The sequence below is a fragment of the Phoca vitulina genome, unplaced genomic scaffold (genome assembly GCF_004348235.1).
Source record: "Phoca vitulina isolate PV1807 unplaced genomic scaffold, GSC_HSeal_1.0 scaffold16, whole genome shotgun sequence".
Classification (NCBI taxonomy): domain Eukaryota; kingdom Metazoa; phylum Chordata; class Mammalia; order Carnivora; family Phocidae; genus Phoca; species Phoca vitulina.
The window spans coordinates 32,012,356-32,081,480 of NW_022589719.1; the positions used below are offsets into that span (position 1 = coordinate 32,012,356).

At 48.4% G+C, this 69,125-nt stretch overlaps 5 protein-coding genes and 1 non-coding gene across 6 annotated transcripts in view; 3 read left to right on the forward strand and 3 right to left on the reverse strand.

Annotated features, from left to right (window-relative positions):
* Window positions 1-3,508: 3,508 nt before the first annotated feature.
* LOC116638960 lies at window positions 3,509-3,616 on the forward strand. Its single transcript, XR_004300730.1, has one exon. It is a non-coding gene; the product is annotated as a U6 spliceosomal RNA (small nuclear RNA).
* A 13,845-nt stretch (window positions 3,617-17,461) lies between these two features.
* EIF1AD (eukaryotic translation initiation factor 1A domain containing) lies at window positions 17,462-22,050 on the reverse strand. Its single transcript, XM_032414710.1, has 6 exons — window positions 21,552-22,050; window positions 20,517-20,695; window positions 20,262-20,370; window positions 20,052-20,160; window positions 19,830-19,880; window positions 17,462-19,321 (listed from the first exon to the last, which is right to left on the reverse strand). The coding sequence occupies exons 2-6, from the start codon at window positions 20,601-20,603 to the stop codon at window positions 19,177-19,179; spliced, it is 501 nt and encodes a 166-aa protein (XP_032270601.1). The 5' UTR covers window positions 20,604-20,695; window positions 21,552-22,050; the 3' UTR covers window positions 17,462-19,176.
* Window positions 22,051-22,138: 88 nt separating this feature from the next.
* BANF1 (BAF nuclear assembly factor 1) lies at window positions 22,139-23,865 on the forward strand. The gene is made up of 3 exons (XM_032414712.1): window positions 22,139-22,234; window positions 22,956-23,093; window positions 23,344-23,865. Exons 2-3 carry the CDS (start codon window positions 22,971-22,973, stop codon window positions 23,488-23,490), a joined length of 270 nt encoding a protein of 89 aa, XP_032270603.1. The 5' UTR covers window positions 22,139-22,234; window positions 22,956-22,970; the 3' UTR covers window positions 23,491-23,865.
* A 6,305-nt stretch (window positions 23,866-30,170) lies between these two features.
* On the forward strand, window positions 30,171-31,811 carry CST6 (cystatin E/M). The gene is made up of 3 exons (XM_032414711.1): window positions 30,171-30,459; window positions 31,166-31,291; window positions 31,621-31,811. Exons 1-3 carry the CDS (start codon window positions 30,220-30,222, stop codon window positions 31,705-31,707), a joined length of 453 nt encoding a protein of 150 aa, XP_032270602.1. The 5' UTR covers window positions 30,171-30,219; the 3' UTR covers window positions 31,708-31,811.
* Window positions 31,812-34,301: 2,490 nt separating this feature from the next.
* Window positions 34,302-43,964, reverse strand: CATSPER1 (cation channel sperm associated 1). The gene is made up of 14 exons (XM_032414820.1): window positions 43,905-43,964; window positions 43,162-43,861; window positions 42,449-43,090; window positions 41,208-41,420; window positions 39,865-39,978; window positions 39,549-39,699; window positions 39,177-39,268; window positions 38,914-39,057; window positions 38,685-38,748; window positions 38,433-38,505; window positions 38,230-38,290; window positions 36,738-36,813; window positions 34,548-34,662; window positions 34,302-34,386 (listed from the first exon to the last, which is right to left on the reverse strand). The coding sequence occupies exons 1-14, from the start codon at window positions 43,962-43,964 to the stop codon at window positions 34,360-34,362; spliced, it is 2,532 nt and encodes an 843-aa protein (XP_032270711.1). The 3' UTR covers window positions 34,302-34,359.
* A 20,317-nt stretch (window positions 43,965-64,281) lies between these two features.
* Window positions 64,282-69,125, reverse strand: part of GAL3ST3 (galactose-3-O-sulfotransferase 3) — an 8,151-nt gene continuing 3,307 nt past the window's right edge. The window contains exons 2-3 of the mRNA XM_032414987.1: window positions 68,526-68,762; window positions 64,282-66,651 (exon numbers count right to left, since the gene is read on the reverse strand). Of these exons, the coding sequence (XP_032270878.1) occupies window positions 65,481-66,651; window positions 68,526-68,650 (1,296 nt within the window). The 5' untranslated portion in view covers window positions 68,651-68,762 and the 3' untranslated portion in view covers window positions 64,282-65,480. The remainder of the gene's footprint in view (window positions 66,652-68,525; window positions 68,763-69,125) is intronic.

Sequence of the window (69,125 nt, forward strand, 5' to 3'; positions counted from 1 at the left end):
CAGTCTTAAAATGACCCTCACCGCTAAAAGGAAACGGGGCTCTTTGGAGAAAGGCTGACTCTGGGTCTGGGGCAGGAAATATGCAAAATAAGTCTGAACTATCTTGTCATGCTAGATAGCAAGAAAGCTATGAAACACTGCTGGGGTCTTGTCAGATTGACAGCCACCTTTAAGGGACCGCCACCAGCCAGAGATAGGACGATTTAAGCATCAAAAATATCCATGACTGTATGGGTTCAAACACACTCAAATACATTAAAAGAAATCATAAGTTCGGGGCACCTGGGTGGCTCAGTCGTTAAGCGTCTGCCTTCGGCTCAGGTCATGATCCCAGGGTCCTGGGATCGAGCCCCGCATCGGGCTCCCTGCTCCACAGGAAGCCTGCTTCTCCCTCTCCCACTCCCCCTGCTTGTGTTCCTGCTCTCGCTGTCTCTCTCTCTGTCAAATAAATAAATAAAATCTTAAAAAAAAAAAAAAAGAAATCATGAGTTCGTAATAATACTTTTAAAAAATTGGTCACTTTTAATTTTTTTTTTTTTTAAGATTTTATTTATTTATTTGACAGAGAGAGACACAGCGAGAGAGAGAGCACAAGCAGGGGGAGTGGGAGAGGGAGAAGCAGGCTTCCTGTGGAGCAGGGAGCCCGATGTGGGGCTCGATGTGGGGCTCGATGTGGGGCTCGATGTGGGGCTCGATGTGGGGCTCGATCCCAGGACCCCGGGATCATGACCTGAGCCGAAGGCAGACGCTTAACAACTGAGCCACCCAGGCGCCCCTTAAAAAATTGGTCACTTTTAGAGGTTGCTTGGGCACAATGCTGGTAATGAAGGTGTCAAGGTCCCACCCCTCTAGTCTCTGCTTTTAGGGGCTGCTGGTTTTCTGGCACTTGAGGCTCTGCTGAGCAGTGCTCAGTAGGGCCCCCTACCTGCTTCTGAAGTCTAATCATCCCAAATTCTTCCCTTTATTTCCTCAGCTCTAGGGTTGGTAGCCACTTCCCCCAGTTGCCCCGTGATATCTCAGTGTTCACTTTTTTGCCTTCTCAATTCTTAAAGACCTTGTTTAACATTTCTTTAGATGATATTCTCACTGTTGAAGTAGCTGGTACGGTTTTTATCTCCTGATTGGGCTCTGGCTGGTATGGGCACCAAATATTTATGCTGAAATTGGTGTTAAAAAAAAAAAGAAAAAGAAAAAAGAAAAAAATCAAGACTTTTCTTGCCTCTCCTGTACTTAATTATATTTTGGGGTAACCAAATAGCTGATAATGAAAAGCTTTTCCTTTTAGAAAACTTCCAGCTAAGAATACAGAACGAATGATCTAATTAGAAAAATCACCATTCTGCAGGGCGCCTGGGTGGCTCAGTTGGTTAAGCGACTGCCTTCGGCTCAGGTCATGATCCTGGAGTCCCGGGATCGAGTCCCACATCGGGCTCCCTGCTCAGCAGGGAGTCTGCTTCTCCCTCTCCCGCTCCCCCCTCTTGTGCTCTCTCTCTCACTCTCTCTCTTAAATAAATAAAATCTTAAAAAAAAAAAAAAAAAAAAAAACGAAAAATCACCATTCTGCAATGTCTCGTCAATGAAGGATGTAGGCGGAGCATGATCAACAAACAGCTGCTAAAACCATCACGTGAAGGTTGGTAGGGGACTTTATCACTGATGCATCTTGCCAACAACTCCTGAACCCACGAGTCAATTTTCACATCATGAAAAGCAGAACCCGCCTCCTGATGTGACACAGAAGCATCACCTGTGAAGTGTTCTTTCCATAGTAATAGCTTCTAAACGTCCCTAGCGGTCTACGTGAAAACCGGGCGGGAGCAGCACACATTAGACATTGTCACTCGGCTGCAATCAGCCAAATCAGGCCTGGGTGGTCTGCAGGCAAGTGAACTCATTTTGCCAAAAGTAAAAGGCATGAGAAAAGGTGAGAGGAGACTGCGGTGGATGAAAGAGACACAGAGACATCCACAGGAATGCACAATGTAGACCATGCTTGGACCCTCATGCAAACAGGATTAAAGAAACATTTTTAAGATCATCAGAGCAATCTGAACACAGACTACTGGATGAGAAAATCAAAGTATGAATGTTGTTGAGTATGATACGGGCATGATGGTTATGTTAAGAAAAAAAATCCTTATCTGCTAGAGAAACATGTACTATACATGTACATATGTTATGCATATGATATGTGTATTACAATATGTACAACCAGGAGGATGGGATGAGAGCTGGGATTTGCTTTAAGTTCCTCCGACATTGAAAAATGAAGAAAGAGAAGGGGGCCTGGGTGGTTCAGTCGGCTAAGCGTCTGCCTTCGGCTCAGGTCATGATCCCGGCGTCCTGGGATCGAGCCCCGCGTCGTGCTCCCTGCTCAGCAAGGAGTCTGCTTTTCCTTCTCCCTCTGCCTCTGCTTCCTCTCTCTCTGTGTCAAATAAATAAATAAAATCTTAAAAAAGAAAAAGAAAGAAAAGAAAAAAGAAAAATATGGAGAGTGGGCGTTTATGAGGCAGGGCTCCCAAGATGATGGTTATCGAAGCTGGGTGATGGGTTCTAAGGAGTTCCCTATTCCATTCCATCTACTTTTGAGGATGTTTGAAAATTCCTATTATAAAACTTTGTTTAAAAAGAGAGAGCAAAAATACGTTGGCTTAGCAACAAAAAAATGTACGTATGTTCAGCCAAAACCATGAACAAGAATGTTCAGAACAACACTATTTATAACCATCCCAAACTGGAAACAACCCAAATGTCCATCAACAGTAGGATGGGTAAATAAATGGTGGATATTCATATAATGGAATGAAAACCATGGATGATTCTCACAGAACCAGTACAGAAGAAGCCAGGTAGAAAATCGTACACATTGCTTCCATTACTACAAAAACAGGCAAAAGTAATTTATGCTATTAGAAGTCAGCATATTGTTTCTGGGGGTAGAGACTGAAAAGGAGCACAGAGGGGCAACTAAGGGAGCTGAGCTGGCATGTTTTATTTCTTCATCTGGATGCTGGATACAGGAGTGTTTGCTCACTTTGTGAAAATATATTGAGCTGTATACTTATTATTTGTGTACTTTATTGTATGAATATTCTTCGATAAGAAACTTAAAAGTGCAGGGCTCCTGGCTGAGCGTCTGACTCTTGGTTTCAGCTCCGGCTGTGATCTCAGGGTCGTGAGATCGAACCCCACATTGCGCTCCGAGCTCCGCGCAGAATCTGCTTAAGATTCTCCTCCCTCTGCCCCTCCCCCTCCAAAATAAATAAATCTTAAAAAAAAAAAAAAAATGTAGGGGCGCCTGGGTGGCTCAGTCGTTAAGCGCCTGCCTTCGGCTCAGGTCATGGTCCCAGCGTCCTGGGATCGAGCCCCGCATCGGGCTCCCTGCTCGGCGGCGAGCCTGCTTCTCCCTCTTCCACTCCCTCTGCTTGTGTTCCCTCTCTCGCTGTGTCTCTCTCTGTCAAATAAATAAATAAAATCTTAAAAAAAAAAAAAAAAAAAAAAATGTAAAGTGTTCGCTTCAGCGGCACATATACTAAAACTAGAAGGATACAGAGAAAATTAGCACAGCTGCTGCACAAGGATGACACAGCAAATTGGTGAAGTGTTCCATATTTTTGTAAACAAGAATGATTAAAACATTCACAGTAAAAAAAAAACAAACCTTAAATATACACAGGCTTGAGAAAGGACGGGTATGGGTACATTATCACAGATCCAGAAGAAATCAAAGTAATCACTAGAGAATGTTTTGAGAAAAAGTAGGACGACCAGCTGGAAAATTCAGAGGAAATTAATAACTTCCTAGAATAATGTAAAATACCAAGACTGACCTTGAAACAATTCGAGTTCATGAACAGATTAATTACCAAATAAGAGATTGGAAAGATGATTAAAGATGGTGAAGGCAAAAAAATATAAGGCCCCTCGTTATGAAGGAACAAAAAAAATCAAATAAATTTTGGCTCCTTAATCTGCCTTCATCTCTGGTCACGATCCCAAGGTCCTGAGATCAAGTCAAGTGTCTGAGTCGGGCTCCCTACTCAGCGGGGAATCTGGTTCTCCCTCTCTCTCTGCCCCTCCCCTCAAAACTTGCGCAGGAGCTCTCTCTCTCTCACTCTCTCAAATAAGTAAATAAAAATCTTAAAAAAAAAAAAAACACAATGTAAATCTTTGTTGTGGTTATTCTTTGAACTATCAAAAAAGGCACCAGACCCAGATGGTTCTATCTCACCTTTAAATAGCAGATCATTCAAACACTATTTACACTATTCCAGGTCCAAGGGAAAGATGGTAAGCACTCTAACATGTTTTATGATGTTAATAAAATGGTAATGGCCAAATCTGATAAAGATGCTGCAAAAATGAATCTTGCTTATAAATAATATAGATGCAAACCCTCTAAGTAAAACACCAAATCCGGGTGCTTGGGTGGCTCAGTCAGTTAAGCGTCTGACTCTTGATCTCAGCTCAGGTCTTGATCTCATGGTGGTGAGTTCAAGCCCCACCTTGGGCTCCACGCTGGGTGTAGAGATGACTTAAAAAACAAACAAACAAATCAAATCAAATCCAGCAGCCTATCAAAAGAATACAGCATGAGGTTTATTCCAGAACTGTAAGGATCATGAGCCGTGGAGAATCTATTGACATAATTCATCGTACACACAATTAAATAAGAAAACCATGTAATTACCTCTGTTATATCTGATAAAAATACATCATCTATTTCAAATTAGAGGTCTAAGGAAACTAGAGGCAAAGATGCTGAACGCAAGTGCTAACATTTACTGACCTTCCAGAGGAGAGGGAGGTGGGGGTATGGATGCTGAGGTCCTGGACCAGCCCAGCGAGATACTCCCAGGAGCCGTGCTTCCCCAACTGAGGCCGCTGGAAGCTTCAAGCTGGTGTTTTTCCTGGCTGTGGAACCTCGGAGACTGGTTCTCTGACCCTCCTGAGATTCCATGAGTGTATTAGTCAGGCTTCTTCAGAGACACAGAACCAACAGGTATACACATAGGTATGAGGAGTTTTATTACAGGAATTGGCTCACATGATTATGGAGGCCGTAAAGTCCCCCAGTCTGCCATTTGCAAGCTGGAGACCCAGGAGAGCCCATGGTGTAATTCAGTCCAAGTCCGAAGCCCAAGAACCAGGGGAACCGACAGTGTAAGTCCCAGTCCAGGTCCGAAGGCCTGAGGAGAGCCGATGTACAAGGCAGGAGAAGATGGATGTCCCAGCTCAGAGAGCAAATTCACCCTTCCTCCACCTTCTTTTCTTTTCAGACCCTCAAAAGATTCGATGATGCCCATCAGCACTGGGGAGGAGGACCTTCTTTTTTTTTTATTTAAAAATTTATTTATTTAATTATAAATTTAAAAATTTTAAATTAATTTCATAGGTAGAATTTAGTGATTCATCAATTGCATATAACACCCAGTGCTCATTACATCACGTGCCCTCCTTAATGCCCATCACTCAGTTATCCCATCCCCCCATCCATCTCTCCTCCCGCAACCCTCAGTTTGTTTCCTAGAGTTCAGTATCTCTTACAGTTTGCCTCCCTCTCAATTTTCATCTTAATTTTCCTTCCCTTCCCCTATCTTCATCTATTTTGTTTCTTAAATTCCACATATAAGTGAAATCATATGGTATTTGTCTTTCTCTGACTGACTTATTTTGCTCAGCATAATACCCTCTAGTTCCATCCACATTGTTGCAAATGGCAAGATTTCATTCTTTTTGATGGCTGAGTAATATCCCATTATATCTGTATCTATATATACCACATCTTTACCCATTCATCTGTTGATGGATATCTTGGCTCTTTCCATAGTTTGGCTATTGTGGACATTGTTGCTATAAACATTGGGGTGTACGTGCCCCTTCGAACCACTATGTTTGTATCCTTTGGATAAATACCGAGTAGTGCAATTGCTGGGTCATAGGTAGTCTATTTTTAACTTTATTTTTTAAGATTTTATTTATTCATTTGAGACACAGAGATACAGAGAGAGAGAGAGAGAGAGAGCATGAGCAGGGGGAGAGGGAGAAGCAGGCTCCCCGCTGAGCCAGGAGCCCGATGCGGGGCTTGATCCCAGGACCCTGGGATCGTGAACTGAGCCAAAGGCAGACGCTCAACCATCTGAGCCACCCAGGTGCCCCTATTTTTAACTCTTTGAGAAACCTCCATACTGTTCTCCAGAGTGGCTGCACCAGCTTGCATTCCCACCGTGTAAGAGGATTTCCCTTTCTCTGCATCCTCGCCAACATCTGTTGTTTCCTGACTTGTTAATTTTAGCCATTCTGACTGGTGTGAGGTGGTAACTCATTGTGGTTTTGATTTGTATTTCCCTGATGCCCAGTGATGTTGAGCATTTTTTCATGGGTCTGGTGGCTATTTGTATGTCTTCTTTGGAGAAATGTCTGTTCTTGTCTTCTGCCCATTTCTTGACTGGATTTTGTGTTTTTTGGATGTTGAGTTTGATAAGTTCTTTATAGATTTTGGATGCTAGTCCTTTATCTGATAAAACAATTGCAAATTTCTTCAGGGAAGGGGACTTCTTTACTCAGTCGGCTGATCTAAATGCTAATCTCTTCCAGAAAGAGCCTCACAGACACTCCCAGAAATAAAACCTCTCTGTGCATCCCTTAGCCCAGTCAAGCTGACATGTACAATTAACATAAAAATGTGCCACCTAAAATGGTCTACAAAACTCCTTTTCTGCTTAAAGAAAAGCAGAGCAGTTTCAATTCTCTACAACTAATACTTTCTATTTATCCTGCTTCCTATTGTTTTTCTCCTTCCTGGCTTTCCTTTCTCATGATTGAGTTTTTAATGCCTTTTCTTTCTCCTGGCTTGGAAGTTATACACTCATTTTCTATTCTTTTGGAGATTACCCTAACACTTCACAAATGTATTAACAAAGTTGAAGCTTACTCGATGGATCTATCTCCCTTCAAACTATACAAAGCCTTTAGAACCTCTTATTACTACCCCTCTCTGTTCTTAGGGGTTGTGTTCTCCAGTACTTTGACTTTTTAAGAGCCCCCACTCTCCTCCCCACCAAATTCCACATCACCACCATTCCTTCTTGCCCCGCAGGTCTCTTCCCTGGAGTCACTTTCATTCTTTCTGAAGTTCATCTTCCGGAAATTCCTTCTGTCTGTTGGTGAGAAACTCCTATATTCTTTTGGTCTGCATGTCCTCGCCTTGGCATTGGATAGGATAGCCATCGTCGCTCACAGGGCTGGGGTGAGTCCAAGTCGTTCCTCCGCGGCCATTTCTCTGAAGCCCCAACACCTTGGGAAGACAGAGTCGGCCTTGCTCAGGGCTGCACTCGGGCTAGGCTGGGTCCCAGCCCTTCCCTCAACACCCGTCTCCCCTTCCCAGACCTGATGTACCAGATCCTGCCATCTCAAGAGATTCCCCTCGGGGGAGCCTGGGTGGCTCTGTCGGTTAAGCGTCTGACTTTGGCTCAGGGTCCTGGGATCGAGCCCTGCGTGGGGCTCTGGGTTCAGCATGTAGTTTGTTTGAGATTCTCTCTCCCTCTCCCTCTGCCCCACCCACTCACGCTTTCTTTCAAATAAATAAAATATGTCTTAAAGAAAAAAGAGAAAGAGATTCTCATCAAAATCCCTTAGCCTGGCATTCCAAGCCCTGTACCTTCTAGACTTAACGTGCCCCTGCCCAGCATGGACGCACCACATTATCCGCCCTTCCTCAGACCCCTGGCCTTTCCCTCCTCTGTGCTTCTGCTCTGGGAGACACTAAGTAAAATTGCTTCTGTGCCAGTATGTGCTCTGCCTTGGGGACCGGGGAGGAGACAGCTGGGGGTGGGGTGGGGGGTTCCCAAAAAGTGTCTGGTCAGAGAGAACCAAGAAACAGAGGACCTCCCTGCACAGGCCCCCTCTCACAAAGCTACATATGGCCACAGATGGTTTGATAAGGCAGACCTTGATTACCAAAATGCTTAATTATGGGAGAGGAAGGCACTTGGAGGCTTTGGAGACAAGCCAAGGGAGGGGAGGCAAGGGAAGTAAGAGTCTGAAAGCTCCAGCAATATCTAGAAGGGAAACACTTGAAAGAACAGGCTGAGGAGGCCTCTGGGGAGAATACCCCTTTAGAGTTCTGAGGTCTCCCCCAACTCCACCTGCGTCACATGGTCCCATGGCCTCCTGAATCCCATGCCATTTTCTGAAAACAGGGTTTCTGAGGACAGATACTGCTCTAAGTCTCCCCACACCCTGATTGGACACTTGAAAACTGAAAGATGAGGGCAGCTCCCCAACTCTCTCCAAGCACATCCTGCATTTTGTATGTGCTGGAGGGGAGGGCACTGATAATGTATTGGTAGGCGACTCCCCATGGGGTGTGGGACTTGGACTGCTGTTGCCCTTGGCGGATCAGACAGTTGGAATGGATGGTTTGGGTGCAGCCGGGTAGGTGCTGACTTGCCCGTTGGACGTGCTAATTGTGACCTCTGCTGGTAGCTTCTAGAAACGTTGATAGAATATGGAGCCAGCAACCTCCTGTGGGCCCTGGGCCCAGGTCACAGAGTTGCAACCACAGCACATCCCCCCCAGGAGTTTTGAAAAGGGAATGCTGTGCTCATACAAGAATTAATGAGAACAGAGTGATGGCTGGGACTATCTCCATGTTGAACAACCGGGACTGGTGAGGAACAAAGGCTTCTGGTGCTTGGCCCCTCACTGTGAGCGAGCAAGGCTTACATACCAGACAAACTGGCAGCAGCAGACTCGATCACAGCAATAACTGGAAAAATTGCTGCCACTCCTGGCCCTCAGGGGACAGCCTAGGACATCGCTAGCGCTTTGCCCCTCTGCGGCACCTACGCCTTCCTGAGGCACGGTGGAGTCTCTTGCAGTGTGTCCTCCACGCATCGAGCTGAAGCACCCTATGAGCTTCGGCTGCTGTCCTGACTTGCCATTATGTCGATGATACGGACCCTGGTTCCTACTGAGCAAATGTCCACCTTGCTTTGCATGCTCCTCAGATATGGGGAAGGGGAGATGGTTGGGCTTTGAGTGAAGGCAAAATCCAGGGTCCTGCAAGCCAGGTCACTTCCCTGGGTGACATCTGGGCAACTATTAAGGATAAATTGCTGGCCTGATACCTCCAACTACAAAGAAGCCCTATACCAATTTAGCTACTTTGTATGTTGAAGGCAGCAGACTCGACATTTAAGAATTTTACTAAAGCCTTTTAGTAAAGGGGCCGACAGACAAGAGACCACGCCTGAAGGGCCTGCACAATAAGGAGCTTTGGAAGATCGGGAAGCTGGGAACCAAGCGCGGCCACTGAGCCCTGTCTCCTTCAGACCCCATGGAATTAGTCTCAGCTTTGGAAATTATATTCCACCGGGACTCAGGGCTTTGCATTCACAGTCTTCTTCCTGTTGCCGAGACATGTACTCTATAGAACCCCACACATATCCCCTTGGCTCGTAACAGATCCATGCACGCTGGCCAGATTTCAATGGCCACCGCCTGCAACTCTGCCTGAGGACTTTCCCTGGCACCGAAGCTGGTCTACCCACACACGGGCAGGCTGGAAGCTAACGCCCCCAGGAGCAGCCCCCCTCCAACAATGACAGGTGCGTGTTGATGGGAAAATACCGTCGCTGCCTTGCCCCTCGGGGCTGTTGCTGAAGTGTTAGCCACTAGCTTCCCAGAGTCCTCTATGAAGGAAATTTCTGGTATGGTCAGCTGCACTTTCAGCCTGCTAGAGAAGTCAACCTGAACTGAAGTAACGGACACAACAGATGGGATACCCAACAGAAGGGATACGTCTTAGGCATGAAACAGGGAAATCACGGGGTGCCTGGGTGGCTCAGCCGGTTAAGCGTCTGCTTTCAGCTCAGGTTATGATCCCAGGGTCCTGGGGTCGAGCCTCGCAGGAGAGTCTGCTTCTCCCTCTTCCTCACCCTGCTCATGCTCTCCCTTGCTTGCTCTCTCAAATAAACAAACAAATAAAATCTTAAAAAAAAAAAAGAAAAGAAAGAAACAGGGAAATCAGAAGACTAGACTGAAAAAATCTTCTAAGAGGAAGGACTAAAGAAAATTACAAGAAAAGCAAAGAGATATGGAGGGTAGAAGTTAAGGTGCTAAAGTCTGAATAACAGGGATTCTAGAGAGGAATATAAACATGGAGGGAGAAAATATTTGAAGAAATGATGGAGATAAATTTCCTGGAGTAATACAAAATAAAGCACCTTGGGTAAAAAAATGCCCAAAGAATGCCAAAAGGAGAAAAAGGAGGATGTGAGGGTGATCTGGCTGCTATATCTGTCACCCCATTGATCGCCAGGGTTGAGTTGGCTGATCCGGATGGCTAGGCATGTGTCCCCTTCATCCCTGACAGCTCCGTGTATGTCCCTCCTGAAGCTATGTGCTTGGTTGAATAGGATGACCTTCCCTTTAGAGGAAGACCGTTCTTCAGTCAAGGGTACATGAGTAGCTGCACTTCCCTGCTAGAACCTCCAAACAAGCTCTCAAGGTCCGTTTGTAGAACGTAGGGTTGTCAAGCTTCCAAGACCCCAGATACATCCAAATGAGGCACTGCATGTGGCAGTCTGCCTTTATTTAAAAAAAAAAAAAAAAGAAGAAAGAAGGAAAAGAAAAAGGAAAAACTCACATCTACATACACCATCTAGAACTTTAGAAATATCAGAGATAACAGAGAGAGGAAAGAGCATATGACATACAAAGCAATGAGAATCAGACTGACATCAGATTTTTCAATAGCAATATTGAAAGCAAGAAGACAATGAAATAATGTTTTCAAGGTATTGAAGGAAAAGAATTTAGAATCTAGAAATTTATATCCATCCAAACTGTCAAATATGACAGATGGGGCCCATATACCAATCATTATAATAAGTTAAATGAACTGAATATATCAATTAGAAGAAAAAGAGTGATTCAGTTTTTAAGGATCCAAGATACATGTCCTAGAAACAGGTAAAGCCTGGGGCTGTGTACAGATTGAAAGTAAAAGAATGGAAGATAACTTCTCAGGCAAAAATAAAAGTACTAAGCAGAAGAAATCTAGGTTTACCGTCAGATAAACTAAGATAGAAAGCGTCTGTAGGGATGGAAAGCGTCACTCCATAAGGAAGAGTTTGATTCACAAAAACAGCAATTTTAAATATGTTGTCCTTAGTAACATAAACTCAAAATATATTAAGCAGAAACCGAGAGACTACAAGAAGAAATCATTAAATACACCTCAGGTCCACTGCTGGTGAATGTGAATTGATGTAGCCACTTTGGAAAATATTTGGTGGCATCACCTAAAATTCTGACTGAGAAATTCCATCCCTAAGAACTGTCCCAAGAAGAACTTTCACACCCGAACAGGCACATCCACAAGAATGTTTACAAGGGGGAAAAAAAATAGAACCCAAGGGCCATCAGCAGAAGAGCGAATGGATAAATTGTGATATAGTCCTCCAAGGAAATATTATTGACAGTCAAAACAAATGAACTACAGCAACGTACAGCAATTAGGAGAATCAAAGTAATGTAATATTAAATGAAATGTCAGCCCCCAAATAGGACATTCAGCATGTTATCCTTTTCATGTGATTTAAAAAAAAAACTTTTAAAAAACACATGTAGATACAAGAACACCACATGGAAAGGAGACCAGGGCATCTGGAGTTCAAGTTGGTTGCCTTGGGTGGGGGAACGAAAGTGGGATGGGCAGCGTTTAGGATGGGAGGGTGGAGGCAAATGGTTGCTTGGGTTATTGTATAGTCCTAGCCTTTGTTTTGTAGTGGTAGGTTTGAAGGTGCTTACATTATTAAAAATAACCAACTAAATATTTAAATATAACAATTTATGGACCAAAAATGGAATCGTAATGGAAATTAGAAAACACTCAAAACTAAACTATAATTAAAACACTAGATACTTCATACCTATCAGGATAACTACTATTAAAAAAAAGAACCTAATGTGTTGGTGAAAATATGGAGGAATTGGAACCCTTGTGTGCTGTTAGCGGGAATGTAAAATGGTGCTGACACTATAGAAAACAGTATGGCGGTGGTTCCTTAAAAAATTAAAAATAGATTTACCATACCATCCAGCAATTCTACTTTTGGATGTATCTCCAAAAGAATTGAAAGCAGGGTCTCAAAGAGATATTTATATATCCATGTTCATAGCAGCATTATTCACAATAGCTAAAGAGTAGAAGGAATCCAAGAGTCCAACGATGGATGAATGGAAAAGCAAAATGTTGTCAAAAGCAAAAAGGAAGGAAACTCTAGCATGTGCTACAACATGGATGAACCTTAAAGACATTATGCTAAGTGAAATAAGCCAGTCACAAAAGGAGATTGTTTGCACAAAAATGTGAATGTATTTAACACTAAATACACTAAAAAATGGTTACGGTGGGAAATCTTGTTTGTTTTTTTTTAAAGCTTGATTCATTTCTTTTTTTTTTTTTAAGATTTTATTTATTTATTTGACAGAGAGAGACACAGCGAGAGAGGGAACACAAGCAGGGGGAGTGGGAGAGGGAGAAGCAGGCTTCCTGCTGAGCAGGGAGCCTGATGCGAGACTCAATTAAAACAAAAAAAAACAAACAACTAAATACAAATACATATAGAGCTGCATCAAAGGACATTTGGCCTTAAAGGGTAAGACTGTCCCACAAAGGAAAAATAGTACCTTCATAGAAAAATGATCTAGGGGACGCCTGAGTGGCTCAGTCGGTTAAGCGTCTGCCTTCAGCTCAGGTCATGATCCCAGGGTCCTGGGATCGAGTCCCGCATCGGGCTCCTTGCTCAACAGGACCCTGCTTCTCCCTCTGCCCGCCCCTCCCCCTGCTTGTGCTTGCTCTGTCTCTCTCTCTGACAAATAAATAAATAAATAAATAAAATCTTTTTTTTTTTTTTTTTTTAAGATTTATTTATTTATTTGACAGAGAGAGACACAGCGAGAGCAGGAACACAAGCAGGGGGGAGTGCGAGAGGGAGAAGCAGGCTCTCTGCTGAGGAGGGAGCCCGATGCGGGACTCGATCCCAGGACCCTGGGATCATGACCTGAGCTGAAGGCAGACGCTTAACGACTGAGCCACCCAGGCGCCCCTAAATAAATAAAATCTTAAAAAAAAAAAAGGAAAAAGAAAAGTGATCTAGAACCATCTTTAACCAGGTGATCAAAATTAGCATCACCAATAATTGGACATTCTGCATCATGTGCTTTATGATATGCAGATAAGTACACATCTGTTCTAGGATATTTTTGCAAAAATTGTTTAACCCTAATACCCTAATCTAAGTATGCAAAAACAATCACACAAATCCAAATGGAGGACATTTTTATAAGATAACTGGCCTGAGCTTGTCAAAAAAGCCCATTTAATGGGGAAAAAAAAACCACTCACAAAACCATTAAGGCTTCTGTTCTAAATTAAAAGAGATTAAAGAGACATAACTCCACGTACAAACCATGCGTGTTGTGTGTAAAGAGAAACAGAAGGTGGCAAATGTGACAAAGTGGTGGCTCCACCAAAGGGCACACAATTCTTTCACCTTTTCTTCAGGCTGGGGTGGGCAGGAAGTAAAGCTGAAGCACCCAACCTCAAGGGTTAGAATAAGAGCCACAGAATAAACCTAAGTGAGCGTGAGGAAAGGGGAAAGAGCAGAAATCCATGACATAGAAACAAGCTAACAGTGAGGAAGAATGACAGCAAAGAGCTGGCGCTCTGAAGACTAATAAAGAAATATCTACCAAGACTGACAGGACTCAAAGAAGGAGAAAGCGTAATAATATTAGATATAAAAAGGGACATAAGGGAGATAGTCAAGATTACAAACAAGGCAATTCTGCAAATAACTCTGTGTGATAAACTTAAAACCACAGATAAAATGAGGAAATAGGAAAATACTTTTCCTTGGAAGTATCACTGACTCAAGACCAGAAACCTGAACAATCTATTATCAACAAAAATCTAGAGTTAAAAATCTTCCCACCCGGGGTGCCTGGGTGGCTCAGTCGGTTGAGCGTCTGACTCTTGATTTCAGCTCAGGTCATGATCTCAGGGTCAGGAGATTGAGCCCCGAGTCAGCTCTGAGCTGAGTGTGGAGCCTGCTTAGGATTCTCTCTCTCCCTCTGTCCCTTCCCTGTACATGCTCTCTCGCTCTTAAAAAAAAAGTATAAAAAATCTTCCCACCCACCCTAAAAATGCCAAGCAAGTTGGTTTTACAGCAAGTTTTACCAAAAATTTTAGAAATGCAAAATTCCAGTCTGGTACAAACACTTGTAATGAAAATAGAGAACACCCTCTAACTCATTTTAAAAGGTTGGCATAACCTTGATATAAAAAGACAAGGGCAGCACGGGAAAGAAAAAACTTAAACCACCTCACTTATGAGCCTGAATGCCAAAATGCTCCCAAGTATCAGACAATCAAATCCAGCAATATGTTGAAAAATAGATCATGACTGTTTTATTCCAGGAATGCAAGGGTTTTACGGTGAGAAACGGTCAAGGTCTCTTACCACGTTTACAGGTTCAAGGAGAAAAAACACGGGGCTGGCTCAGACTGCCGTGTGTGCTCCTTGGCACATGTATACGGGCGGCTGGGTGATGAGGGAGGAGGTGGGTGGGGAAGCTCGGGTGGAAACAACCTGCTGTAGGGTTGGTGTTACACATGCAGAGGCCAAAGGGCCACAAGTCCAAAACCTAACTGCAGGAGGTATCAGTACTCTTAGGCGACCAGTCATCCAGACTGGCCACGATATGGACGAAAAGAGGCTCTTAGAACACTCAGCTCACTTGGGGAGATCTATTCACTCATGGTTGGAATCTGCCACTAAGTTGGGAGGAGAGAAGTGGAATTCAGCTTCAGAGAATGGCCAACAGGAGGGCTCTGCAGAACACAAGGACTCTACTTCCACCAGGATTCTAAGCTACAACCCACAGGAGCTAAATGGCTTATAAGAGATGGAGAAGTGGAGATGAAAAGGTTTTAGGGGGGGGAAATAGGGGCTATTAGGTAAATCACACAATCACTGAGGGCTAGAGAAAAAAACTAAGGCCAGGCTTACAGATATAATGCCAAAAAAAAAAAAAATCACACAGATCCACATGACTAAGTGGGTAACAGTTAAAGGAGTACTTAGAGGAAAATTTATAGCCATAAATACGTTCGAAAACAAGACTGAAATGAAGTATGCAGCTCAATAAGGTAGAAATGAGCAAATAAACCCAAAGAAACAGAAGGAAACGGCCAATAATGCAGGCAGACATCTTGCAAAGTTAGTCAAAGAAAATAAAATCCACAGAATACTGGACAAATGTTTTTTGGTTTTATCTGCTCTCACCTTGTCTGCTTATTCTGGTAAAAGAACCACTCTCTTCCCTGGGAAGCATGTGTTGTACGTACGGATCAGGCTTGGCTCATCTTGCCTCTTACCCCATCCTCCCTATTCAGCCCTGGCCACAGCACTTGCTCGGGAGAGGGCCGGTGACCCAAGACGACCAAATGGTCTTCCGTGAAATACACAGATGCTTACGAAGGAACTCTTTGTCCATTAGGACTGAGTGTAAAGTGGAGCTTCCTGAAGAAAACGATGGTAGGGAGACAGAGATTGGTCCACCTAGCAAAGTGGAGATAATCCAAGAAACAAATGAGAGGGAGTCCTGATGAAATCATGCTGGCTCTGGATCAGCTCTGCCTAGAGGTGTTCTCTTAGATTTTGGTCAATGAGCCCTAGTTTGCTTCTGTTATTTGGGAGTTAAATTTTGACACTTACAGGTAAGAAAGTCCCAAGTAATACAAATACTATGCATTACCCTTTTGCCTGAAAAAGCTTAAACACACATGAACTATGATTAAAAAAATATAAAGTGCCAAATGGACTTAAGGATAGGAAACCTGAATAGACAAAAGGCCACAGAATTAAAAGGCAGGCAAATATCTACCCCTTAAAAAGGAACCAAACACAGATGTTTTTATAAATAAAGTCTACCAAACTTTGAAGCAACAAGTAACTCCTGTTCTACAAATTATTCAAGAACAAAGAAAAAGATTAAATGTTTCCAAGTCCGTTCTACAAGGCTAGCATAAGGCTGTTACCAAATTGGGAAAGGGAGATCATTAAAATAAGAAATGAAATTGTCCCAGAAGTAAATATAAAAATCCTAAAGAAATAAACAAACTCTAAAACTAAGTGGGGCTTATATGAGATTGCAGGGATGGCTCAATACAAGGAAGCCTGTCTGTGGAAAGCAGCACAATAATAAAAGGAAGTCTTTTGGTTCTCTCAACAGGCGGCGAAATCCCTCACTTTTGGTTATCTCAATAGGCAGCGAGATCCATCACTATAAATAAAGGAGAAAAGCCTTCAGTAAGCTAGGAACAGAAGGAAACATTTTTAGCCTAATGAAGGTTATCTACCAGACACCTAAAGCAAGAATTGTGTTACATGACTCACGAGAACAGTTCCCACAGGGAGGAAAATGAGGGTGCCACCCAACATTATACTGGAGGCCCTGGCCTCCATGACCCCTAAAAAGAAACAAGTATAGAGGATAAAGCTACCGCCAGTAGGACATGATTGCACTGCCCAGAGAGCCAAGGGAATCAACTGAAAAACTATTAGCACAAAAGAATTCCATTAGAGGGCGCCTGGGTGGCTCAGTCAGTTAAGTGTCTGCCTTTGGCTCAGATCATGATCCCAGGGTCCTGGGATCGGGCCCCACATCAGGCTCCCTGCCCAGCGAGGAGTCTGCTTCTCCCTTTCCCTCTGCCCCTCCTCCTGCTTGTGCTCTCTCGCTCTGTCAAATAAATAAACAGAATCTTAAAAAAATCTTTTTTGATTAGATCAACTAGGGGAACAAAGACAGCTTTCCTAAATGCCAGTTGATAGTCAGAGATGTAATTTCAAAATATCCCATTCGTAACAACAAATAACTAAAATTCCTAGTACTAAATTGAACCAGAAATGTGAAAGACCCATATGAAGACAACCTTACAAAAGCACATACACACACCATTTCTGGATAGGAAAATTCAAAACTGTTAAGATAGCATTTTTCTCCACATCAAGCTATGAGATTGAAAACCCTGCCAATGAAAATCTCAACAGGATTTTTAAATGGAAATCGACAAGTTCCTTCTAGAGTTCTTAGGTAAGAAAAAATATGAAATTTTCAAGGAACAGTGGGGCAGGGTGAGAGCTATGAGATTACCAGTCATGCTATAAAATATGGTATGTGCACATACATCAACGGAACAGATGAGAAACTGCAAAAAGAGACCCATATGTATGCAGGAATTTAGTTTATTTTAAAGTTTAAATCTGTAAAGAATGACCCATTCAGTAGATGATATAGAGACAAATGACTACCCCTTTAGAAAAAAAAAGTTGCCTCCCATAAAAAATAAATTTCAGACAAGTTATACACACACATACGTATCCTTAACTCATCTGAAGTTTATTTTTTGTATATATACATATACGCACAAATATACAGACATGTATATTTTTAAAGCTACTAAGCTAATATAAAGGAAAGTGAACAAGGAGCAGAAAAATGCAGTGGTAGCTGGAGAGGATGTGCGATTCGCGACAGGTCTTTCAGACCGTGTTTCAGATGGGGGATTCCATAGCACCTCTGATGCTAACATACCCAGTACAGAGGATGGCAAAAAACAAAACTCACATAAACTCCTTACTCAAGAGGACAGACAAGCTCCAAAGCACAAGAGAAAAGGTTTAAGTCCCACTGGATTACATGGGGAAGTTAAAGACAAGACAATCTGTAAGCACATTTGTAGGGTTGGTAACGAGGAGGTGAGAGTTCCCTCCAATGGCTATCATTTCTTAATGAAGTATGTGGTGAACACCTAACAGGGGAAGGGGGAAATTGATAGACAACATACAAGTTTTGAAATACGACATCCCAGAGATCTGCTAGGCAGTGCTGTGTGTCCACCTGAGGTTTGTAAATATGAATTTAAGGTGAGTTAGGCTGGCTGTTTTCTCTAGCAGTTAATTGAGCACAGGCACAGAAGTGAATGGCTGGGTTGCCCAGGGTTAGGTCTTACTAGATAAACACAGGTGAGGGAAACAAGGTTGAGTGGAGGGTGTGGACGGAATCGATGTTGCACAAGGAGGGAAGTGAAGATAGGACAATAATGGGAAGAATGTGTGTGGGGAGGGGCTGTGGATGAAGATACAGAGGAGGTAGTTGAGCAAATAAGCAACAAAGCCAGGAGGTGGTGACTGTACAGATATTTGAATTCAAGAGGGGCTGCAATTCCTATCAATGGCAGGGGTGCAGCGAGTGACCGAGGTAGGCAGCAGGCCTGGAATGGAAGACAAGGAACTAGGGGGTCACAGTGTTGAACAGAACCACCCATGGGATGGAGAAAATGGCAGCAGAAGCAGGGGTGGAAGACTCTAAGCCAGGAGATAAGCTGTTCAATGTCTGAACAGTGGTTAGAAGATCAATGCCAGCAATGAAGGCGTATATAACCAGAAATAAAAGCTTCCAAGGATGACGTGGTTTGCAGGAGAGCTGAGGAGTAATGGTCTGATTAGCCACAAGAGGCCACCAAGCAGAAGATGTACACAGCAGCATGGAGGTGGGCACTCCTGCAGTCACGGTGACTAGAAAGCCAGAAAAAGCAGCTTACGAGGCACGATGAAATTCGTCCTGAGTGTCTCTTAGAGGCAGGGCGCACTAGGTCCTAGAGCTGTGTTCCTGAACGCCTGAGTCAGTATTAATCGCAAGCTGGCAATACAGAGGGATTGCTCCCAGTTATTATTAAATACGTGCAAGAAGGCACAGCACAGGGCCTGGTGCTTACTGAGTGCCCAGTGAGAGAGAGAATCTAGGAAAGGTTCCAGCCATTCCCATTTCCTGCTCGTTTAGGACTTGCACCTGAGGGACCCACCAAGAAGCAGTTTTTAACTTCACCACAAGACCCTCCTCCCTCCAGAGAGCCACTCAGACACCAGCACAAGTCATCACCCACCAGGGGTTTAATTCTCCTTGAGAAGAAGGTCAGTTCAGAGAGGGGCCCTGGCTTGTCCCCCATCCTGGGGGGAAGATCTGCAGAGCACCCCGAGAATGTCCAAGCTCAGAGGAGCCAAGAACTAGTCTCTGAGCAAGAGAAGTGGGTCCAGGGACTCAGGCTGCCTCCTCCTCTTCGCTCTCCTCCTCGCTCTCGTGATACTGTCTGCGGTTGGTGTTAACAAAGAGGTCAGAATCATCTTCAGAGCTGGACTCTTCTCCTGATGACTGTGGCTCCGCTGGGAGTTCTGGCTGAGTCTGTCTGCACGGGGGAAAAGGGACAGGGTTAATCCAATGCCCTCTGGGAAAACTAGATCTGCAATCAAGGAGCCCCACAAAAAGGAGGACCACATGGCCAAGAAAAACTATCTAAAGACTACCTCACACCCCACCTCAAAAGTTTGCTAAAACCACTGGTTTTAATAATAAGGATTCTACAACCACCAACTAACACTAAGTGGACTCACACCACATACCAAGTATTATACTAAGCAATTTTACAAACATTAACTCCTTTAATCCTCACAAAGCTCCCACTTTATAGATGAGGAAATCCAGGCTTAAGAGATCAAGTAACCTGCTTAAAATCATGCATTTACAAGTGGCAATGCCATGATCTTAACCCAGGACATCTGACCTTCAAGCCGTACTCATAACCACATATTTAGGAGCGCCCACCAGGGACACTACATAGGAAGAAAGAATGTTTCTATTTCCCCCTCAAGGCACCGAGGCCTGAACCCGTATTTTTTTGTCGTAAGGCTTCTCACCTATTCCTGTTGTTGTTGTGTTTCTCGGCCACTTCTGAGAAGGCCTCAGGCCTGTGCCAAGAGAAGAGCCAGGGTCAGAAGGGACGGAAAACTCGATCAGCAAAAAAGCTGTTCTGAGCTATCCCTGCCTGGGATGCCATGATCTTCCCTCCTCCAATCTCACAGCTAGGAAGTCAGTCTCCCCAGAAATGAGGCAGCCAATGACCAAGGGGACTACCCTACCAGAGCCCTTCCTTCTGCAGAGAGCGCACATGGTCTTTGCAGAGCACAAAGGAGATCTCGGCCTTCACTTTTTCTCCCTCTTCAATGGGGTCAACAATGAGGAAGTCCCCTGCAGGTAAGAGAGAACAAAAAACACAGTAGATCCTGCTTGTAGTGGGGAAAGCCAAGCTCACAGGAAATAGCTATCTCCTAGAGGGCTGCCTCTCTCACCTCTCTTGATCCAGATGTTCTTACGGTATTTGGAGGGCATGCTCACCAAGAAGCGCTGCCCTTGGGCTGTCTCCACTTCATGCAGATTGTTCCCTGGGGTCCTGAGTACCTGGTCCAAGAGAGACCAAGAACTAGTCAGCCTCATCAGTCAGCTCAAATATCCAGTAAGCTGTGCTGCACCCTACCCCCATCCTAGGGGTCCAAGGGGAGTAGAAGAATGGGGAGGCAGAGCAGCTTGTGCCCAATGCCACTCACCCTCACGATTTGCTGCTGGTCAGAGGGCACCATGTGCTCCCCCAGCACCTCCTTCACCACATGCTTCCTCTTGGTGGCCTGAGACATGCTGGGTCCTGTCCCAGGGGGGTGAGGGATGCAGAGACTGTCAGCTCCTCCTCCTGAGTTTCTTGGATGGCCAGTTCAGAACCTGGACTGTTCTGAAGATGGAGAGAGACCTTTTACTGAGGAGTGACTGTTTCCTGGTTAAGAACGTGAGCTCCAAAACCTAATTACTAGGATTCAAATCCTACCTTGGCTATTTACTAGCTGTTCAACTTCTCTAGCTTCAGAGCCAAATAGTACCTAACTCCTATCACTGTTAGTAGAATAAAATAATGCAAACTAAGCATTGTGTACAGTGTATATACATAAAGTACAGTGTATGGCACCTAAAAACAACTCATGTTAGCGGCGCCTGGGTGGCTCAGTCGGTTAAGCCTCTACCTTTGGCTCAGGTCATGATTCCAGGGTGCGCTCCCTGCTCAGTGGGGAGTCTGCTTCTCCTTCTCCCTCTGCCCCTCCACTTGCTTGTGCTCTCTCTCTAATAAATAAAATCTTAAAAAAAAAAAAACCCTCACGTTATGCGTACTGGCATAATCACAGAAACTAAATACATGTTCTACAGAAGTCATGCGGGCAATCTCTGGGGAAGGAATGCCTGATAAACTGTATCTTCCTCAACACGTTTGGACATTCTACGTGTAGCACAGCCACACTCCACAGATGCTCAGTTGTTTGTTTGTTTGTTTTTAAACACACTACAGTCAGCAGCCAGTTAGGAGACGCAGAGCGATGGTCCAAGCCAGGAACGAGTTAATAACACATCGGGTAAGCCGGCCTGGTCGGCTGTATCGGCTAGATTTCTGACGTGGGTACTGAGAGGACAAGGACTGGTACCACCGAGGCTGATGGTTTCCAAAAGCAAACTCCGAAGTGTCACCTCTAGCTGCCGTCCCCTGCCCTCCTGCCTCCCTATGCCGGAGCAAAGAAAGACGCTCAGAGACCCACACTTACTCTCTGGCCCTCGTCTCCCACGGGCGCTGCCCGAACGACCTCGTTCTCCAGGTTGGACGCTGAGAGCGGCTCGCCCACGACTCACTCCGCAGCTGAGTCAACGAGGGCACAGAAAAGGGGCCTGCCGGCGGTCAGGACGCTGGCGTGGACATAGACTCAAGTCCCCTGCGCCTCCGACTCCTACCCGACTCCTCCAGGCCCGTGGCAACGAGGACGACGCGAGCCCTCCCGAGTCGGACCCTTCCGAGCACCGTACTTCCGGCGCTATCTCGGAAGCCTATCGGCCACCTTCCCCTGCCTTGTCCGTCCCTCTAACTCTTCCCCTCGCCGGGTCGGCCAAGGCTAAGTTCTTGAGTTCCCGATGCCGCGTAGCGCGGAATGGAGTTTTCTCGAAGGCCTCAGCTCCCTGAGACCGGACATGCTGCCCGAGAAGCGAGACCACAGAAGGCAGCCGGGCTTCCCGCGGGACAGCCCGAAAGCGGGGCCTACTAAGGACTCTGTTGAGGTCGAGAGTGCCTCATCTCTATGGCTCTATGCGGCTAGAAGTGCCCAATTCGGAATTTTTTAAAAGGAGGCTCTTGAGGCGACCCGGAAGCGGAAGTGGAAGAAAGTTCTAGTGGGTTGAGGTATCGGTGGGAGCAGCCGGGTGGCGGGAGGAGCCGTTACAGGAGCCGGAGGTGCCGGTGAGCGCTCGCCGCGGAGCAGGGCCCGAGCTGGAGGCGGGAGGGGGTGCGGGGAGGAGGGCAAGAAAGGGGCCTTGGCGCCGTAGCGGGCCAGAGGATGCGCCCTCAGAGAGGGCCCGGGCCGCTGTGCGGGGAGAGGGCGGGGCGCGGCGGCGCGTGGAGGGGGCGGGGCGCGGCGCGGTGGGCGGGACCTGTGGGCGGGGCGCGGCGGGGCGGGACTCCAAGCGGGGACTCCGAGGGGCTGAAGGAGCAGGTGTGCGCGCTCCGGCGTGCGCGCTCCGGCCCGCGCGCTCTCGCTCTGTGAGCGGTGCGTGCGGGCGAGCGGGGCCGAGAGACCTTTCCTTTGCCTTTCAGGCGGTGGAGCCGCTCCAGGCGGGTTCAGGGCCTTCTTAGTCCCCCAAGGTCACAGAGGGAGTGACAGCTTCAGGGAGGGCCCCGGCTACCGACTCTGGGAAATCTTCCCACTACCCCGCCTGCGCCACCTGTGCGGGCAGGCTGGTTGTTCCTCTGGGGCAGCACGAAAACCCAGTTCCCGCAGAGAGCCATTCTTGTGCGTAGCAGGGAAAAGGCTCTTCTTGGACCTCAGTTCTCACATCCGTGAACTGAGGAGAGTTGAGTTAGCAGCCCTCATGGCTGGTTTCGCTTTCTCTTAACAACATTGCACTGGGCCCTTGGGAGTTCCCGGTTTTCAGCCCTAACTCCCTTTTCTTGGGATTCCCAGATTAAGCTGATCAAGATGACAACCTCCCAAAAGCACCGGGACTTCGTGGCAGAGCCCATGGGGGAAAAGCCAGTGGGGAGCCTGGCCGGGATTGGTGAAGTCTTGGGCAAGAAGCTGGAGGAAAGGGGCTTTGACAAGGTGTGGGGTGGCTGCATGCACCTGGGCAGGGCTGGGGGTGGCGGACTACCATATTTCCTGGCACTTTGGGGTTGAGGAAAGCGAGAGTAGCTGTTGGGGGTGGCCAGTGGCGTGTGATCTGAAGAGACAGCCCCAGCCTGCCCTACTTCCTAGGCTCATGTGCTTTGAATGCCATAAAAGTGGTCTCCCTGTTCTTTCTCGGTCCCACAGAGCAATTAGCAGCATGCCCTTTACTTTGCCTGTTTTGCAGGCCTATGTGGTCCTTGGCCAGTTTCTGGTGCTAAAGAAAGACGAAGATCTCTTCCGGGAATGGCTGAAGGACACATGTGGTGCCAACGCCAAGCAGTCCCGGGACTGCTTCGGGTGCCTTCGAGAGTGGTGCGACGCCTTCTTGTGAGGCTCTCTCGGGGAGCCCCCAGTCCCTAGCCCCAGCATTGAGTCTCCAGAGTTTGCAGCCGCATGGGGACTCCTCCCTTGTCCTCTACAAAGGAAGAGATTGCTGTTGTTGTACTCACTTCTGATGTACTTCAAGGTCTTTTGGGAGTTCTCTCCCCTCACCATTTCAACTTTTTTGAAATTCTCGCTCTTGCATGCATCTCCCTTCTTCCCCTCCCAGTTTTGGTCAACAATTATCAGCTTTTCCGAGTGGATTCCTGGCCCTTCCTTCACCTCCTGCCCCCACTGGTCTGTTTTATGCTATTTGGCTCCTTTTTTGGCAGAATAGTCACTGTCTTTGTAAAGTTTTTTAAATCAATAAAGTCAGTGGCTTTCATGACTGGGCTTCATGTGTTGAAAAGCAGGTGGGCTGGGACTTCCCCAGGGACTGACCAGGTCTGCCACACTCCATATCAGTGCAGATCGAAACTGGCAGCTTCCTTCCCACTCTGGAGGGCAGCCACCCTAGCCACATGGGCCTCAGGCAGGTGCCTTGGAGTGTCTCTTAGTAATCTGGCAAGAGCGTGGGTTGATCCCTTCCTGGGATCTGGGTGGGCTGTGATGTTCCAGATGTCAGCCGAGTCAACAGCTGGGCTAGGCAGCACCTGGTGGAAAAGTCAGTGGGAGTCGGATACCAGGAAGAGGGTGGATCAAATGTGGGTTAGAGTTCACCTGCCAAATGTCATGTGCTCACCTGGCCTCTGGGAGGAGTGGGCAGGGCTCTGGTTGTCTGCCTGGCGCTCTCTTAGGGAGGCAGAAAGAGCATGGACATCACAGCTAGGGGGGCTTGAGTGAGCTACACTTTTGTTGGGTACGTTTTTGTCCTGGTCTTTGTTGAACACTCAGTATGAACCAGGCTCATGGCTAAGATCTTTGTAAACGTTTTTTTCTCCCACAGTAATAAGTAATTGTTTTCTCTTTTACAGGTGAGGAAACCAGAGGCTCAGAAAGACTAATTTGACTGGATTTACTGCTAGGAAGGAGCCAGGTTGGTTCTCAAAATGTAACTCAAAACCCATGTAGCTGAGGGCCCTCTGTTCCCTGGTCATGTCACTTGGTCTCTCCGAGCCTCTGTTTCCCCACTTGGAAAATGAGGTAAGATCAGATGAAATGCTAGCTGTGTAGCACCCAGTCCTGCTTGGATTTCATTCCTTCCGCGGAGCATCGTTGAGGAACTACTTGCTTACAGGATTTTCCTCAGAGGGTTTACAGTCCGGCGAGGAGGGAATGACAGATATTAAAGGCAAAAATTGGGAAACTGTGAGGAGTTTCTTGTTATCTCAGAGTAGGGAAAATTTGATAAATAAATTCCATTAATAGAAATTTTGTTTGTCTAAAGAAACCAGGAAGAGGGTGGCGACGCTAACCTAGGGTGGGAAAGGATATTGGCAGTACACATAAGCAACCCGGGACTGCATCCAGAGAAGGTACCTCTGATGAAGACGAAGCAGACAACACAGTAGAGAGAGTAAAAGACCCGTAAGGTGGTCATGAGAGGAATACCCAGATGGTGAATAAGCTCTCGAAATGGTGGTCGGTCACAGCGGTAATCGGAAATGCAAATGAGATGGCATTGTACACGCACCGGCAAAAATTCTAAAGTCAAACAATACTAAGTGCTGATAAGGGAATGGAGCAACAGGTTCTGACATCTAGCTGGTGGGAGTGTAAATTGGCCTGAACCCTTGGGGAAACAGTTGGGCGTTTTCTAGTAAAGTTGAAGATAAGACCCGTCCCATGACCTGGTGGTTCCACTCCCAGGGCTGTTTCTAAGGATGCCCATACACCTGCACCTGAATGCGTGTTCACCGCGGCTTTATTTATAACAGCCCCCAAGGCTGTCCATCCCAGTGAAAACGAACAAATGACAGGTGAATTTCAGTGCTGAGCAAACAAAACAAAACGTCAAATAGTGTGATTCCATTCACGTAAAGTTGACAAGTGGATTCTTGCTCAGTAATCTCTGTTGGTGGTAAAACTAGAAAAAGCAGGGAAATGCTTATTGCAAAAACTAATAGTAGAGAGAAGTGTGATGACTTTTGTGGGAAGGAGGCAGGTGTGAGGAGTAGGGGGCTTGGGGGCGGGGGTGGCAGTTTCCATGTCTTGACCTGTGTGGTGGTAATACGGGCATTGACTAAGTATCTGCTAACTAAACAGATAGGTTCTGTGTGCTTTTCTGAATATTAGCTACATCTCCGAATAGTAGAAGGATAAAAAGGAAACCCAAAGTAAAGCCCCGGGAATAGAGCAATTATGTGATTAGTTGGAGATCATGATGGTTATAGTACGAATGAGGGTTCAGTGCAGGGCCGGGTCTGGAAGGTGAGCAGCCGCCCCGGGAGGGTACCAGGTGGCCAGAGCAGGGCCCAGCTTGTGTTACAGACCACTTCCTGGGAGGGCGCCGGCCCGACTCCCAGACTGAGCTGGTAATTCAGACTGTGCCTAGAGTTTCAGTCTGTTTCTGATGCTTTCCTGGATGGGTCCAGGGTCACCTCAGAGTCCCCTCAGCCTTGACCCTTTGTGTTGTGATGCTGTCACGTGGGCCTGGGCTGCTTAGGCAGGAGCTTGGCGGGCCATGGCCTTCCCCTACCTCAGTCCTGATACTGCCAGACTGTTGCTGATACTCTTTAGGTAATGGAGACTCCCTGCTCCACGACACCCTTCCTGTGGCTCCTGCCTGTGCTGGGTGTCAGGTTTTGCCTCTCGTGGCTCTGGCACTGGGATCCACCCAGCACAAGACTGTGGGATGCGCTGCCTGTTTCTTCCTCCCTGTGGGCTCTTCCCTGTGTCGCCCACAGGCCGAAGGAGCTGGAGTCTGCTTTCTCATCTCTCGCTTGGGGCTCAAGCAGTGTCTGTGACACGTTAGTAGGTTGAAACCCTTTATCTGGGCCCTTTATTGCATCCCACACAAATTCCTGGTTCACTCCTAGAACAGCAGGAGACAAAGGGCATCTAGAATGTACCATGTGACAGTGTGGCTTCAGAGATCCAGCCCCAACTTAGCCTGCAGGACAAAGGGACCAAGGCCCAGAATGTTGGAGAAAGCAGACCCAAGTGGGGACTCGTGGGAGGTTATTTAAATGTCAGCCCAAGGGGCGCCTGGGTGGCGCAGTGGGTTAAGCATCTGACTCTTGGTTTTAGCTCAGGTTGTGATCTCGAGGTCGTGAGATCGAGCCTCGTGAGATCGAGCCCCACATCGCTCCCCATGTCACACTTCATACAGAGTCTGCTTAAGACTGTTTCTCCCTCTCTCTCTGCCCCATCCCCCCAAATAAATAAATCTTAAAAAAAAAAAAAAAAAGTCAGCCTCCAAACTGCTCAACAGGCTGTGCCTGGCCAGGGGACGTGGAAGTCAGCAAATACTGACCAGAGTTCCTTCCCTGCTGTACCCAGCCAGAACTTGACCCCCTCAGCCAGTCTAATCATGAGTGCTTGGATCGGGCCCAGAGCTTGGAGTGAACCCAACTCCCGTGCTCTGGGGTCCTGAAGGGATCCCGCTGACCCTGGAAGAAAGTAAGGAGAAACTACGGGACGGACCCAAGCTCAAGACACACCTTCCCACTCTGCCCCAGTAGCAGACCCGATGGTGTGAAAGGCTGAGAGTCTGTGCTCGTGACTACCAACCTCCTTCCTTGTTGCCCCCCTCCCTGCAGGGACCCAGGGCTCTTCCTACTGTCACTCCTGGCCTTGGCTGATAATAGCCTGAAGGAGCCAGCCAGACCTGGTTCTGATCTCAGTTCCTCCTGGACTTGCTGTGTGACCCAGAGCCATTTGCTCACTGTTCTGAGCCTCATCTCCTCTGCCACCTGGTGCAGGTTTGTAAAGATTCAAGCAGCTAATGAACTAAAGCCCCTGGCACTTAGGAGCGCTCCTCCACAGATGGGATTTTTTTTTTTTTTAAAGATTTTATTTATTTATTTGACAGAGAGAGACACAGAGAGAGAGGGAACACAGGCAGGGGGAGTGGGAGAGGGAGAAGCAGGCTTCCCACCGAGCAGGGAGCCCGATGTGGGACTTGATCCCAGGACCCTGAGATCATGACCTGAGCCAAAGGCAGACGCTTAACGGCTGAGCCACCCAGGTGCCCCCACAGATGGGATTTTTAATCACGGTTGGATCGTTGGATCGCAGCTTTCCTTGCCTTAACGTCTCCTTCCTGGGATGTGGTTAGGGAAAGGGGAGCAGAGCCCTGGGGGAGGGAATATCCGTGGCCCAGCTGAAAGTTTTGGAGAAGAGGGTTCTGTGGGCAGCACAAAAGTCCTGAGTAGCCTCATCCCAGGGTGAAGAGGCTGTCGAGGGCCCACACTGGTCAGCAAGACTCTTTCGGCCAGGGGCAAGAGAGGGGTGCCACGGGCAATCTGGATTGGGATGCCCGGGCCACAGTAAAAATGGAGACTGCGCCCCCTGGCCAGTAGGGGTGGCCAACCCTAAGCACATACCTGGCCCAGGCCTCCTTCTGGAAGTCAGAGGGGTCCAAGCAGGATGGAGTCCAGGCTGAGGGCGCTTCTTCAGATGAGACCCACAGCCCTGAGAACATCCTCTTGGAGCACCCCTGCCCCCAGGGAGCCTCCCCTACACAGCCAACCTCATATCCCCATGGAGAGGTCCAGGACTCACACGCTAGGATGCTGACACGTGGGTGCCACCAGGCTCCACCACTGACACTTTTCCTTTGGCCCCCCCAACCCCCTAGTAAAACAGCTTCTGCCAAGCGGTTGTGAGGATGAGCAAGCGTGTGGAGGCCCCGGTGCAAGGCCCGGCACATAGAAGCCCGTAATTGTCGGTTTCCCTTCCCCATCCGTCTTTGCCCACACTAGCTGTGTGACCTTAGACAAGTGACCTGACCTCTCTGATTAACTTCCTTCATCCAAAAAATGAGGTTGAGGCTTACTACCGAAGAGTGCTTATGATAGACCAGTGGGTGAAAGGTCTTTGGAGGTAGTTAGGTTGTGGTGCTCGTCTGCACCGGTGCAGAGGAGTGATGGGTAGGGTAGGGGCGAGTGAGCTAGGGACCCATTGGCCCTTAGTGAATCAGAGACCAGGCCTTGGCTGTTTTTCCAGGGAGCTGTTGGAGATAAGCGTGGCCAAGGCTCCTAAGTAATGGCAGAGCAGGCCTGGGAGAGACCCTGGGGGGGCTGCCTCTCCGTCCTCTGCCCTGCACAGCCGTCCTGAGCCTCTTTACGCCCTCCCGGGTTCTCTGAGGTTGGGTTTCTGCCTGGCCTTGGCCTCCTCATTAAGCCACACTTGAGCCAGCTCTCCCACAAACTGGGGTCTGTCCCTTTAAGGCAAACACCTGAGCCTGCGACTTGTGACTCTTCCTTGGAATCTCAGATTGGTTTTCACAGCTGGGCCGAGGGGGTGGGGAGCAGCTGGTCCGGGTCTCCCCCGAGAGGAAATCACTGCCCTTCCTGGCCCTGGGGTTCGGAGAGGCCGGGAATTATGCCTGCTTAGAATATGCATCATCAGGAATTATGCCTGCTTAGAATATTCATCATCCATCATCATAATAGCTACCAACGGTTTGTCAGGTGCTGTAAACCACGACCTCTTCCAAGCCCCAAGCAGGATCCTTGGAGGCCCTAAGCACTGACAAGACCTCAGGGTCCCAGGGCAAAAAGCCCCACCTCCCCTCTGCAATATGTGATTAAAAGTACAAGCTACACTGAACTCTAAAACCTGAATAAGGAAGTCCACCAAGATTCAGACTCTTCTCGTGGGAGCTACTTCAGTGCTGTCTATTAAACCAGATTTTTCCAAAAAAAAACCTCAGCGCCCTATTTTGTTGCTGCCTCCAGCCTGCACTGAACACCTATGGGTGGCCCAGTCCCAGGCGTTAACGTCAGAATAACCTTAGCAGGTGAGGGTTGTCCCCTTTCCTCAGAGGATGACAGTGAGACCTTGGGAGGCCAAGGGACTTGTCGGAGTCACCAGTCAGTAAATGGCAGAGCCACTACGACGCTCTGCCCCACTTCCTGGCCGTCCTCGTCCTGTGGGCTCAGTCTGGTTTGAGAGCACAGATTTGAGTCGTCTGCTTGGGCTCAAAAGCCAGTGTCATCATTTACTATTTACTACCTGGTGTCCTTGGGCAAATTTGTTCTCCCCTCTGCTTTTGGTTTCTTCCTCTTTCTTCGGGAAGTGGAAACGTTACTAATTCCCATTTCTGGCTGTGAGGGTCAAACAGCGCCTGGCTCAGCGCACCAGGCTCCTTTCCTACTGTTTTTATAGGACCAGGCCTTCTCCAAGCACTTGACCCGATGAGTCCTCACAGCAACCCATTTTACAGAGAGGGAGACTGAGGCAGTGAGCCATTAAGTAATTTCTCCCAGGTTACACAGCTAGTAAATGGTGGCAGTAGTAACAGTTTGCTAGTACTTGTTGGGTCTTTCATACCGGTCGCGCCTTCCCTGACCTGTTTGAATGGTGGGCACTTGCTGGGGACGGTCACTGTCCTTTCCCTCACCGAACCGGGCGTGTCCCTGGAGGGCAGGGCAGCATCGCGGGACACAGGTGTGCTGGGGCCTTCCACCGCCCACTCGGGCAGAAGGGAGGCGGCCTCCCGGCCCTCCCAGGCTCCGCCAGCTCCCCGGCCGCGGCCCTGCAGCGGGGGCGCGGGGCGGGCGGGGGCGCCGGGCGGGCGGGGCCTGGAGCCGGTAAAAGCGGAGCGCGCGTCGCGGGGCCCCGACTGACAGCCATGGCGCCTCCCAGCCTGTCTCGGGCGCTGGGCCTGGGCCTGCTCGCGCTCTGCCTCCTGCTGCTGCTCCGCGACGCCCGCGCCCGCCCCGGGGAGCGCTTAATCGGAGGCCGCACGAACCTGTCGCCCAGCGACCCGCAGGTGCAGAAGGCGGCGCGGGCGGCCGTGGCCAGCTACAACATGGGCAGCAACAGCCTGTACTACTTCCGAGACACCAGCATCCTCAAGGCGCAGAGCCAGGTGCGGCCGGCCGGGCGGGACAGGGACAGGGACAGGGGCAGCGGCGGGCCGGGCGGGGGCAAGGCTGGGGAGGCGGCCAGGGGGTGGCCAGGTCAAGGGGATGTCACAGGAGCGTTCAGGACGTTTCGACACGATGTATTTTTTAAACTGAATTAATGCCAAAAATGTATTAGGAGGGGCCCCTGGGTGGCTCAGGTGGTTAAGCATCTGCCTTCAGCTCAGGTCATGATCCCAGCATCATGGGATCGAGTCCCGCGTCGGGCTCCCTGCCCCTCCCTCTGCCTCCCTCTCTCTTTCCCTCTCTCTCTCTCTCTCTCTGTCTGTCTCTCATGAATAAATAAATAAAATCTTTAAAAAAAAAAATGTATTAGGGACAACATATCTAGATTTCACTAGGGTCTAGCCCTGACTTACAGGGGGACTCGCTAGCCTCACACTAGCCCCTGCCCTGGGGGTGGACTGGGGAGAGGGGAGGGAGGGAGATGGGGCAGTGGGCTTCAGGGCGTGTGCACACCTGGGTCTCAGCTTCCTGTGTGGCCCAATCCTCTGCCCCTCTCCCCAGGGATCCCCACCAGAACTTCCCCATCCAGGGTCGGAATGCCGAGGCCCAGGCCCAGGCCCCGTGCTGAACGTGGAGAGAGGTGAGAGGTGTGGGTCAAGGGTGGTCTTCCAACACTCCTGACCCGCTCCTGCCCTCCATCCCCAGCTGGTGGCCGGCGTCAAGTACTACCTGACCGTTGAGATGGGGAGCACAGCCTGTCGGAAGAATGTGGCCACCGGAGACCGCGTCGATATCACGACCTGCCCCCTTGCCACTGGAGTGCAGGAGGAGGTAAGGGCCCTGCACCCCACTTCCCAGCACCTGAACCCGTCTGGCGGGCCGCGCTGATGTCTGCCTGAACCTGCCCCTGTCTTCTGGATGATTCAGCCCCCAGGCCAGGGTGGGGTGCAGAGAGGAGGAGACTTGGGGCTTCTTCCTCACTGGACTGGGCTAGAAAGATCTGGGATCTAGTCCTGCCCATTTGACTCATTGACCCTTTGGCCCAGCGACTGTTCCTCTCGCACCCCAGAGTGGAGTGTCACAGGCTGAGGGTGGCAGTTGTGAGGAGTCAGGCCTGGGACCCAGCCTCACCCCTCCTTCTCTCCCTGCTCTCCCTGCAGAAGCTGCGCTGTGACTTCGAGATCCTAGTGGTCCCCTGGGAGCATTCCTCCCAGCTTCTGAAGCATAACTGCGTGACCATACCGTAGACCCCTTTGGGCATGGGAGCTGGAGGGAGCAGGCGCTTCGTGGGAAGGCACTTCAGGTCCATGGGCGTATCTGTCACAATAAACTGCTGGCACTGCTTCTCGCATTGGACTCTCCCGAGTGCTCTCCTCCTCCTGTCCCCACTCCCTCCTCCATCTCCCATGCCCACTTGTGGCAGCACCCCTTCCCAGGCCAAAGACAGCCCATACCACCCCCAGTTGAGCTTCTGTTGTCTCAGCCCACACAGTGCTGAGGGCGCAAGGTTCAGTCCCCAAATGTGGAGTTCTCCAAACACCTCAGCGTCACAGACACAGACAATCAAACCTCCAAGGACTCTCACTATTCTCAGAGTTAAGGGGTGGGAGACAAACTCACAGGAGAGGGATGATGCCCCAAGACTGAGCAGGGGCAGGAGTCAGGGAATACTCTGAGGGGTGCCAGAGCTCCCAGGACGACCCAGGGTGGCACAGGCTGGGTTCAGCCGGCTGAGCTCCCAACCTGTGTGGTTCCTATACCCGCCCGCGGGCCAGCGATGCCAGGGCCCCCATAGGCCATAGGGCTGGGACAGTGGCTTTCAAGTACAGGCCATGGGCCATAGGCCAGAGGGGGTCCCCAGTGCTTTGCCCCAGGCAAGACCCCTGGAAGGGGCTGGACAGGAAGCCCAAAGGAGACCAGGGTCAAATCTGCCCACAGGAGGGATGAGAGGGCAGATGTGATTTCATTTCACAAATGAAACGTCATTTGAAGAAAACAGAACTGCAACATTTTTTGCACAACTGAATTTGTGGCTGCAAATCATACTCACTATCCACACACACACACACACAGAACTCTCAACACACCACACACATACACTGAAACCACAGCACACACTTGGATGCTCCCAGATACCATATACATATCCAGAAAATCACACACACAGCCTGGCCACCCAGAAACACACGCACTGAAGCAACCCCCTCCACCCCAAACAACCTGGAGATGTATACAGACCTCCACGCACACAGCCCGGGAGACCCACACGCCCCACCCAGAGCTGGGCCTCAGATGCACCAACACACACCCACACCTGCGAGCTGGGACCTACTGAGGAACAGCCCCCGGTCCCAGGCCCAGGCCTCTGCTCTCAGAGGCCGTACTGGGGTAGGGATGGGGGGCAGGGGTGGACACTAGCGAGGCGACTGGCACGAGGAGGTCTGCGGAGCCAAGGGGCTGAGCTGGACAGGAGCGAGGGCTGCAGGGGAAAGTTCAGCCCTGCTTCTGTCCCCACCCGTTAGATGCGGCAGCTCAGGCAGCCCAGGGCCGGGCAGTGTGGCCGTGGCTTGGAAGGGCCCCCGCGGGCCACCCAGCACAAGCCTCCAGCCTGGAGCTGGCACAGGGAAGCGGCAGGAAATGCTTGTTGAATGAACGTGTGAGGTAGTGGGTGAGGCGAGGCCCGCAGATACCTGCCAGGTGGCTTCTCCACCCCCGGAATCTGTGCCCCGATCCCAGAAGCCATTTCCTCGGCACAGTCTCTCCCCAGGTCCTGGGCCAGCCTGGAGGTAGGGGGAAGACTGGCACGACTGTCACCCCTCTGTCCCCACTCCGGAGTCCTGCTCCTGACCCCCTCCAGCCTCTACTGCACCCTGGCTTCACTCGACCAGAGATGAGGTGGCTGCTGGGGACAGTGGAGCACCCCACTCTGGTCCGGAAGCCCCCAGGTCTCCAGCACCCTGCCTGGACCCAGGCACTTGGGGACCTGGGGCAGAGCCTCACCTCCACCCCCCAGCTGTGGGGACAGGGGCTCTGGGCATTTTGCCCAGGTTCAGGCTGAAAGCAGGGGAACTCACTAAGCCTTAGGCCAGGTAGGGTGGGGCTTGACCATTAGGCTCATTCCCTGCTTTCCTCTAACAGAGGCTCATCCATTTCCCCCCCCAACACACCCCCACTCCCACACCCCCACTCATGTTCCCTGCACCCTCACCAACAGCCTGAGGCCAGGAGGACTTGAGCAGCCTCCATCCTACTTCCCCTCACTGAGGTTCTTTAGCCTGACCCCAAGCAGGGCAGGGTACGGCAATGACCTCTGACTTCCGGGTGCATGCTATCCCCATCGAGTTGGCACTCTTGTACTGGATTCCGAGGGTCTTGGTAGGTCCAAGTTCCGGGCTGTGAGCCCCTATTTCTGGAGCCTACTGGCCCTCTAGGCCCCGACAACTAGGGGTTATTATAGTTGGTTCTTTTTCCCCAACTCCTGGGCCAGATGGACCTTCCTCCCGAAAGCAAGGTGACTGCCCACTCACCCCTCCAGCCCTGAGCCTGGCCCCCTTTCTGAGTCACCGCTCTGGCCGCTGCCGATGCACTGCGGGCCCGAGCTGGAATGCGGGCCCTGGAGAGGACCAGGAAGAGCGCCTTTCACACACAACACTCCCTCTGTCTCTCTCACACACACACACACCAGCAGTGCACACACGTGCGTGTGCACAGTTCCCCTGCCCTGTGCCTTGGCTTAGCCAGGGAGGACACAGAGCCATTTGGGGTTTTAAAACTGTTAGGGCCCAGCCCTGCAGGCCCGATGATAATTCCAGCAGATCAGGGGACTTGTCTTGACCCACAGCAGTGGGCAGCTTGCCAGAGGCTGCAATCCGCATCCCGTGTCTCTCTGCATCCAGGGGTCACTTCCTGAAGTCCTCTTCTCCAGCCTGTGGGGGTGGGATGGGCGGGTGACCGAGCCAGTGCCAGCCTCTGCTTTCGCCCACGCCCATGTGACTGTTCGGGGCCCTCTGGGCACAAGCCTCCCATGCCTGGCCTTCTGGGGTCTTCCCACTCTGGCCCCTCTCTCCTCTGGTCCTGCCTGGCGCACCTCATACGCAGCGTCAACAATCTCATCAAGAACGGACGCCTGGGAGCGGAATTTCTGTTGATGATGCTCCACGCCGGCCACCAGCTGCAGGAAGTGGAAAAGGAGTTCCCGCTGCCTTGGGGGTAGAGGAGGGAAGGGGCAAGCCTGAGCTGACCTGCTTGGCAGGGTCATCCGGGCTGCCAGAACCCCCCCCCCCAGCTCTTCTCACCGGCCTCCCGCCAGCCCCCCATTACAGTTTTTCTGAGTGGGGCCTTTCATGCCGTATCTCCTTTCCACAAATAAAAAGCCCCCATTTGTGCCGGTGCCAGAGAGGGTTCTACCTGCTGTTTACCCTCCCAGTTATCCATCCCTCCATCCTTCTGTCCACCCCTCTGTTGGCCCCTCCAACTACCCCATACCTCTCTGTGCACCCACTCACCCACTTACCCATTCATCCGCCCACCAATCTAGCCATTCACTCATTCATCTGACCACCCTTATCCCTCCATCTACCTGCTCTTCCCTGGACCCCCCCACCCACCCCTTCACCATGTTGTGCAGTCAGCCATCCACCTAACCACCCCCCCCAACCATTCACCCAGCCCACTACCCATCTGTTAACTCCCTCATCACCTGCCCATTTTATAAATCCATCCATCAAGTGACATTAAAATCAATGAACACTGCCAGGCGCTCCGAGGACACAGACGTTAACAAGAAACAGTCCTTGCCCTTAGGAAGCTTCGCCTGTGGCAGAGTGTTTACGCTTGCGAGAAGAGTAAACCAGAGTGCTGAGGGTCCAGTCCTGGGGATCAGAAAAGACTTCCAGAGCAAGTGTCATTGAGCCGAGTTGGAAAGACACGAGAAGCTTTGCCAGGCTTGGGCAAGGTTCCTGGTCCGCTACTCCAGAAGAGCTGGAGTGTACTGGGGGCCAGGGCAGGCCTCAGGGAAGGAGGCCGTAGAGAGTGGGTGAATTGGAGATGTAAAGTCTGATGAGGAAGGAAAAGCCCAAGCTGCTTTTAACAAAGACCACTCTCTAAATAAATAAAAAGAATAAAAGAAAGGAAAGATTAAAAGAAACAACAACAAAAACAACAACAAACAAAAACAAAGGGCACTCATAGTGGAGGTGAACCAATGGGGAAGAGTCTGGAGGCCCAGAAACCCCCATAGAAAGTGTTACCAAGGTGCCAAGGGCCCACTAGGCCAGTGGCCAAGTTGCTGGAACGGGGGTGGGGTGGGACGGGAGGGCCAGGACGTGAAGCGAGCAGGATTGGAACTCAGCTCTCCCAAATCTTGGTCACTTGAGTCTGCCATTGGCAGCCAGAGAACATTCCAGGCAGAGAAAACAGTGTGGACAAAGGCCCTGAGGTGGAGAAGTATGTGCTATGCTTGGGAAACAGTGCGGGGACAGCAAGAAAGTAGCCAAGGAAATGAGGGAGGTTGGCAAAGGCTGGGTCACAGAGGGCCTTTGGGGCTTGAACTTGGACGGCGGGTGAGGAGGGGCTGGAGGCTGCCAGTAGTCGGACTGCCCTGTCTGCTGGTTTGGAGCCAGTCTGGATGAGGTGCAGCGGGGCCCAGCTTTCAGAGGGAAGGCTCTCTGAGGAGCCAGGCCTGAGAACCAGGAAGCAGGAAGTCTGTGCCAAGGTCCCCCAGCCATGAGCACAGCCACAGGTCCCCAGCTGTCCTGGCCCAGCTGGCCAATCGCTTCGACGGGAATGGGATGTTGACCATCTGCCTCCCAGGCCTTTACCCAAGCTGTTCCTTGACGCTCCCTCTTCACCCCTCCACCTAGCCGAAGTCCAGCACCCTCATGGCCCAGCACAGGTCATTGGCAATTGGGCTCTCATGGGCACGGGCTAGTCTGTGTCCTGAAGAACTCACAGGGCCTGACCCAGAGCAAGGGTCAGGGATGCTTCCTGAGTAAACAGATGAGCAGACTCCCTGCTGCCCTGCCTTTGCCCTCAGCCTCAGAGGGGCTCTCATGGCCCAGTAAGCACTGCTGGTGGGACTCTTGGTGGTGCAAGCTGGCTCAGGGGGAGCAGAAGCCACTCATGGTCTCCACGTCCCACCCATAGGCTTTACATGGGCCTTGGCGCCCCACCCCCTTCCAGAGAGGTGGGCAATGTCCCTTGCCCTGTCAGCCCATGGGCCAGACCCCAGACCCCTCCCCTTAGACTCGGGGCCTCCCCTCCCTTTGCATCTCCTTACTTCTCAGTCATGGTCCCAAATTTTTTCTCGATGAGCTGCTTCTGTTTGGTGTGTTCACTCACCACCTCTTCAGGGTCTGGATGTAAAAAAGGGGACAGTAAAAAAGATGCCCAGATTGAGAGGAGGTAGAACACACCCCATGTGTCATGGAGGTAATTCAGAGGGGCTAAAAGAGTTTTTGCCCATGATGCCCCCAAAGAGATGGCTTCTCTGGGCGTGGTGTGTGTATCAGATTTGTTTGTTTGTTTGTCTTTCCCTCTGGTAAAAATCCCCCAGTTTTCCCGAGGAACCACTCCTGTCCCTTTTGGGTCCACCTTGTCTAGCAGGGGGCTGACCCCACCGCCCACCTCCAAAGACATGTGACTCAGGCCTGGCTAATCAGAACAGCCTATTCTTTTGGCTATTGTGATTGGTTCCAAAATAGGTGATCAAAGCAAAGAAGACACATATCCGGGACTTTGCTATAACTACAGGAAGAAGAGGAAGTCTCTGCTTGGCATGATAGGAACGGCTAACCTGTGAGGATTTCCCACCGCAAGGGAAGAGCCACCCTAAGCACAAAACCATGCGGAGGACACAGAGCAGAGAGATGGAAAGAGACCAAATCCTGACCAGTATTCAAGTCCTGGATCTAGCCATTCCTGAAAACCACACACCCTCAATTTGCTAAGTAATTTCTGCCAATTAATTCCTCTTTTTGCTTCAGCTTTTTTGCACTGTCTTTCCCTGATCGAAGGGGCAGGTGAGGGACCTGGTGACCCTTTGGGACCCTTAGTCCTCTAGTGTTGATGAGCCTAAGAGTGGGATCCTTAGAGCTCAGATTATCTAAAGTTCTGAAGATCTTTAAGCAGGAAGCAAACCAACTGTCTCAAAATCAATTCATTCAGAAAGTCAAGTTTATAAAAATGAACATGTCCAGGAAACTTGATTTTTAATGACTCTCAATCCACTTTGAGTGACTCTGGACAAGTGTGTGCAATACCTTGACGAAACCCTCCAAGGCAGTCGAAACCATCCCATGTAAAACCAAGTGCTCTAACCTTTGTAAGTTATTAGAAGAAATGAGCATTTAGTGAATCATAATTTGGCTAATTAGTCATTTCACAAACAGGGCTTTCAGGAATTGACGATCAGTTTAATTGCTTTTCAGAAGATTATCTTAGAGTTCTTCGGACCAAAGTCCTTTTTTTTTTTTTTTAAGATTTTATTTATTTATTTGACAGAGAGAGAGAGAGAGCGCACAAGTAGGCAGAGAGGCAGGCAGAGGGAGAGGGAGAAGCAGGCTCTCCGCTGAGCAGGGAGCCTCACGCGGGGCTTGATCCCAGGACCCTGGGATCATGACCTGAGCCGAAGGCAGCTGCTTAACCAACTGAGCCACCCAGGCGCCCTGGACCAAAGTTCTAAGCTCTGAAAGTCCTCCTGAGTCTCAGATTCTCAAACTCTGCCACTGGACCTGGAATTGTGTGTCCAACTGCGGAAGGAGGGCCAGTACCTGATTTGCTGAGTTCGGTCAGTGAGTCATCCAGTAGCTTCTCATGGATCCGCGCGGCCCTCTGGGAAGAAGAGGCTTTTGTCCTGCCCGAGTCCCCTCCCTGTCTGCCCTTTCCTGGAGCACCCTCCTCCCTTCCCCCCAGCCTCTGCGCCCACCCCTTCATGGTTCCCTCCCGGGTCCGCCTGCCCCACCCCACTCAGTACCTCCTGCTTTACTTTCTCCAGGCCCTTGAGCAGAGCCATCTGGAAGTTATCCACCAGGACAGCAATCACCAGGCTGGGGGTGGTGGGGGTGGATAGTGGGGTACTCTCCAGGAGGAGGCTGTAGGAGAGGCCCTGCACCCTCCTCTGGGTTCATTGTGGCATGACCAAGGGGAGAGGGCTGGGGAGGGGTGCCCCAAGATTAGGTGGGGGTGGCGGTGAAGCTGGGGAGCCAAGTAGGGATGGGGTCCTCACTTGAGGAAGATGAAGTATTGGATGATGATGTAAATCATGAGAATGGGGATGATGTACCAGGCGCCTAGAAGAGAGGGTGTCGTTTGAGCTGGGAGTTCCTTGCCCACCCTCGCCACACCCCTGCCAGCAAGGATCAGATGCCCCACTTTGCAGATGGGGTAACTGAGCCCTCGGGGTCTGCCCACCCAGCCAAGCCCCTGCCTTCCACCCCGCCTGGGTCCTGTCCCACCCTGGGCCCGGCTGTCCAGGTAGATGAGGGACCAGTCATCCAGGGTGAGCATGGTGAAGAGGGTGAAGATGGTGGAGAGGATGCTCTGGAAGCGCTTGGGGTCAGAATGACGGAACAGAGCCCGGAGCACCACAGAGAAGAGGACTGGCTGTTCAGGGCCAAACCAGGCTCGCAGAGTCCCATTCTCCAACCCCGCTCTGGCCACTACAAACCCGCCCATCACAGCGCCTCAGGCAGACCCCAGCCCCCACAGCACAGGATACAGAGGCAGGTAAACATGAGGATGAGGATGGCGGTGATGGATGGCAAGGACCGCGCCAGAGTCCCGGTCACTTCTTGGAGGCTGGTCAAGAAGCTGTTGAGAGGCTGAGTCAGCAGGGGTGGGGATCTGTGCCCAGCAGCCAGGACTGACACCACTGACAGGGGGGCACTGCTTTGCTAGAGGTTTGGGAGAGCTCAGCCCTCTCTGGAAAATGATTGATCCCAGCAGACGGCAGGAGGCTAATCAGAAGTGGGCTGGAGTCCACAGCCTCTTCGTCCCCCATCCCTTGAACAGGTCACAGCAGATTCCCTGGGAGCCCAGGCCCCTGTACCCCTTCCTACAGGGTGGGGTGGGCAGCCGCGGCCCAGCTGACCTGAGCCTCCGGAGGACCCGGATGGCCCGCAGGGCCCGCAAGCTCTTGAAAACCTTGAAGATCCGGAAGACGCTTTGGTGGTAGACGAAGGAGGAGGAGTTGTACTGTAAGAGCATGAAGTCCAGCATAGCCATGATCATGATGAAGAAGTCTGAGGGCACAGGGGGCTGGGAGTCACGGGCTCCTGCCCAGGTGCCTCATCACCCAGACCTGCAGTCCCCTCAACACCAGCACTCCCTGCCAGTGCCCCTTTTTGTCCCCAGCCTCCGCTAGCAGTCCAGTGGCTACCCCCCCACACACACCCATCCCCACCCACCCAGATTGTTCCAGGAGTCAGAAAAATACTTGAAGCCCAGAGCAGTGATCTTGAGCGCAGCTTCCACCACGTAGATGCAGAGGAAAATGGAGTCCAAGGCCATGAAGAACCACTCTGCAGGGACACCAGGGGCTCACTCACAGCCCTCGGCAGCAACCCTGGCCCCTCTCTCCTCCTTCCCTCTGGACCTCACACACAGTCCCAGTTAGGGAGGACCCGGTTCTGCCCTAAGGGCTGTGTGTCTTAACTGCTCTGTGCCTCAGTTTTCTTGTCCATAAAACAGTGATAATACTGTCACTTGGCCTGACCTCCTGACCTCAGGGAGCTTCTAGCAGCTTCTGCCTAACTGTCAATCTTACCGTTTAGAAGCTCGGGACGGAACTGCTGGAACAGAAAAACATTTGAGGAAGACGGCCGGCACGGAATCAGAGAGTGCCTCAGCCTCATTGTCATGCTAAAAACCCTCTCTGAATATTCATCCCAAGCCCTACTAGAAGGAGCCTGCTTTCCCTAGTGAGGAGGTCACAGCTTTAGAAATTAATCCCCTGGATCTCCTTATTTCTACAAATAAAGATGACCTTGTGAGGCAGCTCCACCTGGGGTAGTCTGTATAGAACTCACCAAGCAGCAGACCCACTTTGGTCTGGGAACAGTACCAGCCGGCCTGAGAGCGTTTTCATGAACATTGGCTTCCCTTAATACAGAATAAGAATGCGGCCAATCTTATGCTCTGCTTCGTTTATTTACGCGGTGGCAGGCCTTTCTCTCACTCTGCTGCCAAGGGTCTCAGGGGCCGCCTTCCCCGGTTTTCTACTCTCACCCCTCCAGTGTCCTGGCCCTTCTAGGCGACCGGGGTTCCCTCTCGCTGCCCCACATTAGGGTCGATGCGCCACCTGGTGGCGATATTACAAACAGCACATTCTCCAGTTTAGCAGGCTCTTGTGTCTCTGGCTGGCTGGTTGACCTCAGCAAGATCTCTGAGCCTCATCTTTAACACTGGTCAATGTTGTCTGCCTCCCAGGGGTAAGGATGAAATGAACTAAGTTACATAAGCCACCCGGCACTAGATCAGGCCCACAAGAGGCCTAGAACAAGATCTATGGCTTTCTCCATGTGAAAGTGGCTCCTCAGGGGCGCCTGGGTGGCTCAGTCAGCTGAGTGGCTGCCTTTGGCTCAGGTCGCGATCCTAGGGTCCTGGGATTGAGTCCCGCATCGAGGTCCCCGCTCTGCGGGGAGCCTGCTTCTCCCTTTCTCTCTGCCTCTGCCTCCTCTCTGTTTCTCATGAATAAATAAAGAACATTTTTTTTTTTTTTAAGAAAAGAAAGGGGCTCCCCAGCTCTTACCACCCCGGATCTCAACTTCAGCGAAGGTCTGTGCCACAAGCATGGTAGTGTTGAGGCAGACAACGAGGAAGATGAAGGCTTCAAAGGGCAGGGACTGAGTCAGGTTCCTAAGCATTCTCCGGAGGCCCTTAATGAGGTAGCTTAATTTTTCCCACAACCTATAGAAGAGGTTCACAGTGTGCAGCCTCTTGTGGGCCCGCTGAGCTCTGGTGGCTGTAAGGGGAACAGAGAGTCAAGTCCGTGTGGAAGGTAGCATGGGGATCCCAGGCATCCTCCCAGACTAAGTTGGGGTTCATCTTCATGCCTACCTGTTTGCCTACCATTCACTCACTGAAGTGCCTCTATGCTATCTTGTGCTGATCCTGGGGCTACCCTGGATCCTGGGGCTACTGGACTCCTGCTGCCCCTTCCATGGCAGATGCCAACTTGTTTGGGATTTGTGGTCTGCTCAAGTGTATCTTGTGGGCTCATGATTCTATACCTCCAGGCCTTTCTTTACCCACGTGGCGACTTATGCATGGAAAACCCCATTTTCCACACTACCCCATCCTCTTGGTGAACTCTCCCTCTCCCTCTGAGATTCTGCTGAAACATCGCCTCCTTTTGGCTGCCTTCCCTACTCCCATCCAGTTAGGTACCTATCCCTCTCTGCTTGTTTGTGAGACTGTTACTCTGTTTACTGAACCACTTGGGGCCAAGCTTGGGGGATTGTGCTTTAATAGCCAAGGTCCCTTCCTGCCCTTAAACAAGGCCTTCTTTCAGACACTGGATGTCTGTCAAGATGCTCACAGTTTAGTGGGGGAAATGTGGACAAATACAATCTACAGTGGTAACTGTCCTGATATGGATGATAGGCCACCATCACTGGGTGGTCTAGGATTGGTTGTTTAAGTGACCACCCCCCAGTCTTGGAGCCCCTCAAGGGCAGGATTTGTTTTCTCTGTGCTTCCAGGGTCCAGGCGGACCAGGGACCCATATTAGACAAGAAGAAATGTTTGAGAAGTGAATGCATATAGGCACAGCAGTGACTGGATGAACAAACTACTAATGGCCTGAAGAGGTACATCATTTAAGGAATAGAAGATTGGATGGTGAGCAGTCAGGTGAGTGAATAGCCAATGGAATATGCACGCAGCTGAGAGTCATGCCTCATGATCTGTGGAAGGTCAGTGCAGGGCCCAAGTCAGGCCTGGAATCTGGGCCAGGCTGTGTGAGTTGGGGGTGGGGGTAGAGAGACTCACTTTTGCGCTTCTGAAATTGCTCATCTTCTTCTGCCCAGCTTTCCGAGGAAGTTTTAGAGGAGGAATCCTGAGGATGGACTTTGCTGGACCCCTGGGATGCATGTGAGCGCACTGCACTGTGGGAACGAGTGAAGCTAAAGGCTGAGCGCTGTGCCTGCACCATGCTAGGTTGGAGGCCTACTGAATGAGAAAAGGAAGAGCCAAAGGAGGCTCCGGCCACACCGTGAGACTTGTGTGGGCCAAAGACTTGGGAGCTACCATGATGGTACTCCCTGTAGCGGTGATCACCATGGAGATAATCATAACGATGCACACTATGGTGGTGCTCGCCGTGGTGGTGCTCCCTGTGATGGTGCTCACTATGGTGGCCATGGTGGTGTTTGCTGTGGTGGCCATGGTGGTGCTCGCCATGGTGGCCATGGTGGTGTTCACTGTGGTGGCCATGGTAGTGCTCACTGTGGTTCCTGTAGTCATCATAGAAATGAGGTATCGAGCGATCATGGTAGGCGTCCGCATAGGAATGGTGGGAAAAGGTCTCTCCATGATGAAGAGGCTCTCTGTGGTGGTGGGCTTCATGATGATGGTGCCTACCATGGTGATGGGCCTCACTGTGATTGTGAGGGCCACCATACGTGTAGGAATCTTTATGGTGGTAAGGCTCACCTTGGTGATGGAGCCCACTATGGTGGGAAATCTCACCATGGTGGTGAGACCCACCATGGTGGTGGGGTTCCCTATGGTGGTGAGACCCACCATGGTGGTAGGGCTCACCATGGTGGTAGGAGCCACCATGGTGGTAAGGCTCACTGTGGTGGTGGGGCCCCCCATGGTGGTAGGGCTCACTGTGGTGGTGGGACCCGCCATGGTGGTAGGGCTCACCGTGGTGGTGGGACCCGCCATGGTGGTAGGGCTCACCGTGGTGGTGGGACCCCCCGTGGTGATAGGGCTCACCGTGGTGGTGGGGCCTACCATGATGTCTTCTGCTACCATGGTGGTACTCACCATCAAAGGGGCCCTCACCAAGAGAATGATGGGAGAAGATAGTGCTATGAGAAGGGGCCAGGGCAAGGGAAGTGAGATGGTGGGCTCTACCATGATGGTGGGCCTCACCATGGTGGTGGGAGTGGTGGGAGTGATGGGAGTGGGGAGAATGGTGGGAGTGGGGGGAATGGTGGGAGGGGGCATTGTCATGAAAGTCTTGGAATTCATCAAGGTGGTGAGATCCACCATGATGGTGGGACTCACCATGATGGTGGGACTCACCGTGATGATGGGATGTTCCATGATGGTGGGACCCGCCATGATGGTGGGACTCACTGTGATGGTGGGATATGTCATGATGGTGGGACTCACCATGGTGCTGGGACACACCGTGGTGATGGTACCCATGATGGCGGTGGACTCCACTATGGCCTGGCCTGTGATGTGGGGTTGGTGAGCCAGGGTGAGATAACACATCCAAATCATTGGTGTCTGCCTCATTTTGAGCTGTTTCAGCCAATGAGGGTTGATCCATGACTATGCTGGTAACACTGGAATGAGGAGATCTCAAGATGTGGGCCCAACAGTCTCCTCCCTGAATTGTCCTTCCAACCGGTGGCACTGGAGCTTCTAGGAAAGCCTGAGTCTTCTCATGGAATTCTCCCTTTATGATGTCACCAGCAGACCCCTTCTCAGGTCTAATTCCCAAATGCCTCCTTCTGGGGTGTAGTTCAGAATCAAGGATCATTGTGTCTAACCTCTTCATTGTAAAATGAGGAAACTGAAGTCAAGAAAAGGGAAGGGCTTATTTCCCAAGGGTCAGCTGGGAAGATGGCAGAGTAGGAGGACCCTAAGCTCACTTCATCCCACAGATACAACTAGATAACACATCAGTGTAAATAACCCAGAAAACAATATGAAGACTGGCAGAACAAACTCACAACTAAAGATAGAGAAGAGGCCACATCAAAGAAGATAGGGAGGATCAAGACATGGTTTGGGAGCAGAACAGACCATAACCGTCCACAGTGGGAAGGGAGCCAGTGGTGTAGAGAAGGGTGAAAAAGAGACTCTCACATTAGGGAGCCCATGAATGGTGAGGATGAATCCCCAAGCATTTGCCTATGAAAGCAAGAGGGGCCAAATTTCCTGAGTTCTTACAGCCAGCCAGACTTAGAGCCTGGAATTTTAAAAATCAGCATTCTCTGCTCTGGGAGGGCCTGGAGGGCATTAGGAAGTGGAGTCCCTGTACTTAAAGAGACAGCACAGCTCTGCAGATATAGAAGTTTGAAAAATGCCAGGGGCAGATGGGAGGAAGAGTGATTTGCTAATCTCAGAGCATGACCAGGAGAGACAGGAATCATGGGGAGACCCCTCCAGGAACAAAGAAGCCAGCAGGTGCCATTTCCCTCTCCCCCTCCTCAGCATAAAAAACAGAAACCTGCAGGAACCAGTGCAGCCAACACTCACTACTTACTACTTAACTTGCTTATGCCAAGCCCCACCCTTTCATGCTTTAGCAGATCTGCCCTTCCCAGCCACACTGGTCTCAATCCCACTTCTGCATGCCCTCTCCTCCAGGAGACCAGCGCAAACCCTACCAACACCTCATCTCCCTACCTGCGCATTTTGTGGGACCTCAGGTCTGGTGGCAGCAGGGGCAGGTCTCATTTCGCAAGCAGACCATGGTACACCTTGCTAAAATGTGCCCCACCCCTGCTGGGGACCAAACACTGCGCACAATAGGCAAAGAGAGCCTCTGCAGACAATGGGACTGAAGGAAAAAGAGGCCAGGACTCAATGGCAGAGCACACACAACACACATAGAAGATACTCCCTGAATTTCCAAGCCCTGGGGACCAGGGGACACTGCACTGTGGGGCACTACAGGATGTGTTCTTCATAAGGCTATTACTGTTAAGAGTAAGAGTAAGAGAAGTGGCTGACTTTCCTAACATACAGAGACAGACACAGAGAGCTAGACAAAATGAGGAGACAGAGAAATATGTCCCGAATGAAAAAGCAGGACCAAACCACAGCAAGAGACCTAAGCGAAATGGATATAAGTAATATGCCTGATAGAGAATTTAAAGTAATGATCATAGGGGTGCCTGTGTGGCTCAGTTAGGTGTCTGACTCTTGATCTCGGCTCAGGTCTCAATCTCAGGGTTGTGAGTTCAAGCCCCACGTTGGGCTCCACACACAAAAAAAACCACACACACAAAATAAGGTAATGATCATAAAGATACTTACTGGACTTGAGAAAAGAGTGAAAAGCATCAGTGAGACCCTAACACAGAGATAAAAAAAAAAAAAAGAACCAGTAAGAGATCAAGAACACAATAAATGAAATTAAAAATACACTTGATGGAATAAATGCAGGCTAGATGAAGCAGAGGAATGAACTGATGACCTAGAAGACAGCGTAAAGGAAAGTTACCAAGCTTAGCAAAGGAAAGGAAAGAAAATTATGCAAATTGAGAATAACCTTAGAGAATTCAGTGACTCCAGCATTTCCTTTATAGGGATCTCATAAGAAGAAGAGAGAAAAAAAGGGGTAGAAAGTTTATTTGAAGGAATAATAGCTGTCAATTTCCCTAATCTGGGGAAGGAAACAGCTATCCAGATCCAGGAGGCATCATAGAAATCCCCCCCGCCCCCAATTCAACCAAGGAGGTCCATACCAAGGCACAAAGTAATTAAAATGGTAAAAGTAGTGATAAAGAAAAAAAATGTAAAAGAAGCAAGAGAAAAAGACAGTTACATACAAGGGAAACCTCATCAGGCTATCAGTGGATGTTTCAACAGAAACTTTTCAGGCCAGAAGAAAGTGGCATGATATCTTTAAAGTGCTGAAAGGGAAAAATCTGCAGCCAAGAATATCCAGCAAGGCTATCAATCAGAATAGAAGGAGAGATAAAGAGTTTCTCAGACAAACAAAAACTAAAGGAATTCATGACAGCTAAACCAGCCCTACAAGAAATATTAAGGGGGACTTTTTGAGTGGAAAGGAAAGACCATAAGTGAGCAAGAAAAGTAAAAACACAAACAGCAAAAATAAGTATTTCTAAAAAATTAGTCAAAGGATTCAGTAAATAAAAAGGGGGAAGGTGTAAAATATGACACCATATACCTAAAATGTGGTGGGTAGAAGAGCAAAGGATGGGTTCAAACTTAAGTGACCATCAACTTAATATGGACCGCTATGTACAGAAGATGTTATATGCTGAATGATAGCCACAAATCAAAACCCGGTAATAGATATGCAAAGAATAAAGAGAAAGGAATCCAAGTATATCATTAAAGAAAGCCAACAAACCATGAAAGAGAGCAAGAGAAGAAAGGATCAGAGAAAATCTATAGAAACAACCATAAAACAAGTAACAAAATAGCAATAAATATGGGCCTATCAATAATTACTTTGAATATAAGTGGATTAAACACTCCAATCAAAAGACATAGGGTGACAGAGTGGATAAAAAACAAGACCCAGGGGCGCCTGGGTGGCTCAGTCGTTAAGTGTCTGCCTTCGGCTCAGGTCATGATCCCAGGGTCCTGGGATCGAGCCCCGCATCGGGCTCCCTGCTCCGCGGGAAGTCTGCTTCTCCCTCTCCCACTCCCCCTGCTTGTGTTCCCTCTCTCGCTGTGTCTCTCTCTGTCAAATAATAAATAAATAAAAAAATCTTAAAAAACAAAACAACAAGACCCATCTATGTGCAGCCTACAAGAGACTCATTTCAGACCGAAAGACACTTGCAGATTGAAAGCAAGGGGATGGAGGAGTGCCTGGCTGGCTCAGTTGGAAGAGCATGCGACTCTTGATCTTGGAGTTGTGAGTTTGAGCCTCACTTACTTAAAAATAAAATCTTTAGGGGTGCCTGGGTGGCTCAGTTGGTTAAGCATCCGACTCTTGCTCTCAGCTCAGGTCTTGATCTCAGGGTCATGAGTTCAAGCCCTGCACTGGGCTCCATGCTGGGCCTGGAACCTACTTAAAAAAAAAAAAAATTAAAAAGGCGCTTGCGTGACACAGTCAGTTAAGCATCCGACTCTCGGTTTCAGATTAGGTCCTGGTCTCCGGGTCGTGGAATCAAGCCCTGCGTCAGGCTCCATGCTCAGCCTGGAGTCTGCTTGGGATTCTCTTACTCCTCTCCTTCTGCCTCTCCACCCCACATGTGACTTGCATGCGCACTCTCTCTCTCTCCAAAACAAATGAATCTTTTTTTTTTTTTTAAAGAATGATGTTGGCTGTGGGATTTTTTTAAAAATTAAAATAAAAAAAAATCTTTAAAAATAAAAGAACAAAAGTGAGGGGGTGGAGAAACATTTATCATGTAAATGGATATCAACAGAAACTGGGGTAGCAATATTTATATTGGACAAAATGACTTTAAAATAAAGACTGACAAGAGACAAAGAAGGACATTATATTAAAAGGGACAATCCATGGGGCGACTGGGTGGCTCAGTCAGTTAAGTGGCTGCCTTCAGCTTGGGTCATGATCCCAGAGTCCTGGGATCGAGCCCCACGTTGGGCTCCCTGCTCAGTGGAGAGCCTGCTTCTCCCTCTCCCTCTGCCTGCCTCTCTGCCTACTTGTGCTCTCTCTCTCTCTCTGTCAAATAAATAAATAAAATCTTAAAAAAAAAAAAAAAGGACAATCCAACAAGAGGATATAACAATTGCAAATGGTTGTGCGCCCAACATGGGAGCACCTAAATACATAAAACAGTTAATAACAAACATAAAGGAAATAATAGATAGTAATACAATAATGGTAGGGGACCATAACACCACACTTATATCGATGGGCAGATCATTCAAATAGAAAATCAACAAGGAAAGAGTGGCTTTGAATGACACGCTGGACCAGATGGACTTAATGGCCACATTCAGAACATTTCTTCCTAAAACAGCAGAATACACATTCTTTTCAAGTGCACATGGAACATTTTCCAGAATAGATCACATATTAGGCCACAAAACAAGTCTCAACAAATCCAAAAAGTTGAAGTCATATCATGCATCTTTGCTGACCACAACAGTGTGAAACTAGAAATCAATGATAAGAAAAAATCTGGAAAAATTACAAATACATGGAGGTTAAATAACATGCCACTAAACAATGAATGTATCAACCAAGAAATCAAAAAGGAAATAAAAAATTACATGGAAGAGTGCCTGATTGGTTCAGTTGGAAGAGTATGGGACTCTTGATCTTGGAGTCGTGAGTTTCAAGCCACACTTTGGGTGTAGAGATTACTAAAAAAATAAAAATAAATAAATAAATGAAAGAAAAAAAGAAACTTAATAAAATTACGTCGAAACAAATGAAAATGAAAACACAATGGTCTAAATCTTTAGGATGTGGCAAAAGTGGTTGTAAGAGGGAAGTTTATAGCACCACAGGCCTACTTCAAGAAGCAAGAGAAACCTCAAATAAACAACCCAACCTTATATCTAAAGGCACTAGAAAAAGAAGAACAGACAAAACCCAAACCCAGCAAAAGGAAGGAAATAATAAATGATATTGAAACTAAAAAAACCAAAAACAATAGAATAGATCAACGAAACCAGAAACTGGTTTTTTGAAAAGATCAACAAAATTGATAAACCTCTAGCCAGATTCATTAAAGAGAGAGAGAGGACCCAAATAAACAAAATCACTAATGGAAGAGGAGAAATAGCAACCAACACTACAGAAATACAATTATAACTGAGTATTATGAAAACCTATATGCCAACAAATGGGACAACTGAGAAGAAATGGATAAACTCCTAGAAACATATAACCTCCCAAAACTGAATCAGGAAGAAATAGAAAATTGGAACAGAGCGATTACCAGGAATGAAATTGAATCAGTAATCAAAAAACTCCCAACAAACAAAAGTCCAAGACCAGATGGCTTCATAGGTGAATTCTACCAAACATTTAAAGAAGAGTTAATACCTGTTCTTCTCAAATTATTCCAAAAAGTAGAAAAGGAAGGAAAATTTCCAAATTCATTCTATCAGGTATCACCCTGATACCAAAAGCAGATAAAGACATCACCCAAAAAAAAAAAAAAAAAAAAAAAAGAACCACAGGCCAGTATCTCTGATGAGTATAGATGCAAATATCCTCAACACAATATTAGTAAACTAAATCCAACAATATATTTTAAAAACTATACACAACAATCAAGTGGGATTTATTCCCAGGATGCAAGGGTGATTCAATTCAATATTTGCAAAATAATCGATGTGACATGTCACATCAATAAGAGAAAGGATCAAAAATCATATGATCATTTCAATAGATGCAGAAAAAGCATTTGACAAGCACAACATCCACTTATGATAAAAACCTTCTGCAAAGTAGGTCTAGAGGGAACATAATTCAACGTAATAAAGGCCTTATATGAAAAACCCACAGCCAACATCATACTCAATGGTGAAAAACTGAGAACTTTTCCTCTAAGGTCTGGAACAAGACAAGGATGCCCACTCTCACCATTTTTATTCAACATAGTACTAGAAGTCCTAGCCACAACAATCAGACAACAAAAAGAAATAAAAGGCATCCAAGTTGGTAAAGGAAGAAGTAATACTCTCATCATTTGCAGATGACATGATACTACATATAGAAAACCCCAAAGACTCCACCAAAAAATTACTAGAACTGATAAATGAGTTCAGTAAAGTCACAGGTTACAAAATCAATGTACAGAAATCTGTTGCATTCCTATACACTAATAATGAAGCAGCAGAAAGTGAAATCAAGAAAACAATCCCATTTACAATTGCACTGAAAACAATAAAATATCTAGACATAAGCTTAACCAAAGAGGTGAAAGACCTGTACTCTGAAAACTATAAAATGCTGATGAAAGAAATTCAAGATGATTCAAAGAAATGGAAAGACATTCCATGCTCATGGGTTAGAAGAATAAATATTGTTAAAATGTCTATACTACCTACAGCAATCTACAGATTTAATGCAATCCCTATCAAAATGTCAACAGTATTTTTCACAGAACTAGAACAAATGATCCTAATATTTGTATGGAACGACAAAAGACCCCAAATAGCCAAAGCAATCTTGAGAAAGAAAAACAAAACTGAAGGTATCATATTCCACATTTCAAGTTATATTACAAAGCAGTAGTAATTAAAACTATTAAAACTATGGTAGTGGCATAAAAATGGATATAGATAAATAGAATAGAATAGAAAACCCAGAAATAAACTCACAATTATATCGTCAATTAATCTTTGACCAAGGAGGAATGAATATACAATGGGAAAAAGACAGTCTTTTCAATGAATGGTGTTGGGAAAAGTGGACGACAACATGCAAAAGAATGAGACCAGACCACTTTCTTTCACCATACGTAAAAATAAACTCAAAATGAATTAAAGATCTAAATGTGAGACCTGAAACCATAAAATCCTTGAAGAGAGCACAGTCAGTAATTTCTCTGACATCGGCCATAACAATATTTTTCTCGATACGTCTCCTGAGGCATGGGGAAATAAATAAAAGTAAAAATAAACTATTGGGACTACATCAGAATAAAAATTTCTGCGTAGCAAAGGAAACAAACAACAAAACTAAAAAGCAACCCACTGAAGGGGAGAAGATGTTTGCAAATTACATCTGATAAAGGGTTAGTATCCATAATATATAAAGAACTGTTACAACTCAACACCCAAAAAACAAATAATCCAATTAAAAAATGGGCAGAAGACACAAACAGACATTTCTCCAAAGAAAACATACAGATGGCCAACAGACAGATGAAATGATGCTCAACATCACTCATCATCAGGGAAATGCAAATCAAAACCTTACACCTGTCAGAATAAAATAAAATAAAAAATAAAAAATATAAAAAATAACAGGTGTTGGTAAGGATGTGGAGAAAACAGAACCCTCTTGCACTGTTGGTGGGAATGCAAACTGGTGCAGCCACTGTGGAAAACAGTATGGAGGTTCCTCAAGAAATTAAAAATAGAACTAGCCTAAGACCCAGTAATTGCATGACTGGATATTTACTCCCAAAATACAAAAACACTAATTCAAAAGGATATATGTCGCATTGTTTATTGCACCATTATTTACAATATTTACAATAGCCAAACTGTGCAAGCAGCCCAAGTGTCCACTCATAGACAAATGGATAAAGAATATGTGGTATATATAAAATGGAATATTATATGGTATATATAATAGAATATTATTCATTCATAAGAATGAAATCTTGCCATTTGCAACAACATAGATGGAGCTAGAGAGTATAATGCTAAGTGAAATAAGTCCATCAGAGAAAGACAAATACCATACGATCTCACTCATATGTGGAATTTAAGAAAGAAAACAAATGAGCAAAGGAAAAAAAAGAGAGACCAACCAAGAAACAGACTCTTTTTTTTTTTTTTTTAAGATTTTATTTATTTATTTGAGAGAGAGAGAGCACCTGAGAGGGGGGAGGGTCAGAGGGAGAAGCAGACTCCCTGCTGAGCAGGGAGCCCCGATGCGGGACTCAATCCCAGGACTCCAGGATCATGACCCGCTTAACTGACTGAGCCACCCAGGTGCCCAAGAAACAGACTCTTAACTATAGAGAACAAACTGATGGTTACCGGAGGGGAGGTGGGTGGGGGATGGGTGACATAGGTGATGGGGATTAAAGAGTACCCTTAGCATGATGAAAAAAATTAAATTAAAAAAAAAGTGTTGGGGGGATATGGGTTGGCCTAAGGTGACCCCGACTGGCAAAGGTGGACAAAGAAGTCCAGGGTGACATCATATGCCCCAGCAGTTGCTTTAGCCTTTTGGTGGAAAGAACTTTAAAGGGCACGTGGTCCGGTCGGAAATCCTTCCTAGATACCAGTTGGCTCTGGGGTTCAAACTGCCTAGCTCAGCGTAAGTAGGTATGTGACCTTGGGCTAGTTGCTTAATATTCCTATGCCTCAGCTTCTTCTGTAAAATAGAGATAGTAACACCTATCTCATAGGATCAAAAAAGTGTAGTTACATAAGCACAGTAAGTGTTAATTGGTATTATTACTCTTTCCATCATTAACAATGATGGAAACCTCCCTCTTGGATTAGTGTTGCAGTATTTCTCTGCCTTTGGTGCCCGTGGTTCTTGGTCACGCCACTTCGAAGAGTGAAGAGGTAGACCAGACGAAGAGTGGTGGGCAGCAAAGCAAAGTTTATTGAGTGATAGTATAAAGCTCCTGGAGAGGGAGGGGGCCCAAGAGGGTTGCCCCCAAAGTTTCTAAGTTTAGGGGTTTTTATGAGCTCTTTTGCAGAACTATCTTAAGCAATCGGGGTGTGCTGAGTCGTACCAAATCAGGGCTTTGGTCACGTATCTGACTACCTATTAGGTTAATGTCTCTGTGCTGATGGTCTTTTTTTGCTGACTCCTGGGGGCTTATGTCTTAACTGCCCCTTGCGCATGATATTGACAAATGCTTTGTGGTCAATTGTCTTATTTTAGGACATTTTGCAGAAGTCATTTCTGCAAAGGCTGCAAAGCAGAATGTTAGTGAGGTCCTGTCTAAGCTATAAAACAGGATGATAGTGCTATTTTTATTTTAGCTGTCCTGACTCCATATTTTCTTGTTGGAGACCCTGGCCCTGACTACTTAACTGTCTAACTAACTCCAAACATTATTACTAACATAAAACTATCAGACATTATTTATTGAGGACATACTTTATGTACTTTAAATTTAATCTTCACGATAATCCCACATGATGGATATTATTACATTTTACAGAGGAAGGTCCTATGGCTCAGAGAGTATAAGTGAGTTCCCAATGAGTAAGAACTTAAAGTCAGTACTAACTCCAAAGTCTTTCCCCTTAACCACCATGCTATCCTGTCTTTCTGCTGAAATTCACTGCAAAACTGTTCCCATGCCCCGAATTCATTCTGCCCAGTGCAGCTCTTCTGGAAGCTCAAGGTCACTCCTTTGACTACAGCTGCTTGCTGAGTGCTTGGACACAGCCAAGTGCATAGTGGCATTGAGTGCCGGGTTCCCAGTAATGAGGGACATGCCCCTGCCCTCCAGGAGCTCAGTGTCTGTTGCCAACAGCAGACAAGGAAAGAGTTTGTGGAAGGACTGCTAGTTGTACCCCAACTCCATTCTCCTCATCTTCCTAGGTACATGGCCTCCCAATTAGAGATTACATTTCCCAGTAAACTTTGCATCTAGGTGTGGCTAAAGAGGACAGAGACAATGTGAGAACCTTCCAGTCTTGGATTTAAAGTGTTGGGCATGTGAACCTCCATTTTCCCCCTTCCTATGGACCAGAGTGTGGATATAAGAAGCAAATAGGATCAATATTCTAGGGCAGAGTTTTCTACCAGCGTTCTGCAGAACCACAGAATTGGCCTCGAGATGTTTCCAGGCCAGGGGTTCTGTATTGTGATAAAAAAAATAAATAAATAAAAGAAAAAGGCAGCATTATTTTTTAACTTCATGTGCCCTGTGATGCCCAGGCTTTCAGCGATGGTCAGTAACCAAGCAGCCTCAGAAACCACTAGAGGTCGTTCAGCCCCGTCTGGCACTGCACAGTGGAACTGTGTTCATCCATGAGTCTTTCCTCAGTTTTCAAGGTGAGCTCAGGAAGTCGGTTGATCATTTGTGAATACGTGTTGCCAGGACAGGAGGAGGTGAAGACTGATGACATCAGCCTCGCCCCACTGAATGACCTTCCCCAAACTCCCCTTATGCACCGATGACTGTCTGATGGGAGCAGACAAACTTCCTGGTGTGATGGAAAATCAGAGGAAATTTTCCTTCCAAATAAATAATTTTTACACGTTGTGACTCAGCTGCTTCCCTGCTGTTTTGCTGTTGACGTAAACACTATAAAACATGAATTATGCCGGTTAGAAGTGAATGTTAGCTTGATGTCAAATTTTTGCAAGTTTCTTGTTTAGTTATTTATTATGCCCTTCTATTGTATGTCTTATTAGCATTTGTGTTTTACAAATGTGTCTAATGGTCCAATGTGGTGATTTTTCATTATGAGGTATGAAATGAAAGAGGGGGGGCTCAGGACAAGGACAAATCTGGTAGGGTTAGGAGTAAAGAATTACAATTTACAAAGGCAGCAATGGCTTCAGCAATATTGAAAAGAACTTAACTACAGTCTACGGCCATACCACCCTGAACGCGCCCGATCTCGTCTGAAAAGAACTTAACTACAAATTTACTGCCATTTGACAAGTAGATGAGCTGATTGTTATCAATTGATATCTCAAAGCAAACTGATTAAGGCTTTTATTCTAAAGATCACATTCGGTAAAAAGGCTCAAAGAGCAAGTTATTTGGTGGCAGAACTCACTGTCAGACAAGAGAACCTAATAATGCTGGCAGGTGAAATTAGAGTGAGTGAAATGGTAGCGCGTGATACCAAATGAAGAAGTAAAGAGGTTCTATTCTCAGAGCAATAAGTTGATGTATTGATGATGTCACATGATGCTGAAAAGCTGTTTGCTAATAAACTAAAAAAGAACAGATTCTTGGGGCGCCTGGGTGGCTCAGTCAGTTGAGCGTCTGCCTTCATCTCAGGTCACGATCCCAGGGTCCTGGGATCGAGCCCCAGTCAGGCTCCCTGCTGAGCCTGCTTCTCCCTCTCCCTCTGCTGCTCTCCCTGCTTGCGCGCTCTCTCTCTGACAAGTAAATAAATAAAATCTTAAAAAAAAATAAACCAAACAGAAAACAACCAAAACCCAACAAGCAAAAACTTGATGTTGTCCCACACATAATGCTTTCTTCACAGAGAGGGGCTAGTATCACAAATTCTTGAAGATGAAGAAACCATGATGCTGTAAAATGGTTCACTTTATTAAACCAAGACTGGTTTACTTGAGAATGTTTTAAAAAACTGTGTGATAAAATCCAGAATTCTACTTCTGTGTGTGTACCAAAAGAATTGAGAGCAGGGACTTGAGCAGATACCTATACACCCATGTTCACAGCAGCATTATTCACAACAGCCAAAGGTGGAAACAACACAAATGTGCACGGACAGCTGGGTGGATAAACAAAGTGTGACATGTACATATGATGGAATGGTACTCAGCCTTAAAGAGGAAGGAAACACCTGCTACAACGTGGATGAACCCAGGAGACGTTGAGCTAAATGAAATAAGCCAGACACAAAAGAATGGATATTGTACACTTCCACTTAAACGAGTTACTCGGAATAGGCAAATTCAGAGACAGAAGTTTGAATAGTGGTTATCAGGGGCTGTGGGGAGGGGATAATGAGGAGTTGTTGCTAAATGGGGAGAGTTTCAGTTTAGGAAGATGAAAAAGTTCTGCAGGTGAATAGTGGTGATAGTTACACAACATTGTGAGTGCGCTTGATGCCCCTGAATCGTGCACTTAAAAATGGTTTAAATGGTAAATTTTGTTACGTATATTTTACCACAGTAAATTTTTTTTTTAAAACCTGCAAAAACTGGGACAAAGAGCACAGAAATCTCCTGTCAAGTATAGAAATCTGGCGGCTTCTCACTCTGTACATGGTCCGTTGGGAAAGCAAGTTGGTTGGGGAAAGAGGCTGACTGAATCTACAGGATGGGTCATCTTATCTAATTGGTGAGGACTCCCCCACTGATTGCCTTCTAATAGGAATTGACATGGGACACAAATATCGTCCCATTCTGTGAGCATTTTAAGAAGCCATCCATAGACCTGTCTCTTGGACCCATCATGTGATCAAGTTCTGTGTTCTTTCCAAGTCTCTGCAAGTGGCCAGCCCAACAGATATTGCTCATGCATTCATATACATCTGCACCTTAGGCTCTTTTTCCTTTCACGCAAAGTGGGTAACATCTGCATTGCCCAGCGTTCTGCCCATTGGGAGGATTTTCCTTCACCACGGCCTTTCAGGGCTACCTGTGAATGGTGTTGTCATGCAGCAGCTGTCCACTTCTGGATGTCGCTGGCCTACTGTGCGGAGCCTCTTGTAAAGCAGGTTTGTACTTTCTCCTCATCTCTTTGAAGACTTTGAGTGTAAACCGAGGGAAAGGAAGTGAAGCAGTAAGAGCAGATGGGAGTCTAGACCACCTGCTCATGTGGTTTATTTGTGCCTTCTGGATCTGCTTGGGCCCAGTATCATATATACCACTTCAATTTCTTTTTTCTTTTTTAAGATTTTTAAAATTATTTATTTATTTGAGAGAGAGAACGCAAGCAGAGGGAGCGGCAGGCAGAAGGAGAAGCAGACTCACTGCTGAGCCGGGAGTCCGATGCAGGGCTTGATCCCAGGATCTGGAGATCACTACCTGAGCCGAAGGCAGATGCTTAACCGACTGAGCAAACGCCTAACTGACCGAGCCACCCAGACGCCTCACATACCACTTCAATTTCTAATGGGATGCAACTGTGAAAATCCAGTTTTGTGATTCTTCGGGTCAGATAAAACCTGTGGAACATTTGGGTTCAATAATCACTTGGTGTTCCATAAATCAGGCATTCAATCTTTACTAAGTCCCAGTAGCAAGCCAGAGGCTGCTTTTTAGAATGTAGAATAGTCATTAGCAGAGGATAGCATGGCCCAAATTCCAAGGGTCTTAGCTGTGATGCTCCTATTGGGGCTTGCTAGAGGCTCCACCTGGCATCTCTGGCTGACACCTAACTTGGGCACCTGGACCTACTAGGCATAATGCCCATAAAGGTAGGGTAGCTTGCCTCACAGCCTGGGCTTTTGAAGAGCCTTTTTTAGATCCAAACATAACATTGTCAGATGTACAGTTTACCTGGTAAATGAGTCAAAGCAGCTTGCCCAGGTATGATATATGTGGCTCCAAAATCCAAAAGGCATATCAGACATTGCTCCTCTTTCTTCATGATGTATGGTGTAAGGGTCAGCAACTTGTCTCTCACTTTAGAAGAGATAGCCAACATTTCCCCAGACCTCTGTATCCTTACACATTCTCCTGATGTGTCAGGTCCTTGAACTTCCACAGGGTTCATCTCTGGCACACATATGTCTAAGGCACCAAGGTGTTGGCTCTTTCCTACTCACAGCACCCAGTTAGCATAATGGCATCAGTTGAGTATATCAGCATGGTGTTCTCTGTGTTTTCAAGACTGTTAAAGTCCCTCTGGACCTTGCAGTTTGCAGGAGAATGGCATAAGCCAGGGTCAAGACAGTAAGACACTGTTGCAACAGATACTGATACAACAAGATACTGTTATCCCTGCTATGTAAACTGAAACAGTATAATTTCCCATACTCCTGGGAATGTAAGAAAGCATTTACTAATTCAACAGCCATAGGCCAGTTGCTGGCATTTATATTGATTTTCTGCAATCAGGATATCAAATCTAGAATTGTAGCTGTGATGGGCATTGCCACATCATTAAGTTTGCTTTTCCACTGTCAAACAGGTAAGTTGTAAGAGGATATGCCTCTCTCAAATCCCTAATGGTGGCATTAACCTCTGCACTTTCTCCAGAGTTTTGGTATTGTTTTTGGTTTATAACTTATAACTGGGAAGACAATTCCAGGGGTTTTTACTTGCTCCCCATCTTTTTTTTTTTTTTTTTTTTTTTACCATAATAGCCCACAGTAGAGCAGCAGGAAACCAACGGGAGATTCTGCCAGCTACTGAGCATTAATATCACAATAAATTCTGGAATGGGAGAAAGGACTACAGCACAAATCTGAGGGCCTTAGGAATGTGGCCTTTGATCTCTAAAGGCCTCCAGTGCTAATTGGTCTCCATGGGTAATAATCAAATTAACATCTGAAACTACAGTGAATTTTTACAGTGTCATTTTAGTGAAGCTGGAACTGTATTCCTCAGACTTCTCTTCCCTGCATAGTCCTGACTTAGTGTGGGCCACAAGTGACATTTTGTGCAAGATTTGGAAAGTGTAGAATTGAAACAGGAGTTGTATGGAAAACATACAACCTGAGTGGGAAAACCTTCCTTTTTCCACTAGGAAGGTTGGTCTGGGGGCACCAGACATAGTTGTAACTCATTCACAATGACCCTTATTTGGGGACTCGCCTTGTTGGCATGGGGCAGCAGGTGGGTCTACAGCTCCTCCAGCTCATGCCAGATCCTCCTTCAACTTCTGTCACTTCTGTTCTGGTGCATGTTTGGCTTCCTGACAGAGTGCCTGTTTCTCCTGTAGGTCACCTGCATCATCAAAGTTGGAGGCTTATGTGCAGAGAGGGACTGATGTGGGTTCTGGTTCATCTTGTAAGGTCTAGCTCACCCTCATAAGTGCCAGTTGATTCATACTTCCCCCACCTTGTTGTCATCTCAACTGCCTGCCTGCTGTCCAGGCAGGCTCCAGCACCAGAAAAAAGACAACAGTCTTCCATAATCAGCTCTCACAATTATGTAGAGTCTTACCCCTGCAACACATCTTTAGCGCATATAACCACTCCTGGTAATTTTGTTTCTCTGATCAAATCCTGGCTGATACTTTAAAAGTATCACTTTTAAAAGTAACTTTTACAGAGTAACTTCAAAAGATACACAAACTGCCATTTTCTTTGTTAGAAGAAACTTAGAGTTCAGTCCATGTCTCTTGTCCCTTTGTGACCAAAGGTAAATAAATCAATGTCTCTGTAGATTCCTTATCTGCACAAAGTGCTTATGACAGGTTTTGTTTTGTTTTGTTTTGCTTCTCAGCAGTGCTGTGTGAACATAGAATCAAGAGCAGCTCCTTTGCTTGAGGAAAGAGGAGAAGGTAGTGTGATAGATTGAATGTAAAAATAGCCCCCTCCTTCTATCCATAATGCCCCTTGATATTGGGACTCTGCAGCATGTATTTCCCTGCCCCTTGACTCTGGACTGGTCTTGTGACTTACTTTGGCCAATAAAATGTGGCAGAAGTGATGGAGCGTCTCTTGAAAGCCTCAAGAGAGTTTGCCTGTTTCCCCTTGCACTCTTGAACCCACACTTGGGCAATGAGAACAAGCCCAGACTCATCTGCTAAAGATAAGAGAGACCATATAGAACACAGCTGAGTCATCTTGGGTGAGGCCATCCTGGTCTAGCCAGATCCCAGCCACCATGCCGGCTGACCATGGACTGTGAGTGAACACAGTTGAGATCAGTCAAGCCCAGCCCAGATCAGCGGAACCACTCAGATGACCAATAATCTGATGAGAATAAGTCTTTTAAAGCCTTTATGTTTTGGGGTGTTTGTTACACAGCACATTGCTAACCAGTACAGGAGCATGGAAAAGGGACACATTAAAAAATGGGTAGGAACTCTCCAGGTGGATCAAAAGAGAAAAGGCATTATGAATGGGTCCAGCTTTAGGCAGTGGTGTGCTGGTAAATGTTTAATGCTATCTCTTCATGTATAGCTCTGATGTGAATATTGGCTGTATATTTTTGTTTTTGTTAACGAGTAACAAACTGTTTCCATGAAGGACAAAGGAGTAGACATCTTAGGCTTTGGGGGCCATATAGGCCTATAGGCACCACACAACTCTGCTATTGTTGTGCAAAAACAGCCATAGAATAATAAGTGAATGAATGAATGTAGCTGTGTTCCAATAAAACTTTGTTTACAAAATCAGGTGGTGGGCCAGATTTGGCTTGTAGTTTGTTGAACCCTGATCTAGATGATCAATAAAACAATAAATCGATTTGATTTATAGTGTTTGTTGATTTGTGGTGTAATTATTCCCACCCTGGCTGATTTCATGCTACTAATGTAACATTTGGAAAAAGTGTGCAGGAAGTAGCACATCATTCTACAGGATTTCCACCAGGCAGATAGAATAGACATAAATAACCTTAAGAGGATAAACAATAGTAAAATCTAGTAAACTAATCAGAAAGTAACGAGTTGTCAATATTTATTAACTTTGCTCATAATATACTTTATTTGATAAGTCTATAGAATTTAATAATTTAATATTAATTTTTAATATAATTGTATTGTGTTCAACAACTGGCTGGCAAAATTCAGCTTTCAAGAGCTAGTAAGAGCCAGACTTGGCATACCATTGCATTCAGGGAATGGTGTGTAAAATCCAGTGTGGCTGGAACATGATGGGGGTAGAGAAGCAGTGGGAGATGTAGCTGAAAAGTTGTTTTGGAGGGCGGGGATCAGACTAGGCCAGGTCTTGTGGGCTGGTAAGCAGGGGACAGCGTTTCAAACAAGGGAATGATAAGATCAGGCTACTTTAAGAAGGATCACTCTGGATACAGAGAGGAGACTGTGTTTGCCATGGGGACTCCGAGGTAAGTAGGTAAGTTAAGTATGGTCGTTGAAGTAACCATAGAGAAACTGATGGCTTGGACCAACACAGGTGTTGTAGGGAAGGAGATGTGGGTAGATGCCATCTATTCAGGAGTCAGAATCTATAGGATATGATGACAGGTGTTGCTGGGAAAAGGGTGAGGGAGGCGTTAAGGAGACACCAAGGTTGGGCTTGAGCATCTGCTTGAATGGGTTGCCAGTCCCTGAAACTGAGTGTACCGGAGAAGCTGGTTTGAGCAAAAGGTGAGATGCCTGCTTTTGAACATAATGGGTTTGATGAGTCTGGGGAAAGCCCAGGAGGGCAGCTCTAGGTTGGAAACAAAGTTGGGATAGAGGACCCAGGATCCTGCCTCTTGTGGCTCCAGCTCATGGGAGGGTCCCCACTCCTGTCTCTGCCCTGGCTCTTGGCCACGCTGGAAGCCACATCCCCTCTGTGGGACTCAGCCTTCCCATCTGTAATGGGGTATTAGGCTGAGTCCTGCTTCCCTGTTGCCTGAGTGTTGTGAAAATCCTATGAGATTTGTATGGGAGTGGAGAGCGGGGATGAGGAGGCTGGTCCTGTCCTGTCCTCTGCCCACCGGAGGGTGCAGGGGGATCTTTTGGAGAGGAAAGGGCATGGTTAGCCAGGGCCCTCAGATTCCTGCAGCCCTTCTGGGTCCGAGGAGCTAATCTCAGGTCTCTGAGATTGAGAAAGGGGCTGCCACTCTCACTTCCCCTCATTGCCTCCCCTTCTCCCTTACTTCCCCTCAGCAGGATGCCCCCAGGGGCTGCCCCGCTCCTCAGGTGCTCCTGCCCTGAAGTCCCTCTTAGCTCCTCTGCCACAGCCTGAGAAGCTGCCCAATCATGTTGGCGGATCGCCAACTTCACCTTAGGCACCCAGAGTGCGTGGGCTCTCTACTCCTCTCTCCCACTCAAGCCTACTCTCTGGAGGCTTCTGTAAGGAGGCTCTTTAACAGAGCCTACTCGGACTCCTGAGTTTGATGGGGTGGGACAATAGATTCCAATGACAGGGACTGGGGCTTGGGAGTCTGAGCACTCTGCGTTCTGTCCTGGCTCAGCCTCTCCCAGCCCAGTGAGCCTGAGCACCACACCTTTTTGTACCTCAGTTTCCTCTTCTGTGAAAGGGGGATAAAGAACAATACCTCCTTCACAGGGGTGGTGGAAGAATCAAGTGAGTGAAAATACACAGGCACAGAGAGAGGCACCCAGCCCATCGTAAGTGCTTGGGAGACATCAGCTGGTGTCACTGTTCTTATCCTTGTGCCTTCTCCCAGTAGCGTTTGCAACTGGAGACCCTTCCCCTGCCTGCTTCAGTGACTCCTCTTCATCTACAACAGAGGTCCCCACCTGGTGTGCTGCTGCGCCAGCCAGGAAGGGGCTGCAGATGGTGAGAGATCATGACCCCTCTGCTGTGGGGACAGCCCGGCCTTCCCTGACGGTCATCATAGCCATTCCATTCACTCCAGCATCCCACATAGGATGATCCGAACTTCCAAGCGGGACATTCAAGGCCTTTCTTAGCTGGTGCTGATGTGTTTTCCCCATCTGGGTAGCCCAGCGCTCCCTGGCTCGCAGAGGTCCCAGCTTTCTCACCTGCGGCGCATGCATGGGTCTCTCTGTCTGGAGCACTCTCCTCTGTCCCAGTTCTCAGCTGGCACATCCCTTCCCCAGGGAGCTTCTCCAGATGGCCCAGGAGCCACTTTGCCCATCTTTCTATAATCATAACCATCAAGGCTGCTGCTTGCCCATACAGTGCCTTTGAGCAAGGTAGAAAAAAGCACCCTTACCTCAAAATGCTTTCTTCTATCTGCCGGTAAACCCACGGAATAGATGTGCCAACCTGTAACACCTACAACACGAAGGGTGTCTGTCCTGGAGGAGCCCTGATGACACCAGACCTGCTACTTAGGGAACATTTCCATGCGCCGGGCACCGTGCCAAGTGCTTTATCTCAAATACTGTTCACAAAGCTCAGGACAGAAATGGTTAACTTTTTTTGTTGTTTTGTTTGTTTGTTTGTTTTAGGAATGGTTCATTGTCATAGGTGAGGAAAGTGAGGCTCAAAGGCTAAGACCAGGGTCATGTACCCAGTAGGTGGCAGAGTCACGGTTTGAACTCCAAAGCACGGAGGCAAGTAATTGCTTCCATTAAGTCATTGTCACCCAGGTAACTGCTTCCACATCTGTCCCAGATTTTATTGTGAGCTCTTTGAGGGAGCGACCACATTCCACCCACTGCCTAGCTCTGGAAACGAGTAGAGTGGGCACAGAGTGGACAGCACCACATGGGTGTTGGAAGAAGCCTCTTTGCAAGGCACTGGGGACCCAGAAGCTGGAACCTGTTTTCCTGTAGCTGAAGCTGCAGGTGTTTGGACCAAGGAGTCCCGGAGCCCACCTCCCCTCCTTGCTTAGTCACTGAAGGCTGATATTTGATTTGGCGCCTACTTAGGGTCTGCCTTTGCTTCTGAAGAGAAACCCTCTCCCAGGGCCTGATGATTCCAGATGATTCCAGTTAATTCTTGAATCCAGATTTTTCTGAGTCCAGAATTGTGCTCTCTGCTGAAGTGGGGCAAAGTTTATAAAAGAAGGCCCACCAGCCTTAGGGGCTGGGAAGGCAGGAGAGGTCTATCAAGGCAGATCTTAAAGGCAACTCTGAGTTTTCCAGGAGAACCCAGGACAAGGTGAAGGATATTCTTGGCAAAGGTATGACCAGAGGCTAGCGCCGGAGGAGGGCAGTGGCAGACAGACACCTGTTGGCCAGGGGGCCAGAGCATGCTTTTCTTTGGATAGACGACTTTGAGTCTAGTACAATTCTTTACTGCTGCTTAACACCAGAAACCTGATTATGACTTTGTGCATCTCTAATTATTGCCTTTTGCCTTTTCCAGAGCTCTACTGGTACAAAGTGGGGTGCTATAAAAATAGCCTCTTTTCAGGCCCAGAGACTGTCATCCAAACTGTCGACTAACCATTGAAATCTCTATCATCCAAACAGGTGAAGGATTGTCTCTGTGAAAAATAAAATAAAGAGGAGCTCATAGCAATGTCTTGGTTTCTTCACTTTACATTTTTTGGGGAAAGTCCCGGGAGTCTGCCTAGCCTAGGGCACGGGAACGTCTTTATTCAAATGGCAGTGTGATGGCACTTAGGGAGCACAGACTCTGAAGCTACAGAGTCTGGATTCAAGTCCTAGCTGTGGGACCCCGAGTGTCACTTAATCTCTCCAAGTTTCAATTCCATCACCCCTAGATGGTGCCCATCTCGTAAGTTAATGTGTGTAAAGCCCTTAAACAGTGGCTGGCACACAGCAGACCATGTTAGCTATTATTTTTATTACTTGTCCAGATATGTCAACATAGCTCTGAGGAAAGTAACAGAAACAGTCCTGATTCTCTGCTGGTCTTTTTTTTTTTTTTTTTTTTTTTTAAGATTTTATTTATTTATTAGACAGAGAGAGAGAGATAGCGAGAGCAGGAACACAAGCGGGGGGAGTGGGAGAGGGAGAAGCAGGCTTCCCGCGGAGCAAGGAGCCCGATGTGGGGCTTGATCCCAGGACCCTGGGAGCATGACCTGAGCCAAAGGCAGACGCTTAACGACTGAGCCACCCAGGCGCCCCTTCTCTGCTGGTCTTAAGGGAGTTTCATTTGTAACTGTTGGATGTCCAGCTGTGCTCAGAAACACTGGAGTCAGGGAATGGTCCTCATCTGTGTCGGGATGTCTTCTCCTTGTGGGGAGGGCCAGTGGTGAAGTTGGTGACTCAGAAGGGGGAAGGGGATTTGAACACCTCCTTACTGGGTATGATCCTCCATCCAACCTCTGCTCAGCCTGAGTGGTTGTTATATATTATATATATATATAATATATAACAGCTCTGGTCCTTCCTTCAGTTTATAGGTCCTGCTCCAGTTCCAATGTCTCCCTGTGCTCCCCACGAGCCCCATGAGTCTTATCTGCCTTGCTTACCTACGTCCCCAACTTAAAGATGATGCTCAGTAAGCGGGGCTGAATTGAATAAAAAGGCATGATTTAGATTTTCTCAAAGGAAAATAGTGGAGCTGAGGTGGCCAGTCTGCATTGGTGAGCCCAGTCAGTCAAGGCGGGGTTGATGAGGGTTGCGAGCCTCTGGGAAGGGTGGTGGAAGAGCTTGATTGAGCCTGGGCCCTCTTCCTCACGGTGACAGTTACAGCTGCTATTTTTGGGTGTCCACCTCATCCTCAAACACGGGAAATCTGGCTTTCAATGACTGACATACAACCTGTGCCTTTTAAAGATATTTTATTAAAAAAAGAAAACCCAACCAAACAAAAAGCCCAACCCAAGAACTCTTGGTTCTGGGAGTCTGGGAGCAGCTTAGGTCTGTGGGGAGGGTGGAACCTGGAAGACAGACGGCGTGGGGGTCTCTGACCCCTGGGAGGAAGAGCAAGAGCCCCGGGGCAGCTGACAGGCAAAGCAGCCTTTCCCAGGGCTCAGCCCCCTTCTGCGTGAGGCCTGGGCTCACCCACTTGGAAAAGACAGGCGGGTGGCTCAACCCACAGAAAAAGGCAGGGTGGGCAGTTCCGGACAGGCCTCAGACCTCTCGTTAAGGTCACCAACCAGTCAGGAAGGAGACAAGGGTGGCCCGGGGCTTGATCGGGCCTATCAGCACCCTCCACGAAGGCGGGGTTCAACTCACCGTAGGGAGGCAGGCTCAGATTGGGAGATGCGGCCCCAAGTACTGAGCAGAAGGGGCCCTGACGAGGTGGGAGCTGGGGGCAGTTCCCAGGCAGGACTCCCGGTGGGCAGGGCAGGACCCAGACACTTCAGAGCTCAGTGGCCCTGGGGGCCGCGGGGCAGCGCCCGGATGGGCCGGGGCGGAGGATTGTCCAGGACCGGTTCAGGCCGGGCCCGCACGCCGCCCCGGCGCTTTTGCTTGCGCAGCAGGTAGCTCGAGTACTGCACCTCGGGCATGGCCAGCTTGAGGCAGGCCTCGGTGGCTGGCCCGGCGCCGCCGCTGGGTAGGTCGTAGCCCATGATGTCCACCTTGCGGCTGGGCTGCCACGGCTGCAGCTGCTTGGTGCGGATCTGCGCGGCGGGCCGCAGCACGGGCTCCTCGCCGAAGCAGCGCCGCAGCAGACGCTCCCGGGCCTCGCGCAGCTCACGCGCCTCGCGCTCCACGCAGGCGCGGCCGGCGCTCGCCACGCGGCGCCAGAACGTGGCGTTGAAGTGGTCGTAGAGGCCCGCGTCGAGCGCGTTCCAGGCGCGCGCGGCCCGCGCCAGCGCCGCGGGGATGGCGGCGAGGCGCGAGCTGGCGGCGCGCGCGTTGAGCTTGGCGTAGAGCACGTCGTCCAGGTCCCAGGCCAGCAGGCGCCGCAGCAGCACCAGCGACTCGTCGAAGTATTCGGCGATCATGACGAGCGAGAAGACCTCCTCCACCTGGCGGATGAGGCCCGCCAGGTAGGCGGCGTCGTCGCGCGGGCTGCGCTCGTTGTCGCCGCCCAGGTCGTAGGCCAGCGTGTTGTGCGCGAACATGGCGAAGTGCTCCCCGGCGCGGTAGTAGGCCTCGGGCGCGCGCAGGAAGGCCTCGAGCGACGCGTTGGGCACGCGCCGAAAGGCCGGGCAGTACTGGTTGTAGTAGCTGAAGAGCGACTCGAACATGGCGGCCGGCTCGCGCAGGATGGTGACATAGACGGTGCCGGGCGGCATGAGGCGCTCGAGTTCCGCGCGGTCGAAGCGCAGGTGGCTGGCTAGCATGTGTGGCGGCCGCGTGGCTGGGTGCACGAAGTGTGCCGAGAAGTTGCGTGGGTAGCAGAACTGGTGCTCGCAGCTCGGGTGCGGCAGGGCCACCGTCAGGTTGTGGCGCTCGGCGAAGCGGAACAGGATGTTCTGGACGGTGGTGCCTGCAGTCTTGTGCGTCTTCAGGAAGGCCACAGTCATGTGCTTGGGGCGGGCCGGTGAGTCCCGCAGAGGCGGGCAGCTCAGAGGAAACAGCTTGGGGTACCTGCCAAGTCCGGGGTGGGGGGAGTTTGCAGGGGGAAGGAAGTGTGAGAGGGGTGCGTCTCGACCCCCTGCCCCTCCCCGGGGACGGTAAGACGGGCACAGAACGGCCCATCCTGGGCTATACCCATGGACCCGTAGAGGGGTATGGCAGGCAGCCTCTAAGAGGACCCCCAGTGATCCCTGCTGGCCTCTGGGTATTCACTCTCTTGTGTATTTCCCTCCTCATGAGTATCAGCAGGACTTATTGATGCCGTCAGGGAATAGAATAGGGAGAAACGAGGGGATGTCACTCTTGAGATTACATTATAAAAAGACTATGGCTTCTATCTTGGTGTCTCTCCCTCTCTCTCTAGGATAACTCAGGCAGGGAGAAGCAAGCTGCCATACTGTGAGCAGCCCTAATGGGGAAGTACCAGGTGGCAACAGTCCAGGAGGTACTGGGCCCTCAGTATGTCTGCCTGCTTGAAGAACTGAATGCTGCCAGCAACCACATGAATGAGCATGGAAGGGGAGCACTTCCAGTCAGACCTTCAGATGAGACTGCATCTTCAGCAGCCAGCTTGATTGCAACTCCGTGTGACCTTGAGCCAGAGGTACCCAGCTAAGCCACACATGGATGCCTGACCCACAGAAGCAAGATAATAAATGTTTGATGTGTTCACATGCTAAGTTTTGAGGTAATTTGGCCACACAGAAATAGATAACTATTATAAGGACAGAGGCCCTTGGAGATCCTTGAGAAAGTCTACTCTACACCTATAGAAACTGAAGACCAGAAGAAGAATCATTTACGTTTTCTGGCAACTCAGATAAAGTCACCATATTCTCTTGTTCTCTGTCTTCTTTCTCATTTTTCCTCTTTCTCTGGCTCCTCATCTTGTTGATGAGTGGCATGGGCTTTGAGGCAATCTATTTGTTATACGATTCTGTTAAGTTCCCTGGAGCTTCGTTCATTCAGTCAACAAATTTTTTTTGAGCATCTATTATGTGCCAGGCACTGTTCTAGGCTCAAGAATTTTGCTAGTATAAAAAGCAGAGAATACTCCTAGCCTTCATGAAGCTTTCATTTCTGTTTCCTTGTTCCTGAAACAAAGGTGTTGGGGATTACAGATGACCTGTAAATTCCCTTCAGACTTTGAGTTACTCTCATTTCTTTTCTGTCCTAAGCATCATGTAATGAGGACTACTCTAAGCACCTTTGAGACCACCACTGAGATTTCCTATCTGTGGCTGGTTTGGGCTCAGGGTTATATCTACCCAGATGCCCCTCCTAAAGACCAGCAAATCCTCCGACAAGGAGAACTGAGCCCATTCACACCATTCTCATGGGCAGATAATGGAGGAAATGGGAAGCTGAGGTCCTGAAGGGTGCAGGGATTTGTTGGGTTCACATAGCCGGGAGTAGGGCAAGGGCTCCTATTAGTTGTCACATGGTATCCTGTGTCAGGATGGCTGACTGGGTCACACATACCATCATTCCCATTCTATAGATGAGGAAACAGACTCAGAGAAGTGAGGGCATTTGCCTAGCACAGCAGAAGCAATGAGAAGTTTGCAGTCTTTTGGGGGAGGCACTCAGAATGCCGTGGGAAGGACTTGGACTGGATTAGAATCCCAGTTTAGCTACTGACTAACTCTGTGCCTTCAAGCAACCTTTCAATGAAGACCAGTCCCTGCTCAGGGAGGTTGTGTGGATCTAAAGAGAATGTATAGAAAGCACTTTTAAGAATAGGGGGAAGGAGCAAAACCCAGCAGAAGACAGACTCCCCTGGCAGATAGAAGGAATGGGAAGGAGCGCTCCCAGTTCTGTTGCCAACCTGGCAAGAATGCAACTCGCCTGGGTCCCGCCCCCACACAGAGGCCCTGCCCCCTTACCAGCTGAGCTGTGCCCCCTGGTGGATGAGGAGGCTTAAGGTGCTGCACCCTAGCACCAGCAGCAAGATTTTCCTTCGGCTCATCATCTTGGTGGCCTGCTGCACGTGCTGGAGGATGGGTGGCATGTTGTGGTACCCACCCCTGGACCAGCCGGGGCCTCGCTATCCAGGACTCCCTTCGCCGGCACTCATGGGGGCTCCTGGGGCTCTGGTAGCAGGGCCAGTATTCCTGAGAGGCCTGGCAGAAGGAGGAGGCAAACAGGTTTGCAGCAGGCAGAGGAGATGGGCTGTGGGCCCCAGCAGGACTGCTGCAAAGGAGAGCTCCAAAGGGTGGGGTGAGCAGAGAAGCCAGAGAAGATCGGATTCCTACCTCCCATTACCAAGACCCTATCTCCACATGGCTCCAGATAACTTAGTCTTGGGTGGAATTACAGGCTCTGGGGTGTGGCCAGCCCTTCAAGCTGTAGCTACTCCTCCCTTGAGCCCTGTCTTGGCTTCTCTCCCTGGCCCTAATTAGTCTTTGTCTTGTGGTCATTTGTATCTGTCTCCCCAGTAGACTTACCTTAGCACCAGGGCTTGGCTTAAAGCACAGAAGTCTCAG

Coding starts and splice junctions, on each gene's coding strand:
- EIF1AD (XM_032414710.1), bottom strand. CDS start 20,603: ATGTCTCAGGCCACCAAGAGGAAGCATGTGGTGAAGGAGGTGCTGGGG. Junction 19,881..20,051: donor CTGCAGAAGGAAGGGCTCTG/GTAGGGTAGTCC, acceptor CTCTTGGCACAG/GCCTGAGGCCTTCTCAGAAG. Junction 19,322..19,829: donor CACAACAACAACAGGAATAG/GTGAGAAGCCTT, acceptor TCCCCCGTGCAG/ACAGACTCAGCCAGAACTCC.
- BANF1 (XM_032414712.1), top strand. CDS start 22,971: ATGACAACCTCCCAAAAGCACCGGGACTTCGTGGCAGAGCCCATGGGG. Junction 23,094..23,343: donor AGGAAAGGGGCTTTGACAAG/GTGTGGGGTGGC, acceptor CCTGTTTTGCAG/GCCTATGTGGTCCTTGGCCA.
- CST6 (XM_032414711.1), top strand. CDS start 30,220: ATGGCGCCTCCCAGCCTGTCTCGGGCGCTGGGCCTGGGCCTGCTCGCG. Junction 30,460..31,165: donor TCCTCAAGGCGCAGAGCCAG/GTGCGGCCGGCC, acceptor CTCCATCCCCAG/CTGGTGGCCGGCGTCAAGTA. Junction 31,292..31,620: donor CCACTGGAGTGCAGGAGGAG/GTAAGGGCCCTG, acceptor CTCTCCCTGCAG/AAGCTGCGCTGTGACTTCGA.
- CATSPER1 (XM_032414820.1), bottom strand. CDS start 43,964: ATGGATCAACCCTCATTGGCTGAAACAGCTCAAAATGAGGCAGACACC. Junction 43,862..43,904: donor CAGACACCAATGATTTGGAT/GTGTTATCTCAC, acceptor ATCACAGGCCAG/GCCATAGTGGAGTCCACCGC. Junction 39,269..39,548: donor CGGGTCCTCCGGAGGCTCAG/GTCAGCTGGGCC, acceptor GCCTCTCAACAG/CTTCTTGACCAGCCTCCAAG.